General features: G+C 39.8%; 1 protein-coding gene across 1 annotated transcript; it reads left to right on the forward strand.

Annotated features, from left to right (window-relative positions):
• Window positions 1-13,892: 13,892 nt before the first annotated feature.
• Window positions 13,893-59,597, forward strand: LOC103905550 (vitellogenin-1). Its single transcript, XM_009287241.1, has 36 exons — window positions 13,893-13,932; window positions 14,175-14,195; window positions 14,420-14,571; window positions 17,013-17,264; window positions 19,428-19,589; window positions 21,470-21,621; window positions 24,653-24,803; window positions 24,903-25,060; window positions 25,174-25,339; window positions 26,413-26,535; window positions 28,088-28,306; window positions 30,376-30,593; window positions 30,679-30,776; window positions 35,046-35,170; window positions 35,257-35,358; window positions 35,445-35,564; window positions 35,823-36,012; window positions 36,102-36,195; window positions 36,308-36,493; window positions 41,622-41,766; window positions 43,352-43,571; window positions 44,456-44,625; window positions 45,265-45,658; window positions 45,773-46,098; window positions 46,182-46,238; window positions 47,103-47,333; window positions 48,404-48,610; window positions 49,665-49,807; window positions 50,330-50,468; window positions 52,303-52,438; window positions 53,184-53,370; window positions 53,793-53,890; window positions 54,494-54,588; window positions 54,694-54,853; window positions 56,040-56,201; window positions 59,279-59,597. Exons 1-36 carry the CDS (start codon window positions 13,893-13,895, stop codon window positions 59,395-59,397), a joined length of 5,718 nt encoding a protein of 1,905 aa, XP_009285516.1. The 3' UTR covers window positions 59,398-59,597.
• The last annotated feature ends 12,048 nt before the right edge of the window (window positions 59,598-71,645 follow it).

The raw sequence follows: 71,645 nt of genomic DNA on the forward strand, positions 1-71,645 counted from the left end.
AAGCATCAAACACAGGAACAAGGAGAAGAGGATTCAGAGCAAGGGTTAGTTTTTGCACTGAGTGCTGGCTAGAAAAAAAAAAAGTTAGAGCTCTCATCCTTGCTGTTTCTTATTCTTTGTACCCTCTTTCTGAACTGTGGCTACTTGACGAGCAAGGGTGTTTTTGCACTGAGTGCTGGCTAGAAAAAAAAAAAGTTAGAGCTCTCATCCTTGCTGTTTCTTATTCTTTGTACCCTCTTTCTGAACTGTGGATACTTGACTATATAATCAGGTTTTTTTCCCCTTAATCATTACCCCTGTATTTTGTTTATTTTTGAGGTGAAAGCAGCATTTTCTAATTCCCTGAGAACTTTCTATTCTAGTTAGTGCCGGACTACAAAGTGGAAATCGCTTGGAATAAGCACTGATCCTTACTGTTTCTTATTCTTTGTACCCTCTTTCTGAACTGTGGATACTTGACTATATAATCAGGTTTTTTTCCCCTTAATCATTACCCCTGTATTTTGTTTATTTTTGAGGTGAAAGCAGCATTTTCTAATTCCCTGAGAACTTTCTATTCTAGTTAGTGCCGGACTACAAAGTGGAAATCGCTTGGAATAAGCACTGATCCTTACTGATACTAGGCAAAAAAAACCCTCAAAAGCCCTTGGTCCTGGCTTATAAACATCTGGTCAAGGAAATGCCTTTCATACAGCACGTGTGATTCACATGAGCCTTTGCCTCTATTTTGCCAGCACCCCATCTTCTGTGTCAATAGCATTAGTGCAGCCATCACTCCCTGGTCTTAACAGTGGTCTTCAGGAGCAACTGCTCTTCACCATCTGCCCACCAGAATATCTTCACCAGCTCATTTTCTTCCAGCAGTTCCTCCTTCTTTCTGTTTTCCCTCGCCTCTCTGGTTCATTTTCTTCTTTGCCAGCCTTCCTGATCTTCATCGAGCAAGAGCTGTCTGCCCCCAGCATCACAACAAAGCTAAGTGCGGAAGAAAATCTGTGTACCCAGCCTCGCATCTGAGATAAGCTCCAGCAATCAGGGGAGGCTGGAAAGAGACAGCAATATTTGTTTTTGTTATTGATCAGTATTTCTAATATAGGGATACCTCAGCCTCTCAGTCAAGATAGATATTTCTTTGAGGTAGATGCCGAGTCTTCACCTACTGAGAGATTTTCCCTGCCTTAAAACTTTTATAGTCCAATAGGCATGACATACTATCCACATTTTGTATTAAGAGTGATTTGCTCCAAGAGCAACATGGAACCATAAATTGAAACCAGTTCTTCTCAGGCTGTATCCACTGCCTCAACCACAAAACCAAGTTTTCTGACTCCTGCAGGCTATTTAGCAATTTGAACTCAGAAATATTTCACAGTCTCTTTTTCTTAGTACCTGTAAATTGGGTCTTACTGAAGCCAAAAGGGTTGTTTCATCCTCGTGATGTTTGTAACTTTGCTGTGTTTTGTCATGTTTGAATTCAAGCTTATATACCACTACAGCTTTTCTGTGCTAGATAAGAATGCCCTTTTTCCTCAGTACTAAACTATTAAAAATGCTTAATAAATCAGGTCCAGAAGTAAGTGCACCCCTCCTTAAACTGTACTGCACCAAATAACTCCAACATACTTTGCTCACCTCCTTTTCATACCTACATCAGAGAAGTTAGTGCATCATACGTTATGATTGCTGACAGGTATTTTCAAGCATGTCACTGTTTTGTATGAAGCTTTGCACTAGGCCTTCTTGGTAATCAGGAAAGGTGCTACTTGGACTTTCAGATACCTGTCATATGCATATCTAAGTGATCCAAATTGTATCTCTGTATATTACAATTATGCTTAATGTCACCGTTCTACCCCACATATTTCATTCTGGCCACTTACCAAGTGAACGAGCAGCACTTTTTCCCCAGCCAAGCATTCATACAGCTGTGCTGTAAATTTCAACTCGTACCCATGTCATTTTCTCCTACACCTCGCCCGAGTTTTGTTCAAGTTATCCGTAGATCGTTCTATTCTTCCCAGATCAAGGGCATATATTATATTTGCAGTTGCCATTTGATTGGCAGCAAGGATACTATTAGGTGCTAAACAATCTGAAAAAGTAGGTCACATAAATTTGCAGAGTGTAGTTTGCTGAATACCTGTGGAGATTTACATATAGCGCATTGTATGGATTTCTTCTGAGCATCCTTTGCCCACATTGTGCTTTAGAATGATGTGGTGGATGGGAACATTCTTCTAGTAAAACACCCTTCATATTTTCTACAGGACTACCCTGATGCTGGAGCTAGTGCTCCTTGAAATTTGAGCATGAGCTGGGAAGTGAGTACAAATGGAAGAAAGTAACTTGAGGGCCAAGAATATAATAAAGATCATGGAAACAGATACCAAAAAAGTACAGAAAACGAAGTGATTTCAGACTTAATTTATGCAACTTTTTGTCAGATATAGTTAAACGGAAACCAGGATTAACTCTCTCATCTTGTCCTCTAAATACTTCCATAGTCCTCACAGCGCATCAACGTGAACAATATAGAGGGCCAAACTAAGCCCCAGCCTAACACCACCGATGTAACTCCAAATTATCAGGTTAGATAGAGGCAACACTGTGCAAAAATCTATACCCTGTGTTACTGAGGCCCCTAGTTTAGGTACCATAACAGTTCCTTTTGGCCTGTGAACCTTTGAAATGATCATTCTACTTTTTAAAGAAAACTCCTAAGCATCTTGAGGTCACTGTATTGGGTTACAATGGCAGCTATAAAATGACCGGTTACAAACCAAACACATTTCTTTTCTCTTTTCTGAAGCATGCTTCTTATGTTGCAGACACTGCTTGTCTCACTCATTATAGTGAGATCCCTTATTGCCCAGTATTGTACAAACTCTGTCTGGTCTATTGTATTGTGATAACACTCCTTTGCCCATTGTATTAGGTTAGCACCTCCTTGGCTATAATAAGTATGAAAAAAAATTCAAGGTTTAACTTGTCAAATGGAACTTTTCAGTGACTTATTAAAAGAACCCCTGGGGTATTACAAAATGCAGTTTTTCTGTCATCTAACTAAAAGATCCCTTTAGAAACCTTCATTTTTTATGTGTGTAAAGACAATTTCTTCTAGTGAAACTCTTTGATTCTTCCCTGAATGAAATCAAGTGTTTTAAAACTTTTTGAGGTGCCCCAAAGGCTCACTTCTATACTATGGAACGTGAAAGACTATGAACCTCTCACATAATCGTCACATAGACGCTTTGCAGTGTGCTCCTGGCAGCAATCGTTCATTACATACTGCAGGCTTTCATTAAAAAAAAAAAAAAAAAAAATAAAATCGGGGAAAAGAAAACTAAGAAGAACTGTGTCTGTCTTGATCATGAGAATTTGGGGGAAGCAAAGCTGGAGAGAAAGCAGTTGTCAGAGATTGTTAATGAGGTTAAGACAAATTGTTGCTGGAGAGTTCTTACCTAATGAATTAGAGTAAGAAACAGAAATGTGGAGAGAGATGGCATCCCTATTAACCTCCTTCAAGCAGATATACCTTAACTGTTGTTACCTCTTGTACTTCACAAGCAAGCAGTAACATTTATTTGTACGAGTGGAGCTCGTAAGTCAGCATTCTTTTCTCTCCCACCACATCCCTGCTTGGAGTGCCTTCCTCCCACCGCAGCACATGAGTTACTGCCAGCAAAAAGTGAGTTGCTGCAAGTGAATCAGGTCGTTGGACTGCTTTCTACATATTTGCTCTTTCTCCCTTTCTCTTTATCCCTTGTGCTGTAATGCTGAGGCAAAGCTGGGCTTTTTCCCTTTTAGAGTCCCTATGGCAGCCATTAACATACATGGTAATCAGCATAGCATATACACAAGGAAGACAGAGAACATTTTATACAAATAACTCTTTGGCCTTTTGGGGTTGTTTGGTTGGGGGTTTTGTGGAGCTTTTTTTTGCTTATTTGTTCATTAGCAATGTCTATGGTAAACACAAGACCAGTTTCGTGAGCAGTTTGGGAAGACAGTGCCTCCCACATCTTTGTGTGAGTGCATAAAGGAGGGAAGGGAAGGGGCAAGGTCAATGTCAAACTTTCTGTCACAGTGGCGTAGCCAGGGCACCATGCGAGGAGGCAGCAGCACCTAAAGGATGGTTTAAATGGAGCTCCCTTTCTGTTCTCCAGACAGCTAAGAAGAGTACTCATCTCTCTCCAGTTTTATTGAGTCTTCTTCATAGTTAGTACAGTTTAAGTCCCTGTGAAGCAATGTGAATTAGTGAGAGGTTTAGAGAACTGCAGCATGAGCTGTTTAAGAGATCAAGGAACCATCTGAGGGGTATTGTTGCACTGTGCTTCTCATTCAGCTTTGAGTTTGGGACAGAGTCCCTGTGTCTGTAGTGCCACAAAGCAAGAGACAGGCTGAAAATGGTGAGAGATGTTAGAATGACTTTGCTAGATAAGAAAGGAAAGCCAACTGGGAAAAACAGAATATATGAAATTCAGGGGTCTTCCAGAAGTGCAAGACTAAGAAAAAGAAAATACCTGAAGCTCTCTTATATTGTTCTGAAGGATCCGGGGAGGGATCAAAGAGGAAAAAAAGTTTATTTTTTGTTCCTTTTTTTTCTGCATTGTACACTTGCTCCTGGCTTCAGATAAGAGAGTGAAGTAGGCCCCTTTTTCCAGCCTTCTCATATGAACAATTTTAAATGGGCTTCAAAATGGAAAAGTAGAATTTTCTATATATATATCTATCTTTTTTATTGTGTAGCTTCAAATTATTCTCATTTGTTTCCAGAGTAGTTTTTGGTGTGTATTTATTTAAATCTATTTAAACCTCTCTATCTTCTTTTGTTTACAAGGGCAAATCCAAATAATTTTTCCCCAAGACAGAGAGCCAAAAATAAACTACTTAATGCTGAGGTAATAAAATGTGTGTTTCAGTTTAAATCCCTTTTTCCCTCATGTTATTTCAATCTGCCTATTGAGGATACCTAAGAGTCTCTCTGTAAAAACAATAGGTTTCCAATTAAGTATCATTAGCAGGACAAAAACACCTGTTTTGGGTCGAAGATCTTATAAAGCTCCAGAGCAAAATGAGTGACAGTGAGGGCAAAGTGCTATGTCGAGAAATCAAATGGCTTCTTGTGTGCCTTGTGCTTCCCTTATCTCTCAGGGTCAGGGAGTACCCTCGTGAAAAACCTGGCTATTTCCCTGAACCTGCCCTTTCATACAGTTCCCGAAAGTCTTCTCTTCACCCCTTGTACCACCTTTCATTGCAGGCAGCTCAAGGCAACTTCAGCAACTATTCTTCCCACTGTTTCTGAAGAAGCACACTGCCTCAGTTTGCCTTTGGCGGCAGTCCTTGGCACCTTATTTCTCACAACTGGAGGTCCATGGGCTCAGTCCAGGTCCATTTTTAAGATTTGTCCACCGGTCTCACTGTTTCTGAGAGGAAGAGGCAATTTACATCTTAAATGGCAACAAAATCCCTTTTGCTGTAACTTCAGGATGAAAAGGCAGACTGTTTCAAGCCCATCGCTAAACTGCTCCTTGGAGTCAGAGAAACGTCTCTAGAAATACCTTTAATGATCTTCATTTCAATATACTTTGAACCTGCTGCTTCAGTAATTATCTTCTTCAGTGCTAAGGTTGGCTCACGTACCTGTGGTTCCACGTGTAGTGTAGACAGTTCTATAATTTTAGAGCCTATTAACCACTAAGTTACAAGTCTGTGGTAGTTTTATTTCGTGAATGCTTTGTGAGGTTTGAGCTCATAGCCTATTTGCTTGTTTTTCCTTTTTTCTTGTTTCCCAGGTGGCTGGCCTGGCTTTTCAAACTTACTGTGAGATCGGTTTCTTTTCCATGCTTCATTAAGACAGAGCATTTGTTACCCTCTCTTCAGACATTGCCTAAGTCTTGGTACATGCACTGCTGTCACTCCCTTTTATCTTTTTCTATACCTTTCCCAACATGTTGGGTGAGTGGAAATTTACAGATGGAGCTGCTGATGTGCTTTCATGTAGAGCATATTTTCTTTTACAGCTGTATGTCTCGTATTTTAATTTCCCTTTGTCGTTACCAGCAGTTACTTTTATGCCTGGAAGACGAGCTGTTCCCACACTCCTCCATAGCTTCGCCTAGCAACATTTCTTTGTAGATTGGTTGGTGAGGAGAACTGAAAGGTTATAGGGCTGCTACCTTCCAGAAAGACCTTGAATTATTTAGTATCAACACTTCTACCTAAAATGATGGCATCTTTTGACTGCAAGTTCAACAATGGCACTGCCATCATCTATTAGAACAACGGCTCAAGCACACTGCTGCTACAGAAAGCCCAGGAGCTGTCTGGAGATCCTACACATGGACAGATTTCAAAAAATCCTTAATGCTTATGAGTAATAGTTACACTGAGAAAGAGATCTGAGCTTTATAAACTGAAAAAAATCCTGTGTTAAGAGTCTTGGCTGTGTTAAGATTCAGTTCAGCTGAAACTATGTGTGAGATGGCAGCCACAGGCACCTGCGCTGAAGAGTAGTTGCCAGTGGTGGCTAGACCAAGAACACAAGTGGTATAGGATGTTTGTATAACTAGTTAGGAGTTAAAATAAATATATGTGTTTAAATGCATACATTTATTATACCTTATAGGGTTATATGCTGCATGTATTTGTAAGTGCACAAGTACAGAACGGAATGGTAAAGTTGGCGTTCACTTCAGAAAACTCACAGGTGTGTGAATCCAAATAGTCTTACTGGCTGGATGAAATGTCTTAAATTAATCTTTAAATGAAGAGGATGACAAATTTCCATTTACTTTTACTTCTTCCAATTTTCATTTTAAGTGTCACAGTGTCCAGAAATTCTGGGAAAATTAATAGGAATGTTTAAAGTATGTACTAGATAATACTTAGGTTTCTTTGTGTTTTGCAGCATAAGCACTCAGTTATGGGGTTCAGGCACTAATAATCAGTTCAAAGGAATTTAGTTGTTAGAAAGCCTCTAGAAAAATAAGAAGGTAGCATCAACCAACATCTTCCTATGTCAAAAATTTTAAAATACTGGGTTGGGTTAGAGTACGCAGCTGGGGTAAACTGACCCAATCAGTTTATCCCAGAAGAAACTCAGCCTGTGAATGAATCACAACTAAATTGTCAGAGGAGAAAGGAAAGCCAACGAGACAAAACTGTAGAAAATGTCCATGGAATCTGGCTTCATTCCATTGCCTTCCCTGAAGAATTAAAAAAAAAATGGATAATTAATGTCTAATTTCAGTTTTGAGACCAACATTGTTTGTTAATCAGTGCAGGAATTCCTTGAAAATTACATTCAGAAGTTGCTTTCCCAGTCATTTGCCTTTGAACACCAAGAAAATAACAATCTTCCTAGAGTTTTCTCTAGAGATGAGCAAAAGGAAATGAATTTAGATATTACTGTAAAAAAAAAAAAAAAAGAACAGTTAAGAAACTGAAGGATTTCTGAAATAAAGTCTTAAAGAACTTTTTTAAATGTTCTGGGAGGTATCCATGATAGAGCAGATTTTCAAGCCCTATTCATATTGAGAACTATTTTATTCCTTGAGTGTTTGCACTGAAGTTACTGTGATTACTCAAAGAGCAAATTAGTGTCAGTATATACTAGATATAGCTCCACTTAAACTCTGTGAACAGATACCATGAACTTCAGTGCAGGGTTGAGAGTGTAGTGAGCCAGAGTCTGCCTTTAACTTTTGCCTATATTCATACTAAAAAGCCTTGAAAATAGAATTTGAGCAGTTAAACATTAAGGCTGCACACACCATGCTGGAGAACAGCATTTGTAGTGTTCTGGCCAAGTTAAATGCTTCCTGCAGCAAAAGACAGTCTTTATCACAAGAAGTTAGAACTGTTCCCGGTCAAATGGGTGAGAAATTTTCTGCAAGATGGGAGAAAATGCAGTTGTGTAAGAGTGTAAGACACCAGTCAGCTGAAAATTGTAGGCCTGGATCTGCATCCAGATCCCACATCTCCTGGATATAGGAATTTGTTCAGCCTTCATTCTTTATATTAGGGGGAAGAAATTAATTCTTCATAGGCTTAGCCAAAGGTGTGTTCAGGAGTTAGTTTGTCCTCTGATGTTTATGGGCAATGTGGAAACATAGCACTGTAGTGAGTCTACATTCCTTGATAAGCAGATATGAACATCAGTGCTCCATTTAATATTTTAAACTGCAATTGTCTTATACAGAAAACGGGATTATGATTAATACATGTTGTAGTGGGAATAATCATGTAGCAACTCTCTTTCAAAGTAATGAAACATATGGTGCTCAATTTATTACTGAACTAACTTTCACAGTAACTTAAAAACAAAATTGTGTTCTTATTTTTATATGATTAGAACTTTTAATCTTTGCAAGTCAAAGTCATTGATTAAATACTGGTAGGTGATTTTACTTTTTTTTTCCCCCGAGGGTAAAGTTAATGCCTGTTGTTTGAACTGGCAGAGTATTATCTGCTCCTTCCTTGGGAATAATACACTGCTTATCTTATCTGACCCATGACCTAATGTCACAGTGACCCAGTGCTGTGAAACTAAGGTATCACACACCTCATATATTCTGTACTGAGAGCAAGTTCATATTGAGCTTCCTCCTGATACCATAAACTTACCTGATACTCTGACACTAGAAAGTGATGATCCAGATCCATCATGTTCTTGCAGTGGTTCTGTGGTATAAGGGAATAAGTCACTAAGGTGAAGGTCTATAAAACAGAAAAATAATCATCATTATACCTGAGAATATTGGCTTCTGGGGAAAAAAGTCAATGCTTTCCCCTTCATTCATAAAGAATCTTGCACATTTTGGGTGGAACCACAAAATAAGTAGCAATTTTGAGAATTCATTACATATTTGTAGAAATCCACACTTTAAAAAAAAAGCCAAATTCATTTCTTAGGAGAGTTTGAAGTTTTGCAGCCCTAACATATTTGGCCCAAAGTAAAGAAAAGAAAGAATTGAGAATTTTCTTCTTTCTAAGATTCTCCCACCAGTGACTCAGGCCTTGTTCCTCCGAGAAAAGTATCCTCACACAGGATTACAGAGGACAGTGGGCCTTTTTCTGAAGTGGCAACTTGTTTATGTGCTCACAGCACCTCCTGCAAAAGGGTTGTTGATGCCGAGTCTGCTAAAACAGGTAAGCTCCCTCTTCCTGCCGTCCATCCTAAGGCATATGGGATGGCCGGGGATCTCCTCACCTCCCTGCAGCAGTGCCCACATTTTATACAGTCAGAGTTCATTGGAATAAACATTACACAAGTATTTTTCCCTCTGGATAAGTTACTAGTCATGATAGCTCTAACCAAGCATGCAATTACAAGCAGTACCTCAGCCTATAGTCGAACAATGTTTAATGCAGTGCACAGAGCTCCCCGGTGTCCTATATGTGCAGTCACCATTTCATCGCCAAAGTGACTGAGGTGGAGACATGACAAGGCTAAGTTTCAGGGCTACCTGATTTCCCGTCAGTACCAATGCCACAGCAGCTAATCATGCTGTGACCATGAAGTCTAAGTTAGGGTTAAGATAAACTTGGAGAAGTTATCTTCTAGTGCAATAGAACTACATAACAAACACCAGTCCTCAAATATGACGTGACTCAAATCTCAGATGGCAAGCTGTCTAACATTTAACCCTACTGAATGACTTGGGAAATAGTATATACTGAAAGGGGGGAACATCCTGAAGCCACTTAATCAGTATGTTGGCTGATGAGCCAATGATGATAGCGACGACAGTGGACTGTTAGGTTTCAGAATGTGTTTTCCATATTTGAATGAAAATAAAACCCTTTGAACATCTTAGTAAAGCTAAGTTGTATCAAAACGATGTTTTCAGATTGAGAATGTCAGAGCTGGATTCCACACTCTTCCTCTCTTTTTCTTAATTTCATTCTTTTCTCTGGAAATTACAGGCAAATCCATGCTAGGCGTCAGGAACAGTCCCACTGACTACTTCACTTGAAATGCACAAAGATGTGGCTTTGGCTTAACAGCATACATTAACAAAAAACAAATTTATCAAAACAACACTCTACAGCTATTCTATAAATCTAGACCGACAGCATCTTTCAAACCATGCATACTCCAAAAGCTAGACAAAATATAAATAGCATTTCTGCCTCTTTCATTTTGCAAACCTTGTATCCAATTCCCACAGTTATCACTTCATTGGTGGTGTGCCAGCGTCAAACTGGCATAACAGCAGGGAATTGGGCCTGTTGGTTTCTTTCTAGTAAAAGGAATGGAAGTCAAAAAAACAAAAAGCACCTTTTAAAGCAAGCTAATGTAACAAAATCCCTTTGTGAATGTACTAGAATCAGCATATGGCAATTTAGCCCAACCCAGAACACATTCTTATTCATTAGACAATGTCCAGAGTCTCTGGAGAGAATATCAAACATTATCTTGGAGGCTATGCTACAACAGCAAATGCTGAATATTTTGGAAAAAAAAATTCAAGGAGTGAATGTTAAATATGAAATAGGTGTGAATATTTTTTTTAATTTTTTAAGTAAGGTTTCTTCATCTTTAGAAATGAGGAAAACTGAAGGCTAAAAATCACTTAGCTTAGCCAACTGATTATATCTATTTTAACCTGCTGTGGTTGCTTGGGAGCTGTTTTGCTAATCCCTGCTTTGTCGTTAGGCTATATATTAGCAGGATGGAAATGGCATCACTGCACCATAATTCAGCAGTATGAATACAGAACAAGGAGAGCGCAGAGCTATCGGCGGCAGTACAACAGCAGATAATAAGACTCTGTTACTCAAGCAGAATGTGTTATGTAAAGACAATTGCAGTGTAGAAGCAATAGCTCTAATCAGGTTAATTAGGCTGTATTCATGTTTCATTTATGGTGCAAGCGCCCTGTAAATTCAAAGCAGTCTACCTCATCTTATTGCACCTCTTATACAGCCGTCATGCTTTCCGTAACACTCGACACCATAAATTTTCTTCCTTAAGAAAAAAAAATCTCAAGATATTTCCCATTGCTTTTTAAGAATTCCTTTTCTTCATTGTTTATGGCTAAAAAAAGGGAAAAAAGAAAAAGATACTGCTTGTGTATAAAGCCCATGCCCACATTAAAGTTCCTTCCTCTGCAACCAAATTAGGCACTTGGAAGTTGTTTGTGGAGGGCCTGTTTAATTGCATTTTATTTATTTTTCATGTATTTTCTTGCTCACTAACATGACATGTCGAATGTTTAAGAAAAATCGTATCGGCTTTAAAAAGCGTGGCTCTCACCTTTCCTCCTTTTATCCGTTTCCTTAAAGTGCTAGATTGCCTGTTTATTCCCTCAGAGCTAGCTGAAAGGAGAAGGGATTAGAGCCCAGTGCTGTGACCCTCAAAGTCTAGCTGTGTCTCCTCTCCACTTAGTGAATTTATTAGTTTGTCCCTTTAAAGTAATAATGGGTACAACAATTCTGAGATCACTTTCTCCTCACCCCAAGACAACAAGCCTGGGTAGAGAGGAGCTATTGAAAAGAGAGAGGACATGCCGCAGATGAAGAGAACACAGCAGCCTGCACACTCTTAATTATTTTAGCTAACTGTTTAGCAATCAGCTGTCTACATTCTTATTGCAAGCTTAGACTCGGTGTTCCCCATTAAAAAAAGAAATGCAGTATTTTCACTACCCAGTTAGCACAAATCTATTCATGTTACACCTTAATTATAAAGCCTTTTATTAAGCTTGAAAAATGTTATAGCTCCATTTTAATATGTATGTGTCCCTTAGAGATTATTTCAATATGCTGTTAATAACAATGTTTAAATCAATAGTCTCGCTTATATAGTTCTGTATACGAGATATATATATTCTTATATATTCTGTCCTGTGGCTAGTTGAGCACGACAGCCCATATTACTGCAGAGATCAAGCTGTGGCACTGATGAGCAGTGCCATAAAAGCAGGGTGACCGAAGCAGGAGAGTTTCGCATGTTACCGCTTACAGTATTACACTGCTGCTGTGCGTTTGCTTCCATTCTGGCTGCAGAAAATGTGACTGTAAGGCATTTCTAACTACATTTGACAGTGCATATGTGCCAGCCAAGGTATGCTGCTGGATTTCACAGGGCCCGCAAACGTGGTGCATCTTGTCATATCTCACACATTAGTTAGCACCCTAGAAGAAAACATCAGGGAAAATCCATGTGCACTTAATTTTTCGCCATCTGAATCCACAGTGAACTAACACCCAATTATTAATCTCTTGTAACGGTTCATATCTCTAACATATATTTGTAAATATTTTACTAGACACACATTTCATTTGAAGGAAGATCTGACTACTCATCCAGTTGCGTATCTTTCCCTTCATGAAAGCAAGCTGCGATGTTAAAATTCTCGAGATTTCTGGAGGTACCGGTAGCGAAGGTGCCCGAACGAGACAGCCCTCGTTTGACTTCTGGCTTTCCCCTGTTCGTCCAGCCAGCGCGGCTGCAGGGAGCAGTGGCAGAGCGGAGGGGCCGAGCCGCCGCCGAGCGCGCCCCAGGCGGCTGCATCCCTGACTCCAGCTCAGGTTGCCGCCGAGCGCGCCCCGGGCGGCTGCATCCCTGACTCCAGCTCAGGTGCACTGGCACCGCGATAATAAACTTCATTATACCTCAGTCAGGTGGCATTGCTCCAAGTAAATGAAGTAATCGTGTAAAGGGACTGTTTGGTGGGGCCTGCAGTAAACATATTCTCAGGCCCGATGGTGGAGGCCTCAGGACCCGTGCTCAGGTTTCGCCCTTCTCTTCCCTGATGAATAGCAACAGCCAAGAAAACCTTGTTCTCCTCCTGGAGTGTAGAGTCTAGCTGCCTGACTATGTGCATTACTTGCAAGTATGTCGTACCTTTCACAGCCTCAAGGAAACACCAGATATACATTCCTGAGCTCTCCTTCCTGCCCCCTCAGTAACCCTTGTACCCAGGTGGGTTTTTTACGGGATATTTAATTTACCATTTGACCAAAAGACAAGCTTAAATTCAAAGTAAATGTTAAACACTTGCAAAACATATGTATAACTGAGGTTAGGGAACAAACTCCCTCCTGACTTAGTTTTGCTAAGGATTGGTCTAAATGTTTTTACTACAAGTGGGAAATTCTGGATATATTTTCCCCAAAGTGGCAACAGCCGGAGCCCCATGAGAACCCACTGAGAAGGACCCAACGCTCCCAGCTCACTGAGGTCCTTCTGGAAATGTAACTCATTTTTTCTTAGGTTCTTCTCGTAAACAAAGACGTTCATTTCCCTCCTGTTTTCATCGTATAAACTTTGACCACTAGCCAGAAGCTAATATGAACGTCATACTGACAAGATTTGTCTTCCCAGGTGTCGGTAACAAGATATGCTTGGAAAGACAGCCATGGTAGATACCATGGAAAGACAGTTTCTCATTGCACGTCTATGAGCTCTAAGGTATCTCAATTCTAATCTATGAAATCAATCATAAACTCTCCTCTAAAAGTAGAGTTTCAATGTGACAGAGCAAGGTGTGTCTCCAAAGCTGTGACCCTTAGCAAGAGCAAATTATCAGGAGATTGAAGACATGATTGGAGAAAAGCTAAATTATTTCAGTTATGATTGAGGAACTATTTTTATTTAATTTTAAATTTTAATTATTGTTTTACTATATAGCTACAATGTGGAGAAATTGGGGGAAAAAATAGCAAATGAAATCTCTATTGCACATAGAAAGTAAGTTAGTTGAAATCATGAGGTGATTTGAAGTTGTCAGCATTCATGACCTCAGAAATGTTTATTTTTTGATTGATCAATACACATTCTAAAATACGCTTATTTGTCAAACCAACATGCCAAAAGAAACATGTGATAGCACATACCTTTATAAAAGAGAACCCAGCATGTTCACCTTTACTTTATCCCCATCATGAGGGGCTTGATATTAGCCCTGGTTTTAACCCTGGTGGGTAAGTAACTTATCTGCTTTGACGAATTTAAAATAATAGATTCAGGAAAAGGTTTCCGAATCTAAGTATAGTTCACTTACAAACATGAACTGTAACATTTTATAGAAAAAAATATTTTATGACAATTTTTTTGTTGTTTAGGGAAAAAAGGCTTTTGGCTATGTGCTGAACTAGAAGTAAAGTTAATAAGAAAGAGTTATGCCTTGTCATTTCATTTCTCTTTTTTTTTCCTTCTCTTTCAGGGAGCCAGCATCTTAATTATCGTAAGTAATTTTCCTATCAGCTAACATAATTATAATGAGTGAAATTCAAAATAGAATCTGAAAAGTGTATCAATGTTTAATATAATTTTACAACAGCTAATTTTGTTCAGGTGCAATGCAAAAATGAACAAATTCATCTTTTTTGTTCCATACATTCTAATAAAGGTACTTTAATATGTTCTGTACAGTCTCTATAATGTTTTATGGGAACTATTTCTTTGCAGAACCCGATTTCAGTGAAAACAAGGTTTATACGTTTAATTATGAAAGCATGCTTCTCAGTGGACTTCCAGAGAAAGGACTTGCAAGAGCTGGAATAAGAATAAAAAGTAAAGTGGAAATTAGTGGTATTGGGCCAAAACTTTGTCTTATTAGGGTAAGAAAATGTATTCAATTTAAAAGGTAAAATTCTTTTTTAAGCTTTTGGGAAGTAATTACGTGTCATCATGTGTTGTGCTTACTCAGGGAGAATATGACTAACACTATTATTTTTTTATGCAGTGCCCTAAATTCTATTTGCACTTTGCCAGGTAATTCTCAGCTCAAGCCAACCTTGGGCTTGAAGGATTTCTTCTGCTTTGTGGTCAGGGAGACAATGGAATGTAATTTGAAATGCACAATAATTTATTACTGGATCAATCCAATTGTTCCAAACTATACAACCTAGGATTATTTAATCAACTGATTTTGTAACCAGCAAACGAAAGTCAATAAAACATGTGACAGTAGCTGGATGTGATTCAATATTTAGCATAATTAATGTCATCTGGTGGCTTCTTTTTCTACAGGGTCCCAAATGACATTCTTTGTCATCCTCAGTTGTATATTTTTACTGCATGCTGAGTAATTACTAAGAGTTCTGATTATGTGAAAAACACTTTTGCCTTTAACAGAAGCCTATACGTGCTTCTAATGACTGTATTGAAACGCACTCCTCAATTGCTTTACACCAACTCCACTTAGTCTTGTGTATATGTGGAAGAAAAATGATCTTTTTAAAAGCTTTTATTTGGCAAATTGAAAACTGCAGATGAAAAAGACTGGTGACTGTCTGATAAATGCTTGTAAATGCTGTAGCCTTCCAGCCTGAGTTAGCCTTCTGTTACTAGGTATTTTTATAAGTTCAAATTATAATAGATCTAGACAGGAAACATTGCTTTTCCATGACCTCTGCAAATGGCTGGGGTTTTTTGCAAAAAAGCAAGGAGATAAGAGCCACACATCTGTACTGGTGAGTAGAAGGCTTCCCTGGCAGAGAGGAGGCGGAAGCAGTCTTGTCTTCGCCCCACATCCTCCCCCATTCCTGCCAAAACAGCTCTTGGTGTGTCAGGGTAAGTCTCCACCAAAAATTGACTCCTGTTCCCTAAAACCTTCCAACACCACTCCACCTGTCCTCATGCATTTGGAAAAAACTTTCTGTTTAAAAAATAAATACAGAAAGAATTTCAGGCAGGAAAAAGAAGAGAAAAGAAAAAAAAAATCACGAGATTTTGGGGCAAGTTCTAAATGAAAGGTAACGATACATTTATTCTATTCTGCTCTGGGAGAAGTTTATTTTGCTGCTGTTACATTTAAATTAGACAGTTCGGAGGGATGGTTCAGGGAATTAATTTTTCGTCTGTAGCCTACTAGTTTGCATTCAGCCCAAGCAAAAAGCTGTGTTCCCTGGGCGGTTTCCAGCTGACGATTTTTTCATCGCAAACCCACAAGTAAGAATTGCCAGCTGTGTTCAAAACCTAGCAGACAGCGTAAGTCCTGACTGGGCCCCAAGGGCTGGGGAAAACTACTTCGCCCTGACCCTGCAGAGCAGTCCCAAACCTGCCCGTATGCAATATGCCAGAAGCATGTCCAAGAGGCAGCATGAGGGATTTGCTCCGTAACAGCCTCCTCTGTAAGCTTCAGTTACTGGGGTTGGCAGTGATCTCCACCAACAATAACAAAAATAAATATGAAAGTGCAGTCTCCAGCGATTTGCTGTATGAGGATTTAGTTTGTGTGGCTTTTTGAGAAATTAATCTGTGTCTTGCATCACATCGCCAGCCTGAGGTGACAGAGAAAAATCTCTTTAAATTGTCAAAATATATAGAAGGGAAGGGTCCTCTGAAAAACTAAGCTAAACATGCCCCATTCCCATGGGGTAGAAATCATTCGAGTTATGCACAGGTTAGCACAACTTTCTACTTGCTTGGATGTGCCCCAGGTTGAGGCTGGAGTGGGAGGTGCAGAGCGGGGTTGGGGGCAGTGCCTGAGCCTTCGGCTCTGCAGCAAAACGTGTAGGGAAGGACAATTTTTGTAATCTGCTCTCCACTGCTCAAACTAATTACGACTATCTGGCTGGCCCAGCAGCCATGTTGTTATTAGTTTCTGACTGCTGTCTGTGCTCTGTGACCCCAGCGAGGGAGACGACAGAGTTCACAACAGGAGTTAATGATGCTTTATGCAACACTAACTTTCTCCTGCATTTTCCTGCAGATCTTCCATACTACTTTTGGGTAGCAACCTGCTTCATGCGGCTCTTCTCTGGCTCATTTCTTCATACAAGTCAACCTTTGACAATATGGATTATCTATGAAACAGAACAGAGTGCAGTGACTGTGGAAATATCACAGTCATTTGCATTACCCTTTCCTTTTATATATGGAAATATGTATATCGATACTAGCTATGTTAAATGACAACTTTTAAGTTTTCACTTTGCAGAGGCTTTGTGTTATTTAAAAGTGTATTTTTGACATGAGTAAAGCTCTAGATGCTTATGTGCATTGAAAAAGTTAACTGAAAAAATTAAAGAGGAATTATATTCCCCCTTTGTTCTAGATTCACTCAATCGAAGCAGCAGAGTACAATGGTGTCTGGCCTACAAGCTCATTCTCTCGATCACTCAAACTAACCCAGGTACTAACCGGGCAACTTAGTAATCCCATCAAGTTTGAGTATAGCAATGGCCATGTTGGAAACCTTATGGCTCCTGATTCTGTCTCGGATGATGGTCTGAACATCTACAGAGGGATTCTGAATGCGCTGGAGCTAAGTATAAAGAAGATGCAGCATTCATACAGCTTACAGGAGGTGAGCTTTTTGGGCATTGTGGTCACTTTGTAAGTAAATAAGCCTTCTCTTCAGGTTCTTCTGCTGCATTTTCTGAATTCATCCTTGGCATAGACTTCGCTAACAAGAAACACCTAAGCTTGGGAAATTATGATCAAGTTGTTCTTATGGGACAACATTTGATGGAGCAGTAGCTGAACAGGACAGCAGAATAGCAGATTTTTAATCTGGCTGATCAAAGTATTTCAGAAAATGCATTTGCAGTATTAGACCCTCAGAAAATCTGGCTTGTGATTCTAGAGAAAGTAAACTCCTGTGAAAGCTGAAGCCTACATAAAATTTGAATACTGTATAAAAACAAGCTTAAACATACAGCACAAGGTTAAAGCTAAAATAACAGTAATTTGACTTTTTTACCAATCATATATACTTTAATCTCTTCTATCTCCTCTTTTAGGAGGAAAACAGTATATATGCCATGACATTACTGTAATAGCTTTGACAGTTGCAGTTGATGCTCTATTGGAATTTCCACTGTTTTTCAGGTTTTAATATCTTAGTCAAGGTAAATCATCTGATATTACTATTCACCGCAGAAATTGCAATGTGTTTAGTTTTTGTGAAACCATATTTACATTGATTAGACTACATTCAATTCTAAGATCAGCAAAAACCTTGAAATTATTATACTTTCATGTTATTTTTATTGAAAATGCAGACCGGAGTAACTTTAATTTTTTAAAAATTTATTTTTATGTAAGTAGAGTTGTTTCTGGGGAAGGAACTACATGATTTAATATTTTCACACTGCTTGTTGCACATAAAAACCTGGGTGGTGTTTTCTCATATCTAGTTCTACATCTTCATTCTTTCTAATTCAGTTAGCAATATGTCCTACTGTCGCTGCTGAGCAGCATACGTGACTTCACCTCCTAGAACCGTTTCCAAGTTTTCTTTGCTTTTCTCAGACAGCACATGATTAATGAACATTGGCACCCTTGCTTGACAATCTCAAGTCAATCTGTAGAGGAAGATAAGTGTTATTAGTCCCAAAATCTGAGCTGCAGAGAGGTTTAAAGGACTCACCTGGGAAAGTCTACATCACATCCTGCAGTGTGTAGGGTAATGGTATCTGAGCTAGCCGTGAACTGCACACAGCTAGACTGTCCAGCTAGGCAGGAGGCTACTTCATCCCACTGAGCCCGGTGGGCTGGACATTCCCATTTAAAGTCTAGATGTCTCTACCACACCTTGCAGTCTGCAGAGGAGCCCCACACCTGTATTTGCAGAGTACAAGTCTTTCAGAAAGCTTAGGCAATTCTTATTTTTAGCCCTTTCTGAAGCCACGGTGTCTTCAGGAATATTGTTAAGCTAAAGATGAAGTGGGTATGTCTTGCCTCCCAACCACCACATGATCATTTTGCTGTTCTGACATAGCCCCGAGCTGCTCTCTGGAGTGGCTATGCTATCAATAACAATAAAAAAAATCATGAAAATAACACTTCTTCCTAAAATGCAATCAAATATTTTCCTCTCCAAAAATCTCCTCACTGACTGAAGAGATTTAAGAGATCTTATAAATATATATGCTTGAAATATTATTGAAGATATGAGCTAAAACTGCAAACTCAGGAAAACCCATAATCAAAACTCTGCTATCCTGAAATTCTTTTTAATTATTGCTGTTCGTATTGTGACAGATCATCTGAGATTGCAAGGCCTGTTCCATAGGCATTTGTAAGCTGTCTATAAAAGCAATTTTTAAGGGCAGAATGTCATCTGCAACCTTAAAATACTTTGCTGTTGAGATTTTATTCTGATTGATCAAATTATTTTGGCACTTTTTATTAATAGTCCTTAAATCGTATTTCATAATCAACAGCTCCAACTGGAAATTGTTACTCACCTTTTCTGAGGCTCCAAATCTTGTCTCAGTGAAACTTTTGAGAATTTTAGTTCTCTCAGTGAAACTCTGGTTTGGCTTACTGGAAACCTGTACATGTAAAAAAGAGATGAAAGTAACGATCATCCCGATTTTGCTTCTGGAGAGTACTATAAATAAAAAAGCATTCATTTCTATCAGGAATTTTGAAAATACAGAATTAAACAGCATAGCCCATGTGGGGAATTGACGAAGCTTTGCATAGGGGTGAACTTCTCTGATCACATTCTCATTTTTGCCAGGCTGGGATCGGAGGTATTTGCAACACAACATATGCAATCCAGGAAAACAAGAGAGCAAACTTAGTCTATGTGACCAAATCCAAGGACCTGAACAGTTGTGAAGAGAAAGTTCAAATGGTCACAGGTTCAGCATACACTCAGCCATGCCGGACCTGCCAGCAGGTAAATTAGAGTAGTATTATGTATATGCATTTTATATTCATATTCAGGGAGCCATTTGGCATCCACATTAGCTCTTGCTTTGTTACACTTAAAATGAGGGAAGAATCAGATCTTCTCTGTGTAATTACCAACATTTTCTTTCTGTATGAAAATCAGATCCACAGAGCAGCAGAGGTCTGTGCTGCAGACATACTTCAACTAGGTTAAACTAGCTGGCTTGAAAACCACCAATTATCAGCATGAGTTAATTCACCTACTCTGTTGAGTAAAAAAGATAGTCACAATGTCCAGTTTCTGCTATTCAAGACAGAATCATAGAATCATAGAATCATAGAATCATAGAATCATAGAATCATAGAATAGTTTGGGTTGGAAGGGACCTCTCAAGGTCATCTAGTCCAACCCCCCTGCCGTGGGCAGGGACATCTTCAACTAGATCAGGTTGCTGAGAGCCCCGTCCAACCGGACCTGGAATGTTTCCAGGGATGGGGCATCCACCACCTCTCTGGGCAACCTGTGCCAGTGTTTCACCACCCTCAGCGTAAAAAATTTCTTCCTTATACCTCGTCTAAATCTACACCCCTTTAGTTTAAAGCCATTCCCCCTTGTCCTGTTGCAACAGGCCCTGCTAAAAAGTTTGCCACCATCTTTTTTATAAGCCCCCTTTAAGTACTGATAGGCTGCAATGAGGTCTCCCCAAAGCCTTCTCTTCTCCAGGCTGAACAACCCCAACTCTCTCAGCCTTTCTTCATAGGAGAGGTGGTCCATCCCCCTGATCATTTTCGTGGCCCTCCTCTGGACCCGCTACAACAGGTCCGTGTCTTTCTTATGCTGAGGGCTCCAGAGCTGGATGCAGTACTCCAGGTGGGGTCTCACCAGAGCAGAGCAGAGTAGAGGGGCAGAATCCCCTCCCTCGACCTGCTGGCCACGCTTCTTTGGATGCAGCCCAGGATTCGATTGGCCTTCTGGGCTGCGAGCGCACATTGCTGGCTCATGTCCAGCTTTTCATCCACCAGTACCCCCAAGTCCTTCTCGGCAGGGCTGCTCTCAATCCCTTCATCACCCAGCCTGTACTGATACTGGGGGTTGCCCCGACCCAGGTGCAGGACCTTGCACTTGGCCTTGTTAAACCTCATGAGGTTCACACAGGCCCACTTCTCGGGCTTGTCCAGGTCCCTCTGGATGGCATCCCGTCCCTCTGGCGTGTCGACCGCACCACTCAGCTTGGTGTCACCTGCAAACTTGCTGAGGGTGCCCTCGATCCCACTGTCTGGGTCATTGATGAAGATATTAAACAGTACCCGTCCCAATACAGACCCCTGCGGGACGCCACTCTTCACCAATCTCCATCTGGACATTGAGCCGTTGACCACTACCCTCTGGATGCGAGCATCTAACCAATTCCTCACCCACCAGACAGTCCACCCATCAAATCCATACCTCTCCAGCTTAGAGAGAAGGATGTTGTGCGGGACCGTGTCAAAGGCCTTACAGAGGTCCAAATAGGACTTGCTAATAGGTACTGCTGCATCTTACTATAATCCTGTCTTTGATATAAGAAATCATGTGGCTTACACTGCTGCTGTCCTCAGAAACTCTGTCTCCTTCTCGAGGGAATAACCAATTACTTATATTTGGGAAAGGGAAAAACCAGCTAACACTTCTTAGCAGTAAAAGTAATGGAGCCAGGCAGCGTGCCTGATCTCTCCCGTGGAAGTGTGCATGCAGAATTCACCTAAAGCACTCATATGGACAATGAACAAAACAGCCCTGGAAAATAAGTGGGTTGAAGTGGGTGAGGTAATAGCTTCTAGTCACAGAATTTAGAAGTTCAATGACTTTCTATTTTCTTTGTTTCTTTGCTTTTTTATATTATAAAGAGAAACAAGAATTCCCAGGCAACTGCTACTTACAATTACAAAATTAAATATACACGTAATGAAGCTGTAATTACACAAGCTGATGTTGAGGAAATCCACCAGTTTGCACCCTTCAATGAGATAACAGGAGGAAATGCTATAGTAGAAGCAAGGTACTGTATGTATGCCTTTAATTCAGCAACTAACTCAGCATCTCAGTAATCTGGTCAAACTCCATAACTGAAATAAATCCTTTCCTTCCACAGCCTATTGTTTGCCAGTATTTAATTACATAAAATCCCACACAGTTCATAAAAACAACCTTCACTGTTAGTTGTAAATCTGAAACATGCACATCACTATCCAAATTTTGTTAGCTAAACTTGGCAGGATTTGACTATATTATTTCTCAGGGATATTTGATTTATGTCATAAAAGCCAAAACAAATGTAATTCCATCTGAAAAATTGTGAACTAATATATTTGCAGTAAAATACTTTGAAAGACAGTTACTCACTGAAAGAGAGTTCCCTGGAAAATAATAATGCAGTAAGAGACCCTGGAGACTAGTTCACAAGAAACCTAGATAGGACTTTGGATTCCGATATACTTCCTAAGTACAGTGGGCTGCTTGCAAATCTCCCATCAAAACAGTTTCTTGCTAGGAAATTGGGTTTTATTGCAAAAAGATTGGGCACAAAGCATATAAAATCTATTTGCTTTTCCACAGCAAATTTTGCATATTTCTTAAACAAATTTGGGGCAAACTGAGAATATGGTTGTCTAAGAAATTGAACCCCTGCTCATTTTTAGCTCAAGCCTCCAAACTTTCAGTGTTTGAAAATTTTTTCATCTGCTTCAAAATCATCTATTGAAAAAATTTTTACTTACCTGCTTTAGCGATGGACTCTGTAGACAGAGGTGCCCTACTGAAGAGGGAGGCTTTTTGCATAAAGGTCACTGTACAGAAGATATACCTCAATCCCACTCCAGCTGCTGTAATCTTGCATTGCTCCATTAGCTTCTGCAAGAATCTATTGGTATAATATACAGTTTTTGAAACTGCAACATCAGAAAGTTCATGTCAGTAAATCACTGATTAACTTCATTAATATGATGAACATGTTAAGTTTGGCTAACCAAAAAAAAAGAACAGTAAAGGTGAAAGTGGCTTTACTATCTCATGCAATCAAGGTGAAGATAGTCACAACTGTAGTGCTTTTATCAAATTATAGGTTGTTGTGAGTGAGCATTAGTCTGGAGCCAATGAACTTTTGCTGATTTAAACTCTCCTTCTGGAAGCTTGCATAGACTGTCTTCCTTACTGTTCTCCCTCAGGTATTGAGCCCCCAGAGAGGGGGGCTTTTCCCCATTTTCTCTAGATCTTTGGCATAGGTATTGAGCCCCCAGAGAGGGTAGTGCCTTTACTTTTCCCCATTTTCTCTAGATCTTTGGCATTGCCCAGCAGATGGGGCCAAATATAAGATAGCTGGGAAGATGTGGATATGTCATCCAAGTCTTCAGAAGTTATTTCTACTATGCAATTTCTGTGTAAAAAAAACAAAGAAAAGAAAGAAAAATCTAACATCAAAGACTTAAAACATTTGGAGCTGAGTTTTCAGACCTGTTCAGCATAAGCCTCTTGCAGCACCCTTCAAGGCCAAGAGAGGTTTTACTACTGTTTCACCATTTTAATCCTATCTTTAGTATTCATTTGCTCTTCTCTTCGGAGTATAACATTTTCCCATCTATTCTAGGCAGATATATGTCTTCCCAAAAAGATGAAGATGAGACATAATAGATTCATCATGTTCAGGAAGGGGGAGTTAAATCTGTCCAAGTGTACCTGACGTTATACTTTCTGACCCAAATGCCCTTTCAATAATATTGTATAAAATTTCAAGAGAGAAAAAATCTCTGCTGATTCTGTAGCGATTTCTATTCAAATTCCAGTGGCCTGTCTGCAAAGCAGTTATATGCTATTTTCTGCAGCAGTTCTCTGCAATCCATATGGAAAGAGTGGATAGAAATGATACAGAAAATCATCGTAGAGATTCCAAAATAAACACGCCAATTTTCTACAGAGATTTTGAGATACTGTGTAGTACAACAATATTGCTTTTGGAATGTTTTCAGTTGTTCAATACAAATGCCTAACTTTATTATAGTGTCCTAAATGACCTATTTTAAACATAATTGGTGGGATAGGATGCATCCCTTTAGCTGAAAATGTAGCAAAGATAGAAAATGTTTACAAAGACATTTTCTCATTGGAAAAAAATACAATTTCTCATTGGAATTATTCTTAATAACAAAGGATGAAGGTTTGGTGCTCCTTGAAAAGTTTCCAAAAACTTGAGTACTTTTCCGAAGACTAATCCTGAATTTATCTGGCCCTTTTTGTTTGGGAAATCCAATTTGAAACTTCATGAGAATCTTTTATCTTCTGCAGTCCCCAGGACATTCAGCTTGCCAGGAAAATGGGGAGGGAATTGTAATAGTGCAAGTAAAAAGACTGTAGCATTTCTTATTGTATCTAACAATTTTCAATTCCTTTGGAAGCTTCCAGGAGGCACAGACACGTAGGAGCTTTTATGAACTTCTTTAAAGGTTTAAATTAAGTGATGATTTCCAAGAAAGTTTCCCATCAGTTACAGGACATTCAGCTTGCCAGGAAAATGGGGAGGGAATTGTAATAGTGCAAGTAAAAAGACTGTAGCATTTCTTATTGTATCTAACAATTTTCAATTCCTTTGGAAGCTTCCAGGAGGCACAGACACGTAGGAGCTTTTATGAACTTCTTTAAAGGTTTAAATTAAGTGATGATATCGAAGAAAGTTTCCCATCAGTTATTTTTCTCTAATCCTTAATTTACTCCTTAAAACACAACACACAGTTACTGTGATCTTTGTCAGGCCACAGCCTCCCACTTCTTCCTTAAATTCTCAAGCCATGTTATTCCCAAAGGAAGGCAAAGGATGGCTCTGATCTGAGCCCCGCTGTGTAAGTGCACACCTTCTCAGAGTACGGTTCTGAGTATCATGTCCAAATGTATCTATTTGTAAATACCTTTGCCCCTCAGTAACAAAGCCCTTTTGAAACAATTGTAGTCGCATTGCAATGCAGGGAGGCAGAAACACTGTTCTCTTTTTAGTTTGTACCCTGCATCTTGTGATGTTATGTCCCTGGGTTCCTCCATTCCAGGCAGAAACTTTCTTTGACTGACGTGCAAAAGCACATGGCAGAGGTCCCACCAAAAGAATTCCAGAATCGTGGGTCACTTCAGTACCAGTTTGGCAGTGAATTGCTTCAGCTTCCTGTCCACTTATTCAGAATAAAAAATGTGGAAAGCCAGGTAAAGTTCAGCCACTGGTCAGACTTTTTGTTGGAGATTGGAATCCGTCCATGTGGAAAACAATGCGTGTGAGCTTCGTGCATTTTAATCTTCCTGTAGATAGAGGAAAGCCTGCAAGACCTAGTAGAGACCACCTCTGAACAGCTTCCCAGCGATGCACCAGCAAAAGCCCTCAAGCTTATGCACCTCTTCCGTGCAGCAAATGAGGAGAATTACGAGTCAGTGTGGAAGCAGTTCTCCAGTCGGCCAGCGTACAGGTACAAGCAATACAAGTGGTGATTCTTCTGCTGATAAACTCCGTTGGAGACCATCTGGAATGACTATGTTCAAATGCAGATCTGGAAAATGGTCTGTGCTTTTCCCGTTACAGGCGCTACATTTTAGATATAATTCCTGCAGTTGCCAGCCACCGTGCGCTCAGGTTCTTGAGGCATAAAATGGAAAGACAAGAACTCACCAACTGGGAAGCGGCTCAGATGGTGCTTGTGGCTCTGCACTCAAGCACACCAACACGGGACGTGATGGAGGAAGCAACAGTAGGATTCTCTAAACACTCTCGAATCGCTCTTTACTGATTTTAGCATCTGTCATATTTATTCCTTTGACACGATTGCAAAGGCTTTGAAAATATAAAGGTTTTATATCCTCTAGTGAGGTTGAAAGGAGTTTCCTGACTGTCTTAAGGGGAGGAGAATGCAAATCAAAAGGGCAAAAATGAATCCAGAATGAAACAGGAAAGAAAGAGTAAAATACCCCTCAGTGGCAGAGGTTATTGCTGCAAACAGTGGTTTCTAGTCTCCCTTTGTCCAAATGTACTTTATAGTTACATCAGATTAGATCTCTAACTGAGTGTCTACAAAGACTAGGGAGTAAGAAATACGTATTTGTTATATCCTGTATTTGTCCTGATTGACCTAGCAGGATGGGTATAAATCAGAGCAGATCTATCAAAATCAAGGAAATTATGCCAATGTGGAGCCCGTGTAGGAGAAAGTCTAATGATTTTTACAATTTTTTCCTCTTCCGCAGGGTCTAATTCTAGTGTCAGATGGAGGAACTTATCTCTGCCTACTTTAGGTAGAGACCACGTATCTCAGACTAGAGTTTTGCCCTCTGTAAAAGCCATGACAGCCTGGCTGTTACCGTGTGGTAATGCTCTGCTTCCCACTTGACGAAGCAGTGGGCTGGTGCCTCCTCTCAGTTCCTACATTTATACGAAATATTCCTGTCTGCCCAAAGTACTGAGGTCCATTCACAGTGTATCTCAAGTTTTTTGTACCTATAGCTGAGGCAATAAAACAATGAGGAATGTTTCTTGAAGAAAGTGTATTTTTCTATTCCGTAACTGGGCGATTTCCTCCCTTTGGATTACAGCCTATGCCAAATTTAAATCTGAAACACTATAAAAGCAACAGACCTGCCTTCCAGATGTTACTTGGAATTACTTTACAATTGCATTTTCAAATACAGTAATATCCACTGATTAACTATAAATCCATCAATACAAAAATATCAAAAGCCTGGTTTTGCCTTGCATTTGGCAAAAACATATTTTTCAATATTGTTGCTCGTCATTAATGGTGGTAACGAACAACTGCTTTCTCCCCAGCTCATTGTGAAAAAACATTGCCCACGCTCAAGTACTGTACTTGGAAAGGTTTGCCATCTCAGCTACGCGTCACTGTGCCACAAACAGTGCTCTTCATCAGACTCCTGCTCTGAATGTCTCCAGGTAACCACATTGTTATTTATTGTTTCAAAGAAAAATTAAGCCTTGAGTTCTTTCTTCATTATTCAGAAACCTGTATTTCACTTCACTACAGTGTTTCCTTTGGGGAAAGGAACCCCAGTTGGTTAAATACAGCATTTTTATCTTTAGATTAACACACGAAAGAGAGTGAGAGGAAGAAGCATATAATTCATAGCACTTTCTGTCTGAGTATCTCTGAGTGCTTTATTGCCAATTATTAATGAAGTCCCATGGCACTGCTCTGAAACACTTTAAATATAGGTACTTATATATACTTATAAATACACTAAGTGACACAAAAGCCCAGGGTTTTGCCAAAAGTCATGTAGCCCAGCCGTTTCTCAGCCAGAAGCAGAGCCCAGTTCATCCACATAGACTATAAGCTTTTAATAATACCCTCCCTGTTCTGCACTGCTTTTAATCAGTGGGTCTCAAAACAATTTAAACAGGCAGTAAATAGCATTTCCCCGTTCTAGAGATGCATGTCAACAGAAGTTGGCCACCCAGCCAGTGATAGAGAGGGAAAGAGAAATAGGCGTTTTCAGTCTTCAGCACTGGTCAGTCCACCATCCCCAGTAAGAGCAAGGTGTTCCCAATACATTGTGTGCCTGCCATGATTTTTTTCCTGTAGTACACAGGCATGGCCGACATTCGTACATGTATCTCCTGTGTTACAACTGCCACCAATGCTCTTGAGCTAAGTAAATCTAAGCCCAGTGCCAGGGAATGGAAATTCTTCCCCAAAGCAAATGATTGTATAGGCTTATTCAATGCATTTTAAATGTCCATTCATTCAGTTAGTAATACCAATTGGACTGTCTCTGCACCATCGATGGATCTCAAATGTGATATTTTAAAGCATGGGAACTGTATTGAAATTATTCTATAACATCTCAGGCTTTATTTTTAGAGCCATTTTTTAGCATTGAAAACAGTTTTCTATTAGGATTTAGTTCTTTTCTCATATTCAGCCTTCAGACAACTCTTTCTAATCCTGCCACATAAATGTGTGATCCGGTTGCTTACGACGAAGCTGTAAAATGACCTGATGATCGCATTGCCAGCTATTAATCAACAATAAAAAGTGGCTGTCAGCTGAAGGTGCTAGTGGGCACCACCACTAGACATATCTTCAGGAATCTTATTTAAGGGTCTGAAGAATTTAACTGTATCTGCATTTTTGCACCTGTCTTCAACCATTAGACAGAGATATTCAAACAGCATTATTGCAGGGTTCCCAACTCACCCTGAAAGGCAGTGGGAACTAGCTCCTAGCCATTACTTTTTCCTTTAAAAATCTTACTTGATAACTTTAAGGCATAGTGATGAAGAAGCTGTTCGTTGCAGCTTTCTTGGCTATGCTTGTTCTATGAATAAAATGTCCTATTCATGAGGACAAAAAGAATTTGAAAATATTTCAAATCAGTGAATTGAACAAACTGAAATTATCAAAGTCAAATGTCAGAATAGGCTGGGGGATGGGATATAGATAAGAGCTGGAATTGAACTCAACCGATTTGTTTTCTTTTTTCAGCTACTTCACGGCTTTGCAGGAGAGGCATTGAGCAAGTCTGACACAGAAGAAATTTCCTTAGCTTTGAAAGCCCTTGGGAATGTAGGACATCCAGCCAGCATCAAGCACATCAAGAAATTTTTGCCAGGGTATACATCCAGTGCCTCAGATCTGCCACGCAAGGTCCATGCAACTGCTGTGATGGCCCTGAAAAACATAGGCATGAAAGACCCCAAAATGGTAAGGAAACAAAGCTGCCTCCTTTGCACGTATGATAACCCAACACAAGGCTGCTAATCGATGATGGGTGATGAGGGGAAAGCACATCTTTTTTTCAAATATACTTGTAATATGTTTTTTTTCAAATACTTAACCCTTCCTTAGTTGGCATGTCTTATTCCTTTTGACATTAACCTCTAGTATTTCAGACTGCAACAAAAGTCCCATTAAAAAGATACATTCATTACCCTGTTGTTGAAGACAAATCAGTATTTCCATTGCAAACATTTATTTTCCAAGGACGTTAGAAAGAAAGCTAAGTTATTGACCAAAATGTGTTTAGTGCTACTTCAACTTCGGTATGCGAGAAAACCACAAAGCAAGATTTTCAGAGAATTGACATTTAATACGGAGTGTCACATCTAATCGTGATTCAAGACCAGATCTTATTGTAAATAGATACTAGAGTTTTGCATCCTAATTACAAATTTACAGACATTGTGTGGGTTTAAGTCATAAACAGAACGTCTAATAAATGTGACTTTTGTCCTTGAACAAGATAATGATTAGATATTACATACAATGGTTGCACAGGCATACTCTCCTTCACCACAGACATCACTTTACAATCATTTTCACCTTAAAGCAACCTGTTTCTAAAAGGATACCTTGCATTTTCAAGATTTTTTTTCCCTAATATTGAAATTTTTTGTTTTATATAAGACTATTCTTAATATAAAAAGTAAAATAAAAGCTTTCATTAACTATTCTCTTACTAATCTCTATCAGTTTTTCTATTGCACTCATTTTTTGCATACGACTCCCAGTTTGAGTGCACATATTGATCCACAAACAATAGTGTGCCAGGGTGTGCTTTTAAGCAAAAGAATAAACAATCAATTTACTAGAGTGCAGGAGCTAGATGGGGAAAAGCAGAGGGGGAGGAGAAAATAGCAAGGGTAGGAGTTAGGGTATTTGCTGAGGAAGAAAAAAGCCAGTTTGGTGTTTGACAGCAATGCTGCGTCTCTGATTGCCCTTTGGCCCGGCTTTCCACATGTGACCCAGACTACCCATTTTCTATGCATTTTCTTTGGAGAAAATTGATCTGGAGCAAGTTAATGACTGTGGCCGGATTTTTCATTGTTCAAAAACCAGTTTAATGCCTGGTTTGCAGCTAGCTACACACCCATATTTGCATTAAACAGACTTAATACATGGTCTGTCTTTTTTATTGTTTAATTTGAAAAGGTAGTTACATTTAGAAAGAGGCTACTGCATCCTTGTCACCACTTTTACCTCGGTATTTGATAATCAACATACGCAAATTAATAAAACCAATCAGGGTATTTCCAAAGTTTGTTGAACTTTTCTGGATCAGACTTTTCTTTAGAGACCACAGACACACGCTGTCCCAGCCAGGACAGGACTGCACAGAGGGGCTGCCAGAACGGTGTTACAACATCCACATCCATTTTGAAGTTGGGGTCAAAGGCCTCAGTGCAGCTCATGGAAACTGGAAAGGTTCCAGTACAAAATTAGTCTTGATACTGAATATTGCCAGGGTGAAACACGTTGGTCACAAGCAGTGCTGTGGAAATTACATTTGTCGCATAAACTTCCAGTTTTAAACTGCCTACATGACACAGAGATTTCTGGTAGTAAACTGGTTTTTATTCTAGCAGAAAGGGCTCCAGGAGATCAAATTATTAGAAATAAGGCATATTTTTATGGGTACGGATAAGTGATCACTGAAACCACTTCTCAGGTATGTGATGCATCCATGAAATCTCTTTTACCCAGAGTTGTTATGCTACAGATATATTTTGCTATAGCTCAAAAAGGGACAATATAGCTGATATAGGAGTTATCCAGCAAAGTTCCTTGGCTTTGATTGTGTAGGAAGTCAGACGACATTACCATAATGCCCCTTCCAGCCCTCAGACTATGAAACCAGGAGCACTGTTTCCATAATAATTAAATAATACAAATTTTTACTGCACTAGTGATGAAGAGATCATTCACCAGTGATGAATGGTTATTAGCAAAATGATCAAACATACTGTAAATTTGAATGTGTCTATTATTTTCAGGTCCAGGCTATTACCCTTGAGATTTTCCTGAATCACAAAATTGATCCTCGGGTCCGAATGTTAGCTGCAGTGGTTTTGCTTGAAACCAAGCCAGGTCTTCCAATACTGATGACGTTAACTGATGCTGTGCTGAAGGAACATAGCATGCAAGTGGCAAGTTTCATCTACTCTCACCTGAGGGCCCTGGGTAGAAGCACAGCTCCAGATCTTCAAGTGATGTAAGGAAAATCTGGATCCCTTCCATAGATGAAAAATTTGTTGCAAACTAATTGAGGTGTTAATGTGCTCACTGATTTTTTTCAGGGCTTCTGCCTGCAGAATGGCTGTCAGAGTATTAAGTCCCAAATTTGACAGATCTGGATATCAGTTCAGCAAGGTTTTCCGCTTCAGTATGTTTAAAGGTAAGATTCAGAAGATTTTGTAGAGAAATATATACAGGTCAATGTGTGAAAAAAATTGTACAGTATGAGAACCCAATTCTCCTAGCCAACTGGTTAGCTGCATGTTGTTCCTCCATATTCTCCTATGTTCAGTGAAAGAAAAAAAAAAAATCTCAGGCTCTCCATTTGGAGAGTGTTTAGGTCCCTGTGTGTTTTGCATTACACACTGCCAGCATGAAATTACCAGAGGGCTTGTGGGGCTCTAACCCTCCATTTTCATTAGCCGGTGAAGCACATGCTCCTGTATCAAATGCCGCAGTCTCAGTGGTGCTTGACAATTTCATACCATTGTTCAGCACCAAACAAACAGAAGGGACTTAAATTGCTGCTGAAGTGGATTAATTTCTGCTGGTGCTGAACACCTACAACTCTTGCTGAATTCAGATGTGATGCTAAATACTCTTCACCCCAACAGTAGCGCCCAATGAAACAGCAAACTCTGAAAACGTTCAGATGTGACAATTCATTGCACCCATGAGCAGCTAACTCAGGCTTATTGTCTAAAGATTTTTCTTGCACCTTCCTACTAGGATTCTTTACCAGAATGAGCAGATCCACGCATGGGATCTGGCAGCTGACCAGTTACATCAATGGGAGTTGCACATAAAAATGTAGTCAGAGACAGGAGGACCAGATTAGAAGACAGCTCTTGCTGGGCCAAATTGTAGCTATTTCTATTTTCCATGTACGTTATTTTTCTCAGTAGAGATTTTTTAAGCAACTCCTCTGTGTAAATGACCATGACAGCCTCAGTGATTTGGCATATGTAGCTGGCAGACTAGGGAGATTATATCTACAAACACAGTCTCCTTATACATGCTGTTTATCTAGGAGGACTTGGATGTTTTTAGCACTTTTTTTATTCACTGGTACATGTAAAGATTCTTTTCAAAGTAATCAATAGAAAAAGAGACTCTGTAACACCTGAAGTCCACAGTGCTAAGTGTACAAGTACTTTTGCCTTCTTTTTGGTGGGGGGGAGCGGTTTGAAAGACCTTTGTAGATCTTATTGTTGCCCTGCCCCTGTTTCATGGTTTTTAACATGACCGTTTAATCTGCTCTATAATAAAAATAAATACAATACATACCACAACAGCCACAGTAATATATGATACACATGCTTGCTGCCTCAGAGGCAGAGACAGAGAGTGCTCAAAGAAATACAGTCACTACCAGCCACAGATATATGATACACATGCTTGCTGCCTCAGAGGCAGAGACAGAGAGTGCTCAAAGAAATACAGTCACTAATACGCACTGTGTGAACTTTTGTACCATTTAAAATGCATTCAGGGAGAGATAAAATGTTGAGTAATACGCAGATATGTGCTTCTAGTTTTAAGTACTCATTTTCTCCTCTTATTTTTGCTTTTAAAGTGAAGCTATCTGAATTTTTGCCCAGTGAGAAAGAAGGATGCAGTACGCATGAGGGTAGCTGGCAGAGGGCTATGTGAAACGGATTACTTTGTTCTGGCTATAGCCTGGAAATGCAGCATATCAGTGAACTGCTGTTTCTTCTTGGTGAAGACCAGTGTCAGAAATTTGGTTACCATGCATATGTAATATTTAAACCTCTCATCCTGAAGAATAAGGAACAAGATCTTTTTCTCACACATGCTAATCTTAGACTTGGATAACTCAGTTACCTCAATGAAGTCAATCCTCTATTACACTGGTGTGGGAGGAGGATCCAACCTCCAGCTTTCTGATTTGATTTGTCACCACTAGCCACAGGTGAAATGTGTTTCAGTGAGTCCATTCTGGAGGAGTTACCATAGTGACGGCTGTAATGCAGTACCTATTTCCTTGCTAAAAACAAAAATGTGCCCTCAGCATCACAGATCTTTGCGGTGCTAGATGCTGAATTTTTAATGACAGGCAATAATGTCAGCTGAATCTATCTCTAATCTGGAATCTGTCACACATGGCCACCACAAATAGTGCTTCATGCTCTACACACTGCTATTGAAATCAGAGGAATGACCCGGGTTCTGCTCAATGTGAGGACTGACAGAATCTGATTCTCAATATGCACAGATTCATATAATTAAATGTGTGTACTAATGTTCAGAGGTACCAAAGATGCTTTCTTTGATCACCAATTTTTCTTTCCCTTTTCCTTGGGGCAAGACATTTAGTCAGATATATGCAGGTGCCATCACACTCTCAGTGAGGTGGCTACAGTGCATCATCTGACTGTGTCAGTAGGATTTTTCACTGGTAAATATTTTCTTAGAGCATTAGCGCTATGTAATGCCTGAAGTATGGAAAATATCCCTGCTCTTTTCAAGTCAATGAATTCTGTATAATCATTTAATCAGTTATGAGCAACACTTCTTATTAAGTATCAGTAAGTACCATGGGGTTTTTTAACTAACAGTTTTCGTGGGTTGGAACACAAAAAAAGAGCCTTAAATTCACCAAAAGTACCATGCCTCATTCTAGTGTCCAGTCCACATAACACCTAGGACTGTTTTGGCTAAGCTCATTCAGAGAAAAACTAGTCTTCACATTTCCAAGTCTCAAGTCAGCTTATTAATAATGTCCCAGCGTGGCATCGCTTTGCTTTTTATTTTCTGTAGGATCGGCATTAAAATGTGAGCTTTTGTCATCTCTCCTTGCTGTCTGCTGAAGGTTCTCCACTGATTCCTCTGCCATCAATGGGGTGGCTTACATACCTGTATTTTGATTATAGGAGCTGTTCCTGGACCACGTATGTTGTAGGTAGATAGTGCCTCGCACTTTGGGTAGCACAGGAGCTTTATACAGCAAAACAGTGAAAGTGACGTAGTGACATGCCAGTTCATACAGATTTAGTAGATTAAGTGGATTGTTTTTCCGACAGACGGTTTCTCAAATACATGAAAAGTTGGAATCTGTCCTGAGAAATTAGAAATCAAAATCAGTCCCAGCAAGCTGATACAAAACAACTTAGTGTGAGGAGTAAACAAGGGTAAAGGACCATCCAGACCCCTGTCTGCATGCACGGTTTCAGAAGAGAATGGGAAAGTGTTGACTCACAAGTGAGATGTTATCCAAAACACAAAGAGTGGCACTAGAGAAGTAATATGGGCATGAGTATTCATAATGCCCCACATTTGTGAACCAAGCAATAATCTTTTCTTTAACTTTTGGCTAAGTGATTTATGAGAATTTAGGCACTCCTTTTCTGGAAAGAGGTCAAAGACTCACTCCGTCTCATAATGTTTGAAAATATATTTCCTACAATTCATCAATAATGTCTGTACAGGTACTGAATTTATTGGTCTGGATCTTCCAGGGCTCTGCATTATCCTGTCTGTACCGGATTTCCAAAGCTGATTTCTGATGGTGCTGGGATTTAATCAGTATATGGTGCCTATGTGTAACATGAGGGTAGCAGAAATTTAACATAGGGACTCCTAAAATACTTCCCCATCCTCCAACTAGTGTAGGAAGAGAAGGGAGAGGAGGGCTGGAAGAAAGGAAGCACGACAGGGATGCCTACATATCATGTCAGCCTTGTTCCTCTTGAAACCTAAGGAAACTTAGAAGCCTTGGGATTACTTTAACTCAGAAAACAGGACTGTATAGACCTGTGCCAAGATCGGGAAGAATACGTGACTGTGCTCTGCACTGATTATCTGTATCATCTGTAGATGATAAATCTAAAGTAGAGAAATAAATAGACATAAATTATGTTTTCTCAAAGTTCACTCAATAGTTAACAATTACTTAACAATTAGTGCATTTCATGTAAGGAGTTACAGCATTTGGAACTAGATGTATTAAATTGCCTCTTAGTCATTTGAGAGACAAATCTACACCTCACCATCTGTCCTTATAGGACATCTATATCACTTTCCCTAAACTATTAGCAAAGGATGGCAAATCTGTTTTCATTTCTGATCCCCTTTGTCAAGTTGCCCTAAATGACGTCTCGTAAAAGCATTTCATAAGCTGACATTACAGAATCTGACCGGATGTAAATGATATAGCAGAAGCAATTGGAAAAATAGCATAACCACCATGCAATGAGCAGGGGGCTTGTAATTTTGCCCATTAATAGTCCAAAAATGCAGAATATTCTGTTTATGACTGTTTTATAACATCAGTTTTACAGCTGGGTTTTCTGGCCTTTCTCATATCATGCTGTATCAGTTGAATTATGCAATTAGTAAATTGATACAATCTGCGCACTGTGGCTTTAAAAACTAACTGTGCTGTGGTTTACTGCCTATTTCTCTTCAGAGCTCCTTATGAGTGGACTGGCAGCTAAATATTTGGTTTTGAATAATGCAGGCAGCTTAATTCCAAAGATGGCAATGTCCCAGCTGCGGACACATTTCCTTGGAAGAGTGGCTGATCCCTTGGAGGTAATTGGATCTACCCGCAGTTTGCCCTCTCATCCCTTCCTACGACCATCATCCAACTGGCATTTACACTTTACTTCTTCCCACAGGTGGGAATAACGGTTGAAGGACTGCAGGAGATGTTTGCTAAAGGTTACTCTCCTGACAGGAACTGGGAGACTGACTATGACTTCAAGGAAATCCTGAAAACAGTAAATTCTCAGGGAAAAGAAAATCTCTAAGGTATTGCTTCCCCAAATGTTATGAAGAATCAGACTTTCTTCCTCTTCTCATGCAGCTCTCTGACTGGAAGGCATTCTCCAGTGACAAACCTTTTGCATCGGGCTACTTGAAGATGTTTGGCCAAGAGTTGTTCTTTGGTGGACTTGATAAAAACGCCATCCAAAATGCATTGCAGGTATCATTTTGAAAACACCACCATCCAAGCATCAAAAGCTTTAAAATACTGTTTCTTTCACACGTTCCCTCCCTTTTCTTAACTTTTTAATTCAAGAGGGTTTTTGTCTTTAGTATTAATCAAGGCAAATAAGGTCAAGCTTTGATCAGGATTAGCTATAATCATTGCTGGCAGACTTTCCCCTGAGGCACGGTTAATGACACGGATCATGATATTCAAGTTCTGCTTATTTAGACAAGTTGAACTCTCTAATTGCAGGCATGGTACGGACCCGACGAAAAAAACCCTTCAATAAGGAGAATAATCAGTAGCCTTCAAAGTGGTGTAGGGAGGCAGTGGACCAAGGCTTTACTGTCCTCTGAGATCCGTCGTATCGTGCCCACCTGCACTGGGTTCCCGACAGAGACCAGCTTCTATTACTCTTCTGTCACAAAAGTGGCAGGAAATGGTAATATATTTCAAGACTTGAGCAATACAAACATGCTTGTCAGGATTGGGGGGGCATTTTTAACATTTTTTTTGCTTTCTTTGTAATAGTTCAAGCACAGATTACACCTTCTCCAAAGTCTGATTTCAGATTGACTGAGTTACTAAATGCCAACATTAGGCTGCGATCCAAAATGAGTCTAAGGTAAATATTTAGTATAAAGTAAAAGAATTATATTCCCAAGTAACAAAGGCCATAAAAAGTCAACAGCAGTTTACTGTCTGAACATAATTTTACCCTCATTCTACCTTTTCAGCATGGCTAAGGAGATGACCTTTGTAATGGGGATCAACACACACATGGTCCAGGCAGGGCTGGAAGCACACACCAAAATGAATGCTCATGTACCTGTGAATGTTATTGCCACTGTCCATATGAAGGAAAAAAATATCAAAATTGAAATTCCACCATGTAAAGATGAGACTAACATAATTACTGTAAGGTAAGACATAACACTTATTATCTTTCTATGTCGCAATGCAGAGTCTTTCCAAATAAAACAGAACACTTGCTTAGGGATCTTGTCTTTGACTGACAGCTTGAGTAACTGGCAATGATTGGTGTAGTTTATTTATTTTAAATGAAGTGACGTGTACCAAAGCTTTGCTTGAAAATATGTGTTACTTCCTGTGGTCTTCACCTGAAAATCCTCTTTAGGACCATTTCTCAGTTGTTGAGACCCATAAGCTGTTTGAAACACGAATGGCATAAAATTTCTATCCCAATACATATATTTGGACTGGAGACACTAGGTAAGATATAAGCCAACTGAATCCTATCAGTTATAACAGATAACCCGTATATATTTGCATGCGATGCCTTGAAGCGTAGAGGATTCGGTGTTTCTTGTGTTTTTACCTTGTTTCCCTGTGGCTGCCATTTGGTTTTCTTGTCTGTTAGGTCTACTTGATTTATTATCAGTGCATGCAATTACAATACACTCTGGAAAACTGTTGTAGCCAGATGCCAAACAAATGAAAACAGATGGAAATACAAGCACAAAGAGAGGGAGGAAACAGAAAGATTATGTCCAAGGAATCAAAGCAGTAGACCAAAGCTTAGAAAACCTTCATACACACACATTAAAAAATACTGAGAAAGACAAGCCAAAAATTCATCACAAAGGAAAAAGCATCACCGATAACAGAAATCAGCTAGTATACAATCTGCAGAAATGTTAACAAGTTTCTGCTCTAGGAATACAGCCGTAACAAAAGAGCTCAGCTGCTTGATCCAGCTGCAATTAGCATTCATGGCTTCTGGCCCAGAGAAGCTCTGCAGGTCTCCTCAGTTTAGCCACCAGTTACGCTAATCATTATTCTCCCTTGCCCTTCAATGGTCACAGACCATCCTAGTAGGCATTTGACATCACATCCTCCTCCCTAAGATGATTCCTCCACTCCTTCAAATGTGATTGTAATCAGGTTCTCCGTGCAGAGGAGGGAGGGTTTCGGCAGTTCACAGAGCATCACTTAGCTGCGTGTAAGCTGCTGGGGCACCACAGCCCAAAAGTTTTGTCAGTTCCTTGTGAAGACCAGGACAGTGCTCCCAAGGTCATCAGGGACAGCAGGCACCTGCTCTCACTAGCTCTCACAGTTGGAGAGGGTGAGGCAGATATTAATGAACTCAGTAAGGATTCTGAACTGAAATGAGAGTATTGGACACTGATACGAAGTTTAGAGCCTCAAGCAGAGCTACAAATGTTAGCAGAAGGATCCTTCCCGCAAAGCAAAATAAAAAATATTTTCCTCCTTTGACTTAAGGGGAAATCAAATCAGACACAAAAAGGGTTAAATGCATTGCCAGAAAGCAGAAAGCAAGTCAGTATGAGAGGCAGGGGATTACAGCGGAGGAGTCCATGAGTTCCAGCCCAAGCCCTGCTCTAGACCCTGCAGCATTATCATTTATAAAGTGAAGTAGACAGTCGGAAATAGCTCTGTAATGCCAAGTATATGAGAAAGCTAATACTCACTAGCTAACTTTTAGCACCATCATTTTTTCTCCAAAAAGCATTCCCGTTCACTGTTACAAAACAAATGGTCAGTGGAAACCACACAGAGCAATGAAACAGCAATGAGTACAAGTGAAGGCAAAGCAATAACTAGAGAATGTAACATTGAACCACATCGCTGAGGAGGTCAAAGACCAAGCAAAGTAAAATCTTAAAGGTATGAAGAGAAGCAAGTAGGCATGATAGAGAGAGAAAGGATACATATATATTCCATATAGAATGAGTCAAAAATTTTACCTTGACATAGACTTTCTCTTCCTTTTGCATAGATCCACCAAAGAATAAAGAACCTATTGAATTCAATATTTTAGAGATATTCTGACACCTTCCCTTGTTAGCTTTAAATTCCCCATTTAAAGAAATGGTTCTAGAAAGCTATTGAGCTTTCATTTGTTTGTGAGCTCTGCTCAAAATATTTTAGTATTGGGCACTTTGTCTTGATGGTCCGTGGGTTATTTTCTATAGTACTATATCATTAAAGCTAGTCAGGATGTGATATCATTTTCCCCTTCACCTCTCACACCCAGACGCAGGAAGCAAACAGTCTTCAATAACATTAAGTTCAGTTATATCCTACACACCATACAGGTTATAACCTGTCACAGCTGTGGGATTTATATAAATTTTCAGGAGCCAAAGAGAAACTCAGCTGAGCTATCGCAGACTCTGAGGAAAAAAAAAAAGAAAACTTTGGTGATAGAGACATTGCATTCCCAAGACAAATCAGCACATTACAGACTCGACTTTCTTTATAGCAAAAATCAGAGCAAAATAATTTTCTTTATAGAAAATCAGAGCAAAATAATTAATTATGCTGTGGAGAGAATATATAGCATGTGTTTCAATTCAATCCTATCAAAGTTAAATTTAATTAAAAATAATAGTTATTTTTAAGGCTCTTTCAACATAATTATTTGGTATACTACAGATGGCTACTTAAACATACTTTTAAACAAAATTTACAGGAAGAAGTAAAAATCAAATCAATTTCAGGGAAAAATTAAGAGCACTGTGATTAAAGTGTAAATATGGAGAGCTGCCAGAGAATGCACTTTGCAAATATATCACATATTCATAATGACAGGCTACTGAAGTATATACATAAACTTGAATACAGCTTCTATCATAGGGCTTTTTTGCTTGTTTTAACTGTAGGATAAGCAGAAATTGCTTCACATGGGCATCTTATTTATAAGATGAATTACGAAATTACAACGCTGTATACAACATGTATACAGCACGTGTAATGGAAAATGCAGAAGAGCCAGCATACGCTGTGAGCTCGCTAGGCAGCGTGGTGTGTTTGGGGACAGTGAAGGGAAATGACTGGCACCCCAAGTCTATGTTTTTATAACACCTTTGCACCAAGGTCAGAAGGATGATGCATAGGAAAGGCAGAAATTTTCGTTTCACCACAGCGGAAAAAGAGCTAAAGGTCTGGTTGGAGGACTGTCTCTTGCTTCTCATTTATTTAGATACGATGTCATGCTGTGCTTTAAAACCTGGGAATATAGTTTTTCGTTGATTTTCTTTGTTTTAAACAAGCATCAAGCTCTTCTGTCCCCATGTTAGGGACATATGTAAGGCCACACTCACTGAAACGTCAGTGGGCCCAACACAGCTGAATTGCGTGTCCCTTACCCCTGCAGTAAATTTGGTTTATACTATAGCACAGCTTCTTCTCTCATCCAAAAAACACACTAATACGTATTGGAAAATCTCCCTTTTATTTTTTCTCCCTTGTGTGGGATCAGAGAGAACAGATTCTTTCATACCATCGCTTTAGGCCTTCTTTGTGACTGTTTTTCTTGTTAAAGCACCAGAACTGGCTCTTGTAGCCTATTTTTACTGTGCCGTATGATTCTGCAGACATTGACATGTGTCACCTGTGATGCAGCTACATTTGTCGGCTTTCTGTGCTCAACAGGGAGGAATCGATCCTCCACTTTCATTAGGTGGCAGGAGTAGACTATTGGCATAAAAAATACTAAAAAAAATTGGAAAAGAAACCCCAGGACTTTCTGCTTGGAGACCCAGCCTGCAGTTCAGTGGTCATTTGAATCACTGAATGGGATTAAAATAAAAGCCATTTCCCTTTTTGTCCCTTTACCCAGATGAACTATCTGAAATGCAAGCTGATTTGTATTTTCTTTTATCCCCTCAGCTTGTAAGGGAGAATATTTTATTTCAGATTCCATTCTTCAAGGTTCTCCTATCACCCAGCATGGAGCGTTGCTGTCATGTCCTTATCTAAAAAAAGAGAGAGATGGAAAAGAAAACAAAGCCCACAGGTGACACACGTTTTATTGAGGTGTTCCACGTGAAGTGCAATTGTGTGCTTTACAGTGCACACAGCACAGTAGGAGCCTTCAAGAGGCAGAGAGGGCTATCAAATGAATACAAATTCATCTTTCAAATAGGTTAGATTGGAATTGCTCAGGCTAGTACAGTGTGGACCATATTAAAACAGAGACCATTTGGCAGACCATCTTTCCATTCACTGTCACAAAGGCCACCTCCATTGGCAGACCACAAAAACCCCAGGGCAAGCAGATCAGCTTCATACTTGAGAAACAGCACGTGGGGAATTTTGAGCTGGATGTTAGTGCTGAGAAATGGCTGATAAGGTAGAGTTAGCACAATGTTAATAGCTGAGGGAAATAGGTTTTCATCTCTCAAAAGTGTTCAGTATTCAAGATGTTTCTCTGACCCAAAACAAAACTCATAGTCATCACAGCACTGTAACAACTTCCATGAAGAACGTGGGGTATGGAGCCAGGGGGTCAGGATATTTAGCCACGAGAGTCTCAGTCTCATGCTGCACCTTATATCACTCATCCTGGATCCTGACTAATACGCTTAGAGTCCACAACACTGGAAACAATGTACTGAACACTTTTACGTAAATAAGCTCTTAACCTTCCTACACATCTCTCTGTGATGTCTTGCCAAGGCATGGCCAAGCCACAAGTACCAGTGAATTTAAATCAAGCTGGAGACACTTACTTTGATGATTTCAGGCTCCTTTCTTTAATTCTGCTTTAACAAAAGTTGGACAGGAAACAGCATCCAGTAGCCACCAGTCCCCAGATTGTTTTTTGAAGTTATGGCAGTATTTTCCCAAATATAATGTCAAAGGAAATCAGAACTAAGTTTAGCAGTGAACACACAGAAGATGAGTTTAAAAATTTAAAAGTCCAGAAGATCAAAATAGGAGACTCAAAAATTTAATAATGTATTCCACAGCCAGGCTTCTAAGTAAGCGGGCTGTTCTTCAAGGTGTTAGGCATACGGAGATCCCATCAACTGCAATGCTTTTAACCTGTACACGTGATTCTAAAAGCCTAACTGAGCTATCTGCCCCTGAGATTGGTCCATGTCTTTATTCACTCTTAGCAGTCCTTGAAAATACAACTAACAGGAAAGATGCTGTAAATATCCATAAAGCAATTTGCAAGGTATGACACTTGTTGCTGAGTACATGCTACAAGGCATTATTCAGGTCTTTTCCTCAGCAGTGCTTTATTGATACAGGTTTCCTCTAATGTTTATTCTGCAGGTCTAAGACGTTTGCCATTACACGAAATATTGGGGATTTGGCTGCTAGTAAGATGACTCCAGTTCTTCTACCTGAAGCAGTGCCTGACATAATGAAGATGTCCTTCGATTCAGATTCTGCATCAGGCGAGACTGATAACATCAGGGTAAATGATGTAGTGTCTGACTATTCTTTTCTGGGCTTTTAATCAGTGGGAGACCATTTCTTTTCTCCATAGGAAAATGTACAATTCATCTCTGACTGATGCTGCTTCACTCAAAATAAGTCAGGTTCAATCTAATAACACAAATAACCCTACAGTAACATTATTTTAAAATCTGGAGTGTAATGCATCAGACTTGCAACACCTTTTCAAAAGCAAAAGCATTTTCTTTGGTAATTAATTTTACACTGCCATCTACAGGATAGGCCCACAATCTTTAAAATACTTTTGCAACCATTATGCAAGCATCACATTCCTGGGGCAGCTACAAATGTTCCACGAGACGCTCCATTGCTCAACTTGCCGAGCCAGATTTAATGCATATAAGCATCTGATTCAAGGATGGATGGCAGTTTGTGTGTCAAGTGAAATGACTTCCTGAGCTACAGTTTTCCGCAAAAGCCAGTACAGGCTTTCTATGATGGGCAGCATTGTGAAGGCATCACCATGACAGTTCATTCACTGAAAGACTGACAGAGGTGAGGAATACACTGTCCTGTTCTGGTTTCATTGTTTTCCTGCAACTCTGAAGGGTTTTCAGATAAAATAAGAGACGAACAGAGGATGAGTACAGCATTTTCCTATGGAGAAGTCAATAGGCAAACGTACTGTCAGCAAGAGGAGTTTCCAATATCCTGGAACAAGCAAAGTTCTTCTGCTTTGTGCCTCTGTGCTGCCCTTCCTGAAAACTCAGCACTCCGCAGTTATTCTTAAATGAACAACTGAAAAATGGCACTAACTGGAGCATTTCCCAGTATCATTAGAATTTCCCGTGGAAAGAAAATACTAGCATTAAAATTCCAGTTTTTCTGTGGGATTCATACAAGTTTGGAATCTTGTGAGACATGATAAACTGAGTAAAAAATTAATTGCAAACTTGTATTACATGTGAAATGAAAGCTCATGATTATGTGTCTTTAGCTATTTGCTTCATTGCTCCAGGAAATCATAGTTTTCATTTCATGGATTTGATTCTAGTTTTAATTACTTTAATTTCTTCTTCTGCAAGCATTGCTTAGCACATGTAAATTACATAGTTTTGAGTGGAAATTTCTAACATCTGATATGCTTTGACCATCTAGTTGATATAGTCTCACATTCATGTCAGACCTCAATTGAGACAGAATTTTCATGGACATAGATGAAGGTTCTGTTGTTTGACCCAATCATAAATCAAAGGAAAGAACTCCAGTCAGTCTAGAGCACACTCAGATTTATCAAGAACCTGTTAACACTGTCTAATAGTCCAGGAAAACAAAATTAAATATTTAGAATAAATTTGTGATACAAATTTCTATTCTTATAGCCTGAATGTCTTTTTACACTAGATAGTCTAATCAAGCCATTCAGTTGATAGTTTTGTCCAATTGAAAACCAAGTTGTCCTATGTCACGGCCTTGCTATCTCAAACAAACCAGTTAATTCCTCCTGCAGAATATGTGTAACTGTTTCCAAAACAGGATTCATAACATCCAAATATTCCTCTTACTGTTGTCCAGTTTAACTTGACATGTGTATTATCTAATAGGACAGAGAGTCTGCAGAAGATGTCTCATCAAGAAATTCCTTTGCCTTTGGACAGTCTTCATCCCGAAAAGAGCCATTTGTTCAGTCCATGTGCTCCAATGCAAGTACATTTGGGTTTCAAGTGTGCATTGAGAGGAAAAGCATACATGCAGCATTTATCAAAAATGTGCCTCTTTATTACTTAGTTGGAGAGCACACCCTTAGAATGAGCTTCAAGCCAGGTAAATACAACTGTGCACAAAAAAGAAAGTAATGGGTGAGTGGGTAAGGGCGTGTGTATATACACATAGATATTTGTATATGTAGATATATATCTTTGCTACCTTAAGTACCACTAACACTACCATTAGACCTACCAGCCCTGCCAGTATTGGCAACAGACTACGCTTGTAGCAGGAATCCATTTCTCTCCCACTCGTCTGAGCAGCTATTTCCCAGCTCTCCCAGCAATGCCACTCAGCATGGCCAGCATCAAGCAGAGCTGATCTGTGCCTGCAGAGCGTGTCTGATGCATCCTGAATCATTGGATTTGGAATGCAAGCACAGAGCAATTGGACATGGGCCATAGATCTGATGCAGTGCCCTGTAGCTACACTCTAAAAACCCAGGCTCTTAAAGGGAATTATGGATTAACCCTGCCAGGATCTAGTCCTTAATGTCTTAATCCATGATCATAAGAAGTAAAAACACAGCAGGCCACTGAATCTAGGTCTCCTAATGTATCAGACTAATGGCCTAACCATTGGGTCATTCTTTACAATTCAGGCGTTGAGCCTCAATTCCTCTCTGATGCCTAACTTGCTATTCCCATAGTGTTAGCTAGTTAGGCAATCCAATTCTCTTGACTTAAATCTGCTGATCGTTCTGTTTATTGACTTGAAAAGAATCTAGTATCATGTTAATATTTTAAAATTTGGTTATTGCCAGTATTTGCTTTAGCTATTACAGAAATTTTTTAACAAAGTTGCTCAATACCAAAAATAATAAATGAACATTTATATTTTCATTTAGGGAAGAATGGCTAAATAAATTATAGCAAAAATTGGCTTATTCTATTATTTGGTTGCTAATACTAACAGTAATACTAATTGTCATGCAATTTCAGTTTACACAGAGGCACCTATTGAAAAAATACAAGTCACAATTCAAGCAGGAGACCAAGCTCCTACAAAAATGGTACGTTTAGTAACATTTGAAGATCCAGAGACACAAGTATCTTCCACCAAAGAAGCAATTAAAAGAGTGAAGAAAATCCTTGATGATACTGATGACCAGGTACTGCTGTAAAAATCCACTTCTAGATTTGTGGGATACAACATACAAAACTTAGTTATTTATAGTTCTTTTACTAAGTAGCCTCCTTTGTTTAGATAGTATACAAAAATTGGAAAATAAAGACAGGCTTTTGGGTACAGAACTCTTTCTGCAGGTCTTTGGTTTGCATTCATCTCTTCTGCAGGTGAAGGACATTAGAAAGAGCAGGTTGGGTTTGTAGGTTTTTCTGAAAATCTCTTGTAAGACACAAAATAGCTGTTGTGTGCCCAAAAGGTAGTCTGTTCTTTCCAGCTACTGCAACTGTAGCAAAAAGGTATGACGCCTACCTACACAATTTGCCCTGAGATAGTCACAGCTACAGCACTGTCATTACCAACATTAGTTACGTGTAATTGTATGATCAACAATTTCGACACATGTTCATTATCACAAAAGGGTTTGGGGTATTGTTCTGCTTATGTGTGGTTTTAACACATAATTATGAATTTGCCTTATTGTGATGTATTGCAAGAATGCTATCAGGCGTACATCTTCTCAGGCAGCAGAGAGATTCATAGCTCTCTGTATCTGATTTTACTTACAGCCTTCTGCAGGAACACAGAAAAATAATTTTGTTTTTCCAATGGTACCATTGACTAGGGGACAAGAAAATCCAGAGGCTCTTCATCCAGTGCCAGCAGCACCAGTGGAAGTGCCGAGAGTGCAATGAGCAGCCCCTCCAGCAGCGACTCTGACAACAGAGCATCACAGGGAGGCACCCAGATAAATCTGAAAACAAGACGGTCCAAAGCCAAAGGAAAGAAATTCTACCCCTTTGGGGACTGCAGCGGTGGCAGCAGCAGCAGCAGTAGTGGTAGCAGCAGCAGTAGCAGCAGCAGTAGCAGCAGCAAAAGCAGTAGTAGTAGCAGCAGTAGCAGTAGTAGTGGTAGTAGTAGCAGCAAAAGCAGCAGTAGTAGCAGCAAAAGCAGTAGTAGTAGTAGTAGCAAAAGCAGTAGTAGTAACAGCAGCAGTAGCAGCAAAAGTGGTAGAAGCAGTAGGAAAAGCAGTAGCAGTAGTAGCAGCAGCAAGGGCAGCAGTAGTAGTAGCAGCAAAAGCAGGAGTAGCAGCAGCAAGGACAGCAGCAGAAGCAGTAGTAGCAGCAGCAAAGGCAGCAGCAGTAGCAGCACAGGTAGCAGCAACAGCAGCAGCAGCAGTAGCAAAGCATCTGGTATAAAGCATAAGGCTAAGAAGCAGTCCAAGACCACATCATTTCCACATGCCGGCGCTGCTGAAGGAGAGAGAAGTGTCCGTGAGCAGAAGCGTAAAACACAGAGTAGCAGCAGTAGCAGCAGAAGCACCAGCAGTGGCACCAGCAGCAGCAGTGAAAGCGTTGATGTTGCCCGTCGCCACAGCAAATATGACAGACAAGCTGAGCCAAAACATGTCAAGTCCCAATTTAACAGTCACAGTAGTTACGACATTTCTACAGAATGGGTAAAATTTTCTAATGCTTTGACTTCTGCTAGGAGGTGAACCTTACTGAGCTGTAGGTAATACCTTCTTTTGGAATTTTGCAGGAATATCACCTTCCAAAAGTATACCGGCTCCGTTTCAGGTCTGCTCACGTCCACTGGGTAGGTCCCTAATTCAAGTGCACATTCCCATGGTGGCTACAGTTGATATGATCCAGCGTATTACTGGAGGGCTTTGTTTGGTTCATTTCACTTGAGCATTCCATACTGTCCAATATCAACATTGACGATGGCCAAAATAAGCATATTTATTACTAAAATACCGACTATTACACTACATCCTTCTGTTGTTGCAGCATTTGCAATCCTCAAATTTTGCTCAGGACACCTTTGGGCTAGATGCTGTACAATGCAGCCAAAGCTAAGTTAACAAAGACCATGGGGGAATTATAAAAGAGCAGGATCTTCCAACAGAAACAGCTGTGTCCACAGTTTGTAGGCAATCACGGTAAGATCATCACGTATGTGGATTGTATCAGAAACCAGGTTCAGCATGCATTATGGCAGAGAGGTATTTTAAGTATTTAAGAAGGATGATAATGTAGTGGCTTTTGTAGGTGTTACCTGTAAAGTTATTATATATCCTGCTTATGAAAGAGTAAGATGATTTACAGTGTTTTTAATTAAATTGTAATCTCTTTTCTATTTCTAAAAAATATGGGTATGTTTGACCACTTACTAAGTGTCAGGTTTTATTGTCCCTAACATTAGACCTGGACAATGTGATGTTGCCGTTTGCAATCACTGTCTACGCGGCCTTCCTATCAGCAGAGAGGTCCAGGTGGATCCAAGGCACATTACTATCCAACATATTTCATGTCTGCATTATGATAATAAAAGTAACACTCTAGATATGTCTAAGTCTGTCTGTTACCTCTAGAGGGAGGCTGATAGCTCTGATTTTGATGTCTACACTGTAAAACTAGAGGCCACGCCATAGCTTTTTAACCTATTTTTGTTTCATAGCATCCAGATCAGAAGATATCAAGCAGCTCATTGTCATCTTCCTCTGAGTCGGGAAGCAGCCACAGCAACAGCAGCAGCAGTGGCAGCAGCAGCAGGAGCAGTCGCCCGAGCAGCACCAGCAGCAGCAGCAGCCACCGCCACAGAGAAAACGCTGGCCGCAGCTCAAGGAGGAGCCACGTGAGCAGAGGAGTCAGCATTCACCACAGCCGTGGTTCCAGCCTGACGTGTGAGGTACTACTATCTGAGTGGTACAAACGAGCAGCCAGGCTTTGCTGGCTGCTGAGCAGGAACTGTAGATGTGGTGGCATTCTAACCAGCTGAGGGGGTTAGGCTCAGGAAGTACGTTGCAAGTCAAGTTTGTAAATGGAAAGTCAAAGTCCATTGAGATATTTTCCCCCCATGAAAATGTTTTTTCCAAATTCCCTTGGCTTTAGGGTTTTGCTTGCTGGTTTCTTGGGTATACCTTCCTTCATTTCTAAAGGTGTTTGCAGTATGTGAAAGCCTGGACTGGGAAATTATAGAAATTGAAGGGAATGGGGTTGTAAGTTAAAGGGGAAAGAATGTTCTTTTTCCTATGAAAGCCCAAAATGCAAAATAGATTGCATTAAGGTAAAAATGGGGTGGAAATAAACAGGTTTTCCTTTAAAGATTTTTTTAGGTCCGCCTAATTGTTTTTAGACATAGACCTTAGGTCATGAGTGCATGCAGAGTATAACTAAAATCAGACTCTCCATGGTCATTACTGATTGGTAAATGTAAAGTCCTATTAAGCACAGATCATCTTTATCTTTATTACACACTTAGTATTCTATAATTGTACTAAGTAAAGGTATCTACATAATAATAGAACAAATAGCTCTGCAAATGCAGGCAATGTCTATGGGAACTCTGCTACTAAGAAGGATTTCAAAATAATTAATTGGCTTGAAGAAGCCGTAGTATAGTAAAATATGTTGTGAATGCGTATACTGCTATGAAGATATCTAGTATGTATTGTAGGCAGCTATTTGAAATATTAAAATAATGCACAAAATCTTACTAAGTGCATAAAGATAGTTTGGAAGAGTCTTGGATCAACATCAAAACAATCACGTCTTTGAAAATTCCTGGTGGTAATGAAATAATCAAGATTCCAACCAAATTTATTCTTAAGTATTGAGGGCGTAGAAATACATTCCACAAACTAAACTGACGAAGGACGAGGGCTGCTTCCTGCTATCAGCGCACATAAACTGGACTGTAGGCTCTCCAGTGAATACACAGAAATACTTAAGCACAGATGGCTGGGGGTTGTTTTTCAGCGCAACTTCCTGGGAGACGTAATTCCACCTGGCATTACGATTGTGGCACAGGCAGTAAGGAGTGACAACAGAAATCAAGGTTATCAAGCTACAACATATGTTCGTTCTGATGCTGCCAAAGTTGATGTGCAACTAGTTGTGGTTCAGCTGGCTGAAACCAATTGGAAAGCATGTGCTGATGCTGTAATACTGCCTCTGAAAGCACAGGTAAGTACACAGGCAGCTTCGCCCAGAGAGACATCTGAAAAGCCCATAGTTTTGTAAATAAGCACAGAGCACCTGCTGATTGGGAGAACCAAACTGGAAAAACATACATATTTTGAAAAGTTTCACAAAGTTTGTGAAATTTCAGAAAATGTTCCTATCTGCCACCATTCTTTTGAATTAAAAATAAAAAATAAAAAAAAATAATCAGCCACTTCAAAATCTGGCAAAAAAAGATATTGACTTTCAAGATACATCAAAAAATGACCAGTAGAAGTATAAAAAATGTTTGAAAAATTGACTGCTTCATTACTACCTATTTATTATTTGCTCTACTCTGAGTTTGCTTGTCTGGGAATCTGGCTGGTTTTCTCTATACAATTCATTTCAGAAGACTCATAACTCAAATGCATTTGAAATATTGTATTTCTTAGGATTTATATGAAAAGATGGAAAAAGTAAAGTTGGGTAATGGGTTGATGCCTGAGAGAGCATTATAAATGAAGGAACAGGTCTTTCCTTTTTTTTTTTTTCGCGTCTCCCTGTGCTGCTCTTCCCATGTGCCTTTTAATGCAAGAGGTCTTTGCATAACAATTTACAAACCTCTGCTTTTCACAGCTGCAATTAGCAAATTCAGCATGATATTTCAGTATTGAAAAAAGTGGGGTGCGGTTCAAATCGAGGTATTGGGGAAGGCTAATAGAAATTATAGTGCAGTCATCTTCTAGAAAAAAATACATATTGATTATGAAGTTACCGAGTCTAAGAAAATCTCAGGAAATTATGACAAACCTGATGTTTCAGGGCTGCTTTGAGACAGGAACATGTACATGTAGTTCTGCACAGCCTAGCAAACTTTTTTTCTACTATGCTTTAGATTTTTCCGGATGGAGTCAAAATTTCTCTGTGAGCCTATTTAGAGCAAAAGAAAGACTTGGAAATATTAAGGATAAATGTGAAGTTTCAGGAAAGAAGAAAAACTTGCATTTTGAAATGTTCAAAGGTAGTTCTGTGATTCTTTTCTGAAATATGGTTGACTCTTTCCCTGTTTGTAAAGGCCAGACTGAGATGGGGCAAGGAGTGCCGGGACTACAGGATAGCAGCCATGGCTACCACAGGCCAACTGGCGAGGAAGCCGGCCGTGCAGCTGAAGGTGCAATGGGGAAACCTTCCATCCTGGATAAAAAAGACAAGCATGGCGTATGTAATTCGCTCTTTCCTAAGTTGTTATTTTGCCTTTCTTATGCTAGTTGGCTTTATAAAAACACTGAAAGAATTGGATGAAATTTTTCAACCCAAACATGTTTGGGGTTTTTTTTTTGATGGAAAACACAAGTTCAATGGCACAAAAGTATTTTGTGAATGTGTTCTACGTTCTCCACATGTTTCATATTAAAAGATATGCCCCAAATATTTAAAAACTCAACATGCTTAATTTCATTTTCCATATTAAATGATTTGATATTTCAGTTCAAAATGCCTTTTTGTTTTGAAATGTTCTTCTATTCAGTCTCAAAAAATACCCAGTTAAAATGAGCAAAATAAAACCAATGTGCTTCCTCTGGATAAAATCAACCATTTAATTTGACCCAAAGTATTATTTCTTTGACTTTTCAGTTCTTTCATTGTTTCCCTGATTTTTCAGAACTGCCAGTAGTCCTCATCCTCCCATGTCTGCTTTTGCTCATCTGCCTGAGTTTGTCACATCTCGTTTATCTCTAGATTCATGCAATACGTTCCTGGTACAGCACTCATGTTGGGCTTCTCAGAAGCACATCAGAGAAATCCATCTCATGAATTTATAGTAAGGGCAGCTGCAACATCTCCACGAACAATTGATACAGTAATTAAAGCTCCTGGGGTACGTGTCAATTTTTATTTTCCTTTTCCTTACCTTGAATGGATTTTCAACTAATAACATTTTGATACTTAATGTAAAGAAAAAAAAGAAAAACATTCCCTTTTCGAGAAGCTGCTATATACCTGATTACATTACATGGGTCTTGAAATACATACAAGAGTACTCTTGATTTTGCGCTGCTTTGGTGCAACGTAGCAATAGGTTGAAAATCAGACTCTGTAGCCAAATACCTTATTTCCATGCTGAGAACAGCAGTTAGGCCCAAATTGTCTCAAGTATGACTGCTCTGCCCTCACACCTTTATTCATTTTACCCCATGTCACTAGTTCTGTGGGATGTATAGCGGTCTCAGAGCAGATAATGGAGGCCTTGAGAACACCTTGTACTCTGCTGCAACCATGTACGGCATCTATCTGTGTTGGCACTCAAGTCCCACATCTGCAGTAACCATGCTTGATGAGACAGGTCCGAGCAAGTTATGACAGTCACAAATACAACTCTGCCTTAACCAAACTGGAGCAGTCAGTTACACTCTCAGAGCAGCTTGCACAGGCTGGATCTGCAGAGTCCCACTGATTAATTGGTCCTTGTCCACCAAATCCCTATGCACCGCTTTGAAAAATTTCCCCTATGCATCTCTGGCAAATTAATAACAGCTAGCTATTCATACACAGAGAAATTAGTGTGTCTTTAACCTTCCATGGTGCTTCAGTATTGCAGGATCTTTAATATATAGTAATGAAGAAGTAGACACACTAGGCATTAATTGGATTCTCTTGGTAAATGTAATTTGTAGCTACAGCGAGGGATCTTACCCCAATGCTCATCATGCCAGTTTTCAGCTTGTAATGGATGCTGTTCACTTTTCCAGACACATCCATTGACTTACTCAGTTACTTAACTTGTTACCTAATTTTTTAAGTCACTTAATTATCACTTAAACTTAATCTATGTCGGTTACTTTCCAATGTCCTTAACAATTTCTCAAAAAGTTAAGTGTGACTAGAAGAGAAGACAATGATTCCTCACAAAAGCTTAAGTTTGGGTGCATGCTGGAGAGACTAACACAACTGCAACTGTATAAATGCATCTTCAAGATTTTTTTTTCAAGATAAGAGGGTTTTTTTGTTTGCAGTCATATCTTGAGCAATATGGTTCAATTTATCTCAATGTATTTTCATTTCTGCTTTTTCAGGTAACACTTTACTGTCAGGCACTCCGAATGCCATTCACTCTGCCCTTAGGCCCATCTCCAACTTACGAGACTCGAGATATCACTGCCTGGAATTTACTTCCTGAAATAGCTTCGCAAATAACACAAGAAGATCAATGTAAATATTACTTATATGCTTGTCTCATGAATAAGCAATGTTTGTAGATCTGTCCTCTGCCATGACTGGGCCTTGCCTTTCTTTGTAATGGTCTTATAGGGAAGCATAGCATCTCTAACCCTGCTTTCTCAACAGCTCATTCCTTCACTTAGAAGCATGTTTGTTGGCAGGTGAATGAAGAGACTTCATTCTGATGAATATATATAATACATATATTCTGATGAATATATGTAATATGATATATTACATCAAACTGATGTAAATATTCAGAGCTCAGGAATCACTGTCTGCAAGTCCTAGAGTTTGTCTTTTGCCCCTTCTAAGAAGGTGCCATCTCTGCATTGAGAGACATCAGATGATGGGTACAAGGCAGATCATGTGTTTTCTGCCCTGTTTATTTTCTTCAAAAAGGAGTCGTGAGTCTTAGCTGGTTGGTGCCTAGCACTTCTGTGGGAAATGTGGGTTCATTTTATCTCAATGTATTTTCATTTCTGCTTTTTCAGGTAACACTTTACTATCAGGCACTCCGAATGCCATTCACTCTGCCCTTAGGCCCATCTCCAACTTACGAGACTCGAGATATCACTGCCTGGAATTTACTTCCTGAAATAGCTTCGCAAATAACACAAGAAGATCAATGTAAATATTACTTATATGCTTGTCTCATGAATAAGCAATGTTTGTAGATCTGTCCTCTGCCATGACTGGGCCTTGCCTTTCTTTGTAATGGTCTTATAGGGAAGCATAGCATCTCTAACCCTGCTTTCTCAACAGCTCATTCCTTCACTTAGAAGCATGTTTGTTGGCAGGTGAATGAAGAGACTTCATTCTGATGAATATATATAATACATATATTCTGATGAATATATGTAATATGATATATTACATCAAACTGATGTAAATATTCAGAGCTCAGGAATCACTGTCTGCAAGTCCTAGAGTTTGTCTTTTGCCCCTTCTAAGAAGGTGCCATCTCTGCATTGAGAGACATCAGATGATGGGTACAAGGCAGATCATGTGTTTTCTGCCCTGTTTATTTTCTTCAAAAAGGAGTCGTGAGTCTTAGCTGGTTGGTGCCTAGCACTTCTGTGGGAAATGTGAACTACTTTTTGGCATGGTTACTATTTTTAGTTTCTCAAGAATTTGGTACATTTTAGTCCCTGTTAGCTTGAGGTTTGTGTTTAGCATGTAATCAAAATCAACACTAGTATAATCTATATCTGGTAGTTATTCTGTAGTACTATGCTGTCCTTACAGATTCTGGCAGCATTGAAAGCTTCTGCCAAGGAGATGTTGAAGTTTCTTTCCTCTTTGCCTTCAATACTTTGCAGCAGCACGCATGCCATTGTACATCTGACATTTCTTTTCTGGTCTTGTTTTGCAGCCACATGTGAAGTCAGTGAGGGAGATTTCAAAACATTCGATCACGTGAGCCGTACATATTCTTTCAATAAAAGCTGCAACCTGATAGTAGCCCAAGACTGTACTGAACACCCAAAATTCATCATTACTACAAGAAAGGCTGATCCTCAGCCTTTCTCAAGAGAGGTTCACATAAATACAACCTCAGCGTAAGTATGGTTTATCCTGAGGGCTCAGGAATCAGGTATAAAGTTTCAGGGAGTTAGTCTGGGGATGGGAGATGTCTAGCTCCTAGGTGAAACTGGTTTGCAATCAGATATTTGGGGAAAGACAGGATTTCAAGAAGGAATCCTCATCTGAGACTCTTTGGTTTAGTTGCTCTTGTCTTCAATTTCACAGCCACCATTATCCGATAACCTGCTCATTAAGTCCCCACACTGTATTTTCTTTAAAGGTTGAATCTCAAAACCCAACGTCCCATTGAATTTTGCACTTTGGAAAGAAAACAGCTCATTCATTCTTTCAAAATTCAGATAGTCAAATTGGTTCTCTGATAGCTTTGGTCACAAATATCTCTACTTTTCACATTTTAAATTAACCACTAGTTTCTTTTTTTTTTCTTTTTCTGAAGGAACATCACAATCTGTCCTGCTGCAAATTCATCTCTCCTCGTGGCATGCAATGAAGAACCAGTTCTATCATACAGTGGAGTTTCTGAGTATGAAAAAGGTAAGCTGTGATACCCACTTTTCCAAGACTGACCTGGAAACTATCTTCAAGATGTTTTTATAAATTCCACAGGAAAGTCTCAATGTAAAGAAAACACAAGTAGGATTAATTCAAAGAAAAACTAGAGACTTTACTTTCTTAAGATTTGTATTGACTTACATTCCTGTTTCCTAAAGCATATACACTCTTACTTTCCCCCAGCATAACTGACAGGTAAATAAAGCCCTTTCTTATATATATGGTATGTCCAGGTTGGTGATTGTTTAGAAAAAAAGTGCTTGTTATAGTCACAGTTAGATGCTTGGGTTCAGATATTTAGCTGGAGCACCACCAATGTCATTATCATTTTGAGACTTCACAGACTGGATACAAAAGTCAGTTCCAACTACAGGGAACAGCAGTAGAATATTTTTAGAGATAAAGAGATAATTTATTCTATTTTTGCTTTCTCTCTCCACAACAACAACAAAAAAGAAATATCCAACTCTGGCAGGAAAATGATCATCGTGAAGGAAAACGCATTAAGGTGTATTTTGTGCTACTCAGTTTCTCCATTGATTTGAAATTAAGCAGATCACCTTATGTTTCACTATCGTTTTACAGACGATGTTAAAATTTATAAAAATGGAACAACAGTTATCGTGGAAGCTCCAACACACGGACTGAAGAATGTGACTTTTGATGGTGTGATCCTTAAGGTATTGGGCTTACTTTCAAGGTTACTACTTTCTTTCTGTTTAGTACCTTGGCAACGTAACAGACCAACGCTTCAGTACTCACTACAAAGATGTGCCATTTTGTAGGTTACCGTTGCTTCATGGATGAGAGGAAAGACCTGTGGAGTCTGTGGAAATAATGACAGAGAAAAGCACAATGAGCTCCTAATGCCAAACCATAAGCTGGCACACAGCTGTTCTGCTTTTGTTCATTCATGGGTATTGCTAGAAGAAACCTGCTCTGGTGGTGAGTAGATCTGAAAACAATTTATGCTTGGGGAGAATACGATTTCACTTTTCCTCTGCCAATAGCTAGAAAATATTTTTTTTAAAAGCAGCAGATATCTTTTACTTAGAAAGGACAATAGCAATATATATCCATTTTAACTTCATTAACCACTGACTGTTTAAAACACTGCCTGTGAATATATACTACAGCAAAAGTCTTTGTCTCATGCGCAGTTCAATGTTAAATAATTGATTCTACTATAATTTCTTACACTGAGTAGCTTTTTTCTTGGAGAGGTAAAATCAGGCCTAATCTTGCTCCCACTGAAGTAAGTGTGATTTTTACCACTGAATCAAAGCAGTTTCAGTTGTTGTCTGCAGACTTAATTTAATTAAACAAGTTGCAGGCTATGAATGCAGTGTCAGATCTTAAGTTTATGTAAAGTTTCAGAGCGCACAAAATTTCATTTTTGTTCTGCACCATCTGAGGATGCAATCTCAGAGAAATATTTAGAAATACTCCTAAAGTAAAAGAGCTTCCTCTCACATGTAGCTGGAAAAATAATGACGGTCTCCCATAACATCAATACAGTTTTGTTCTGTAGGTCTCCATTTACCTTGGACCTGAGATAACTTTATTGAAGCTAATGGTTGTTTTCTCCTTGACTTCAGTGGCAGCAGAATTGTACTTATCTGTGTGTCAGGAAACGGAGTCATAGCTGGGATCCTGTTAAGTTACATTATACCTTCCTAGTGAGATAATTGCAGCATTATAAAAATCATCCAATAGAAAAATTATCCTTGATGTTATTATATAAATGCTGCCTTTTTTTAATCCATTCACTACAGTTGACATTTTTCCTAATGCAATGAAGTAGCCATTGTGCTTGCAGTATCTATTCTTAATAGCTTTCAGACATGAGAGGTTATTTTCTGTGTATTATGTAGTTCTAAAAAACTGGGTATACATGATTCCATTTGGGTTATATTGTGCAATTAGAATTTTAAAATAGCTCCCTTTTCAGACTCTTTCCTCTATCCCCCAACTTATTATCATCCTATCTCGATAACCCTGCTACTGTGAAAATGGTTTGTCAGGCACCTGTGTTTTAATAAAAGCTGAAGAGAAAATACGGACCTTTATTATTGCAAGGATCGATTGGGATTTATTTCTACAATTTTAACTACCTTTCCTTTCCTCTTAGGGTGCAAGCTGCAGCGCAGTTATGTGAAGCTGAATCGAAATCCTACTATTGATGGAGAGGAATCTACGTGCTACTCTGTTGACCCAGTACTGAAATGTATGAAAGACTGTACTCCAATCGAAAAAACTTCAGTTAAGGTTGGCTTCCACTGTTTCCCAAAAGGTACAATATTTTTTTCTCTCTGTGTCACGTACTGTAGGAGCTCTCTCAGAGCACTCGAAAGAACAAAACACACCACAGCCGCGCACAGACCTGTATTGCTCCGGCTCCTCTCTGAGCTGCTGGTTTTAATCCCATTAGTATTTGATATAACCACTGACAGTACTGGCCCTCTAAAAGCTAGTTTAGATGATGGCAGGTAGCATCATCTGAGAAAAACATTTGAGGTGGTAAAAGGGGCAGCAGTGATCGATAAAATTTTTTTCACGTTTTCAGGATCTCCATAAAGTTGAGATAAGCAACACTGAGTCCTTTTATGCACATTACAGCCTGCAATTTTGTGTAGACCAGGGCAAGCAAGGCAATTGAAAGTCAGTCAAGTAGTGTGACATGACTGCTGTGATTAGGCTTGCCACGCTATGCCACTGTGCAATACATCAGCAAAAAACACATTGCTGAAATGTTCTCTGGATTGTTCCAAAAAATGGTTTGTTTTTGAAGGTATTTTATACGCACACACTCGTGCCCCAGATTTTTAAAAATACTGGGCCTTTTTCTCCTTTCACTTACACCAATTTGTCATGGACGCGATGCATTGTCTAACAGAGATTCACAGGAAAGTTATGTTAAGTATGAGAGAGGAATCCAGCCTGGAACCTACAGATATTTCTGGTGCATTCCTTCCTAAATCTTTTAATGAATCACACAGTACATATATAACTTAGAGGGAAAACTACCATTAGGGAGTATCTACTGAAGTGGTCTGTTCTCTGTGTTAACCATTGTTGGCCAAATCCATTGTTAGCTGGGATAATCCAGTGTAGTTTCACTGAGGCCAATGGTCCCTGTGTTGAGTAATACTGGAGAGGAACAGAGTATTTAATGTCTGATTTTAAACAACATCTGTGTAGAACTTTGCACTTTGCTCGTGTTATTAATGTGCTGAATCAGCCCATAAAAGCAGTGAGTATCTTTTTATAATAGTCAACCGTCTACAACAACCTATTCAACAAGTAACTCAGAGAAAGTGCTAATAGTTTTCTGACAGCTCCCTGACATGTGAATAGATGCATCCTTTTATGAAAAGAAAAACCCACCCTCAACAAAAAAACCTTCCAAAATCCTGTCATATCCATGTTTCACAGATTTCTTTTGTGTGTCCAAGTCTGTATCTCTGAAATGTCATCACCCCAGGCCACTCACTGCCTCAGAATATTAGGCTATAATAAAGCTGTCTCATTCTCTCACAAAAATGTGTGAGAAAAGAGGAAAATCAGAAAAAAGATATGTTACTTGTCTCAGCCAGTGCTGCTTTTACAGCAACTGCAGGCTTCTCTGGTTCATTTACTGAACCAGAGACTGGGAAGTCTGCTAGCAGCACTCCTAATCAAGGGCTTTTTTTATTTATTTGTCCTGAGAAGAAGGAGGAGGAGGAGGAGGGGGAAGAGGGAGAGAAGGAGGAGGAGGAGGAAGGGAAAAGATGCCATTTGTGGTTTTTTAGAAAGCTGATTGTTTTTCCTCAGGCTAAGGATCAATAGGAATACAAGGCCAGTCCTTAAAAACTGTTTTTTCGTTCTTTGTTCGATGACAGCAGAAACAAAATCCCTGTCTTTCTCAAGCTGAGAACATTTATTTGCATAGAGTAGACAAAGACCTTTTCTCAGCTTCTTATATGAGAACTCAGATCTGATAGTCTGCTGTTTTAAAAGAGAGGGACCCCATCACTGTCACCGGTGGAGCAAGGATAAAATGAAGTACAAGGATGCAGAATTTCCCCTGTTGTCCTCAAATCAGTGAGACTGTAGCCAGGATCTTGACTGAGGCAGACATCACTCCAGGTTTAAGTCCACATATTGGTTTACATTTCAAACATGCCACAAGCCCTACCCATAGGGATCGTAGTTACTCAGCCATGATCCAGTTTGCTAAGGGAACTATTTCCTACATGGGTAGGAATGTGATCAGACCCACAGTGTGGGTCTAAGTGTGCCCAAGAATAAGAGGCATAACAAGAATTAATGTATATAAAAAAACCAGAACCCAGACATTTTATAGCATTTCTCATTTCACAGCTTGAAAATATATATTTTTAAAAAGCATCTCCAGGACCTTTATGGGAAATATTTACTATCCAGTTTATCGTGCTGTGCTTCAGGTTGAAGGATAAGCCCTTTGGAAAATTTTCATCAATTGTGATTTTCACAATTTGTGAATTTTCATCAACTGTGCTATCAACCTGTGCTTCAGGTTGGACAGTAATTTAGCCAAGGAGAGTGTTAGCATTTCAGGAGATAAGTGAGTGATACAACCTGAACCCATACAGCGGTCTCCAGATTCCCTGTGATGAGAGATGGCATGTTATAAATGTATTGTCCAACTAAGGGATAAAACAAATGGAGGTAAAATTATGAAAGCTTTACCCATTCTCATTATACAAACTTAATCTAAATGGGTGTCCTAATATTCTTCCAGATGCAATGATGAACCTCCAACTAGCTAAGAATATTTCTTGGGATGATGAATATCATTATTCCATTTAGATTATTTCAGCATTAAGGGATATGGCTTATTCAAGCTGCTGTTGATAAAGCAGTGTGGTAAGGTTAATACTGCAACTGACAATGCTCTGCCAGATTTCACAATATATGGGAAACTTTAATTAGAAGTTTGTGAACCTCTGAAATTTCTCCAAAGGGCTTATCCTTCAGAACGAACTTCAACAAATAGTCAGCTGAAATACACAGTGATATGCAGCACTAACATAAAAAGAGATTGCTGATGTGTGTTGGTACGTGGTGGTCTTACTTTGAAGGTGGCTACCTCCAGCACTTTTACAGGCTCCTGCCTGTTGTCTTTGTGCTTCATAAAATGTTATTCATTTTGTTTTTAAGGAAGCATTATAGTAATTATATCATGGATGAAAATCCTGCTCCAAGTCAATGAGTCAGTTAGATGTCAGTTGTGGGGGCAGGATTTCATTCTTTACTTGATGAGAGAGCTGGCAGCCATCAAAACAGTATTTCCTTGAAATGTGTTAATTTGCTTGATGTTAGTTAACAATGGCTTTGCTTTTCTGACAGATACTGCTGTAAGGCTGCTGGAATGGCAGAGAAGCAGCGATAAGAAATCTGCATCTGAGGATGTTGTGGAGTCTGTGGATGCTGACATTGATTGTACCTGCACTGGCGACTGTAGTTAAGCTAAATGCTTTAGTGTTGTGCTATAGACATACTACACAAATAATTGAATAGCTGGACAGATAAGAAGGGAACATAATAGCTATAGTAAAATATTAAGAAATGTGCTTGAAGAAAATAAGCCTACTGCATTGCATCCAAAGTCAAATGCATTATGTACAGTCTGCACTGCTTAATAAATATGTTGTTCATTAAATAAGTATTCATGTGGTCTCTCTCCTTATTTTTCCCTATCAACAAAACAATCAGACCAACTATAATATTATCCAGAAATTCTGCTTCCTTTTATCTGAAATATAATTACAGCAGTCCTCTCTTAAAATTATGTTCACTAGGTGATGAAAGGAAAACATGATTACGGCTACTGCTAACATTCCATTGTGCAAAGAATTTCGTATTTAGCATACTAAAGACACAGTAAGCATTTGTTTTCTTTTATATTTTCTGGTAAAGAGCAAAGTCTGTTCTTGGAACCATTCTGTAAAAAAATACATTTTACTCCCAGCAAGACCATTAGCCTTAGTACATTCTACAAAGGAATGAATTGGACTGCTAGACTCCCACTGTAGCTTTCCAGAGAGCTATAGTGTGTGACACAGTCCCCATTTTCATTTACATTTCAATGGATGTGCTGTTGCTTCATGAGCTAAAAGTATGAATAGGAACTTTTTTTTTTGGTTTACCATCTCCTATTGTATATCTATGAAAATGATGCCTTCAAAAACTTCAGGGAACAATAATACATCAGGTAGCATTCCAAATACTCCAAAAAAGTAATATATAGAGAAATATGTAAGATCAATAGCATCATAAAGCTAAAATAAAGTACAAGCAGGACAGTTAGACTGTGTTTAACCAGTGAAGTGTCAATCTGCTAGCTTTCACTAGGCCTATGCAGAAAGGCAATTCCCTCCCACCCCAGGGGACCAGGAATAGGTGACACCTTCAAACTCCAAGCAACGGCACAATATCGCTTCACCTTGTACACGGATCAGCCATGCAGTGAGCCGTGATACGTTTTCCATAACAGGCAATAGCACCCAGCATGCTCTTCCAAGAGAAGCCTTAGCATGGGCAAGGTACTGCTGAACCCAATGCTGTCAGGAAACTGTCATTAAAGAAAACGCTTTTCTTTCTAACTAAAAACTGAGCTATCAGAAAGACGGTTGAAGACTAAATAGCTGAACAATTACAGAATAACATTTCTCAGTGCTTTCCTTTCAAGAGCAGAAACATGAGTAATGTATAGTACTCCTCTCACTCTCAAGTTGCAGCTTGCAACGAACTTGAAATTAGAAAAGACCCAGTTTTTCTCAGTGTACTGCACTTACTGCATTACTTCTAGAAGAAAGTAAGCCATTATGAGTTTGTTCAAACCAGGGCTCAGCGGGCTGAGCCCTGCCGCCTGGTGCGTACCCTGTGGCAAGCATGTTTGCCTCTGCCCCTAAGCTTCTCTCCTGAGGATAACCTGCAGAGGGCAAAAGGGGGCTACCTCCCTCTTTCCCTTCCCCCAGCCTTAATTTAGTCTATATGTTGTATTTGAGGACCTTCATGTGTACTGAGTCTATATGCACATAGCCAGTACTCTATTCAACAGCTTTTTTTCATGCAAGTATGTTCAAACTAAGACCAGTAACATGAGTTCTTGCACTGTGTTTTTATTTGTAATAAAGCATTCACAAATCCCCTGTACAAAAGCTGTGTTTTGCCAACTCATCAGAAGTGCTACTTGGGAAAAAGGGTAGCCCCAAACAAGAGGGGAGATGAAGAATATTGCATTCCGCTTTCCTTTAAAATCACACTAATATTACATGTGGAGAGCCCTTTTCTTCCAGGTACTGTTTTCACTGTGGCTTGTGGGTTATTTGCCATTGACTTTCATGGGATCAGACTGTCATCTTTAATCCAACACCTTTCTCTTTAATCCGCTTGTTTACAAAAGAGAAACTTTTGCCAGTCAACCACTTCAGATAAGACAAAGGTAGTGAAGAGATGTAGTGGGAGAAGAAAAATTAACTTTCATGCTCAACTACAAGAACAGAAATTTAGTAACAGCAAAGAGCTGTTAGTAAGAGAAGTAATTCTGCTCGCAGTAAAACACAGTCATCTACACAGAAGCATGACACTAATTAACAATGATCAAGCTGGGATGTACAGTACAAAAAATACAAGCAGCTCATAAAGGCAAATGTCTTCTCCCAGAAACAATTTACAGACTGTTCAAGTCATCAGAAAAAACTTGAAGGCAGAGACTGATCAGCAGTCCTAAATTAGTTTATTCTACAATGATGCTATATAATAATAATACATACTGTAGCATTAAAAAACAATAAGCGTGCCAGGTCAGGCCTGCCCCTGCTGAAGCCCCGCTTTGGATCCTGCACCAACAAAAAGGCACCTCCGGTGCCCCAGTGAAAGGGAGCCACCAGGACAGCTACATGTCTCTTTCTGCTAAATTGTCATGCCTGGAAAAATGTATCCTGCCCGTGCTAAAACCAGACACGTATGCCTTTTCCCCAGCAGAAGCTACCTTGTTAGTACTTTCCACTGGCTGTGGTGTTCATGGGCAGTAAAGCTCCCAACGGCATGATGCTGCATGCGACAGCTTGAGCCCAAAAGTCGTAAAGAAACTCCTAGCTCACGGATTGTCCCAGACACAAGGAAAGAAATGTGAAAATGCCCCACAATGTCAGAGCACGGCCAGGGAATTCACTCACCATCACCCTACCAGCAGCACAGCCCGGGCTGGGGTGCAGGCTCAGCCAGAGGGGAAATCAGTCGCTAGCAAAACCCAGGCACACTCCTTTCACTGGTCTGTGCAGGGCATGGGTGAGACACAGCTCTTATCATTTCCATTGCAAAGGGGCAGCTTTCATTTCTGTCCAGTTCCTGACCGTTAGTGCCCTCTTGCTGAGACAGCTGAATGCCTTTGACTGACTGAGAGACTCCACTGATGTTGCAGCTGTAAAATCCAAATACAATGAAAGTAGTAAAGCCTGAGGTTGGCAGTGGGCACGGCAAAGCAAAACACTTAGAACCAGCTCATTTTGCCAAAGGAATTAAGAGCATTAGCAGTACAAGTGTGAAAAAGCCCTTCTGGAGTTTCTAATGCACCACGTAGACATTTCCAACCCATCTGGGAGGATATCTGCAGTCCAGATTTAAACCTCATTTGGAAATCATGCCTGTCCTATCTTATAAAGCAAACCAAAGTTATATAGCCTACCGAGTATTAAAATGTGTAGTTCACAGTCTGAGCTTTTATGCACTCAACTTTTCATTCCTAGCGCTTCTCAATGATATGACTTAATGAACTCTGGACTTTACTGTAGTAAGCCCTTCTGGAGTTTCTAATGCACCACGTAGACATTTCCAACCCATCTGGGAGGATATCTGCAGTCCAGATTTAAACCTCATTTGGAAATCATGCCTGTCCTATCTTATAAAGCAAACCAAAGTTATATAGCCTACCGAGTATTAAAATGTGTAGTTCACAGTCTGAGCTTTTATGCACTCAACTTTTCATTCCTAGCGCTTCTCAATGATATATGACTTAGAACTCTGGACTTTACTGTAGTAATCAAGGAATATGACCTTGCAATTATAGTACTCCGGTATTGTTTAAAAAAATGAGTGTCAGAAAAAAGATACAAGCATAAGCCAGGCTTGAGCCCTAATCCTGCCTTTGCAGCTCTGTAATGCGGTTTTGCATGAGGCTGGGGATTTCTGTGCCTCATTTTCTGCATCAGAAGGATATGACTACTTACCTACTTGATGGAGTCAGAAATGCTTATGAATTTATAGTCCCGTATGTCTTTTGCAAGTTCTTCAGTGATTCTAGAGATGAAAAGTAAATTTTTCCACTAGATCTCCTAACCACATGAGAATATTTTATTGCTAAATTGAAGGTTTTCATTTTCAGATTCATCCAAATGTAAAATAACTATACATTTAGAAAAAAATCAAAACAATGTACTTAATTTGTTCACGGTCAGCTTTGGTTAAACCTTAGTGGATTATTCATAAAAGCCTAGAACTGGATCCTGCTATTACAGTGGGATAGGCAAAAGGCTTTTGGAGACACAGTCTTTTGTATCCTAGACAAAGACAACAAACATTTTGTCCATCAGACCTGGCTCTTTTGATTCACTAATTTTGAATGACACAGTGACTCTCAGGAAAGCATGGTCATTCTGCTCCAGAGAAAGGAGCTGCAGCATGATAGGAAAGGACAAAACCGTTAATATCAGACCCCTCCTGGAAATGAAATGCCTGCTCCACAGCATGAGCATTAAAAAAAAATAACGTGTACAATTCTAAACACACTGAAGTCAATAGTTAAACTCAACAGAGCTAGGCTTTTACTCAGCATGTTTGAATGAGTTATTAAACGAACTTTAGTTGTCCCTAAAAATAAATGTACTGTGTGGATCTAAGTGCAGCTGATGAATAAGAAACCTCGGGAATCTAGCAAATACAGTAGTTAGGGCTAAAACCAGAGACAGCACAGAAGGTTGCAGAAGAGAGCAGCTATTAGTGACCATCTGAGCTTTATGTTGAATCTCAAGGTCTCTCATGCCATCTACTGGCTTTTTGGTTTGCTAACAATGGTTTAAATCATTTTCCTGCACATTTATTTATAGGTCTGATACATTCCAGGCAGTTTTTTATAAATTCTAATCAAGGTTTGGGGTGGTTTTTTTCCCTCTAACCTCCACACTTGATTACTATGTGTTTTTTTCCTGTAAGTACATTACAATTCTGTACCTTTCTGAACACCATTTCACATTGTCGTTCCAGGCATTTTATATAAATTCTAATCAAGGTTTGGGGTGGTTTTTTTCCCTCTAACCTCCACACTTGATTACTATGTGTTTTTTTCCTGTAAGTACATTACAATTCTGTACCTTTCTGAACACCATTTCACATTGTCTCTGAAGGAAAAAGACATTGCCTAAGACATTCTCATTTCTGTTATTGCTGGATAGGCAGTAATTACATTGCAAGCAGGGCTGGGAGAACAGTTTACTAAGAAAATCCAAAGCTGTTGGAAAATAACACTTACAGTTCTTCCTCAATCAGTGTGAGAAGGTTGTTATTTTGGTACCTGAAAATGCTTTAATGTACCAAAAAATGTCTGGTTTTCCCTCTCTTTTCCCTTGCAGTTCACTTAGCTGTAATTCACAGTGAACACTTACATGTCCTAACATTATTAAGTTTACTTTCAGATGGGTTTTGGGAAGCAGGAATTATATATAGATAGATCTGATCACAGCACATCCCTTCATTGTCTGCAGCCTGTTTCTTCCTGACGTCCCAGTTTCCCTTCTCTATTTATCTGTGTCCACTGACCTGTTCAGCTTCTCTCAGCAGGACAAACATAGGCATCTCAGCACACCTTCACCCAGCTCCCAGGGGGAGCAGGCAGCCCTGCAGCTGTGCACCATGCCCCATCTAGAAGCTATTCAGGCAGCTTCAAATTTCACGTTGCACACCATGTTAAAACGTCAGCCTGCTGAAGCTTTTGGAGCTTTGCAAACTTGCTCTCTCTCTCTCTCTTCTCTGTGTGCTTTCCTTCTGCAGTATCTTTCACTCATCTATGATTACAAACAGGCTAAGGGCCAGGGACATGTGTGACACGGTAGTTGTTGTAAAGGCGGGTTGTTGATGTTAGGCAAGGTTGGAGTTCAGGGCCCAGAAGGAGTTTGAACATTCAATACCTCTATGGATTATCCTGGAGTACTCCAACTGCCATCTGCATAATAGAGGCAAAATTATATCAAAATCTTTACAGTAGCAGCTAACTGGGATTCATCAGGCTGTGCATACTCTTAGTCCAAGTAAACTTGGGTCCTGTTACTGCATAGCCACGTTCTCCATCATCTTTGATGCATTTTGCCTTTAGGTAAATTGTGAGTGCTTTGGAGAAAAATACTAATTGGAGACTTGCACATCAAACCCTGAGTCCTGCATGAACTCTGCAAGGGTCACTATAACAAATATAGTGCTAAACAAGGGTGCTGAAATAACAGTCCTCAGGCTTTTGCCACATCTTTGTTTCGTCTCACTAGGAGAATGGATCACAGTCTCTTTTCGTTCTGAAGCTTCAGGGCACTTTCACAATTCTTAAAATCTTCTTCTTGGTAATGAAATGAATTTCAAAATATAGTAAGTGGTGACAAACACATGGAATGTTGTGACTGGCTCTCCTCAAACCTGTCTCCATTTTTTTTTTACATTATTTCCTCCATGTATCGTCTTAACCTTCACAAGTAGAAGTAACTCAACATTCTTTATAGACATTATATGAAACAATATTTAAGTGCCTTGTTTAATAGTGGTCATATCTGTCTCTCACGTGGTTGAGAATTTACCCTAGCTAGAGCTGCTTTGATGCTTTGTTTTCTTGCCAGCTGATAAAAGGATAATTACAACAAAAGAAATAGAGGCAAGAATTTGGGCTGAATAAGCTAACACGCTAGAATTCTACTTAGATTCCTGCTTACGTGGTCAAAACAAAACTATTAATATTCAAGATCTGTTCATGACCATGAGACTTGGGGGATGATGTACAGATTAGATTCACTGTGGGCATAAGAGATTGACGCAGGCTCAGGCTGGGGCTAGAACTGGCAGTCAAATGTTTACCTCACCGTGACACTAACCTGTCTACCTCACTTCAGACTCAATGCAGATACATTGGTATCTCTGAATGGTGTTTCACCTTTGTGGAACCTGGCTATACCATTTCCATTTGATACTAACTTGGACATCTCTACACCATGAGTCATAGTGCCCACATTGTCTCTGATATTACAAGTCGCTGTATTACAAGACTTGACTTTCATGTGTCTGAAGCCAGAGTACAACCTTCTCCCCAGAGTGATGTACTAAATTCCATATATTAAGGAGTGCACTTTAGGCAGGATCTAAGGTATCTTCCCCCTCCGGCCTGATAGCTACCTAGACTATTCAATAGGAAATGCTGAAGAGGTCATCATACACATCCCATTTCCCAGGGCCCCAGGCTCCCTGGGAACAGGTTTCCATATCTGAAATCACCTTCTGGGTTCTGGCAGCTACACTGCCCCTTCTGAAATACAGCTGGGGGTGGTGGGAAGGGGGAAAAGTCTCACATCTCAGGTGACTGTTCAACCCATTAAATCATTGTATGAAAATAGGTGGGAACCACCATTGTATCATTGAATGAGCATAACCACAGATACTGTGGCTTTTGTGGGGTTCACTGACAGAGGTTAAGGGGTGTAGAGGGAAGAACATATTGTATGAGGCTTTTCATGTCTTACATGTGAGAAAGGGCTGAGCCCCGCAGCTTTTCCAGCACTTCTGAGCAGAGGCAAGTCTGTTCTTTAGGATGCTGGAGAGCTGCACAGATTGTTGAAAATTAGGCACCGATAGACTTTGCTATTTAAAGGTGTAGAAGGGAGTATTAAGGATTTCAGTCTTGATTATAAGGACCTACATTGTATCCAAGACTTTTACTTTCCTCTGTGAAGCTGAGCATCTGTCTCTACAACGCTACAGCTTCACATTGGAAAATCCTGATGCAACCAAACTGAAATGCTCCAGAGGAATTAATTGGTGACCTTGCCTGACAGACCAAAATAAATCTGGCAGGCCGGTTGCCCCCTTTGCCAAGTCCTCGGATCCCCAGCTGCAGCCGTACGGATTACACAGCTTCCTGGGCTGGGTAAGGTTGCCAGCTCTGAGTCCAGCAACCAGCCAGCCCCCCCGCGCTGCCTCCTGCCTTCAGCTTGGCTCCGCAGGCTCCTAAGCATGCCCAGGGCCAGCTGGTTAGCACCAGGCAGACAGGGAACCTGGCACTCCCCCCACCTTTTGGCCAGCTGGTGGATCAACAAAATGGATTGCTCCACTCATGAGAAATGCTGGGATGCCGACATCTCCCTCCTGCGCAGAGTGAGACGCAATGTGACAACCCGAAACTTCCCTGAGATGCAATTCCTTTTTGCGGCGCGTACGGGCTACTCTCTGCCTCACTTTCCTCACTCGTGCAGGGGACTAAGGAGCTTTTCAGGTGTGGTGTGAAGAGGTTATTTCATTTATATTTTTGAAAGGATCTGAAGCCCAAAGCACTAATTTTTTGTACATTGTTCGGCATCTCATTCCAGCTTTCTCTTGGTGGGTAGGCACAGACTAGCTGAATTAAAGGTCAAGGTTTAGGTTACCGGCACAGGCAAAGCTCTGTGCTTTGTGTGCTACTCAGTCCTACCAAACCCACAGCTTTACACGAACAAACACCCACAGAGAGAATCTTGGCCTGGCCAAGGCAGAGTCGTAACTCAGACTATAGTATTGATTTATATCATGTCAATATAAATATAAATATAATTAAGAAGGATTTCTCATTTCTTTCAAAGCTTCTACCACCAATTCTAAGGCTAAATCCTTTATGGTACAAACATTTTAATGTCACCTTCACTCACCTGCTGCACGTTTTCAGCATGGCACTGAAGAGTGGTTGAAATGTATAAGTTTTTGCTCCTCTTGAACTGTTGCTTTATCGTGAGCATCCTTTTGGACAACATTCCTTCCTTAAAAGTCTCGTTTTAAAGGGGTTTTTTCAATGATTTATATATGCAACTGATTTGTTTTGAGATTAGGTGATCAGGACTGTATGCCTGAACAGCCCCATATGTAATGGCAATATAAATATTTTCTATAATTGTGTCCACCCCTTCACCATTGTTCCAGTCATCAAGTCCCCTTTTAACTGCAGCTCCATATCGAGCACGAGACAAGCATTGCACTGCCACAACAGCTTACATTTGCATAACCTCCAATAACCTCTGTGCTGTAGACAATGTGAGATTTTTCACCACTGCTAGCTGCAAATGCATTTGTCTAGCGAAGCTGCCAAAACTCATATTTTAGCTCGGGAAGTCCTTCATCCAATAAGGCTCTCATTACACTTCCACCGTTCTACAAGCACTTCATGCTAAGGCGATCAAGATGGTAAAAAAATAGTACTTTTTTAAAACCAACAGCCTCGAGTCAGTGGGTCTTTGGAATACAGATGAAGTGGGATCACCCAGGGTTGGCCCCCTCAGGAAGATACCTGATAATTTCCACATTACCTCATCCTTGAATTTCAATCATTTTCTCAATAGTTGCACTAACAGCACTGAAATCATTGAACCTCACCATTTTACTCCACATCAACATGCACTCTAGAAAAAATAAAAAAAAACTTTCTTCTGCTGCAAAAATGTTGGTAGATCTTTTAAAACAGTATATGAGAAATAAAATACGTGGCATAGTCTGCCTTACTATTCCAATGACTCAAGTTTGAAAACGGCAATAATTTTTCTGAGTGACAGACTGAGAGGTTGCTTACTTGGTTATCACACAGCAATTTCACAGCTTCTGGGTTTCATTACCCCCTTCCCTCCCCAAAAGACTTCCTTCATATGAAAAGACCTTTCCTACTTTAAGCTCTTCTCTTTGCCTGAATTCTTCATTATGCCATTTGTAGGGCTTATTTTTCCCTTGTTAGGCAGAAAGCAGGGTCGTAATGAAAGCGCTACGTAATCACGTATGTCTCAACAAGCCGAACAGATTCCTACAGCAACCCCCCAGGAAACCTAACTGCATCCCCCTCCACTCCTACCAGCTGCTGCTGTGCTTATCTTCTAGATAAGGGACTTGGTGAGCTCCTCTACGGCCTTGCCTTTGAGGGAACGGAGCAGTGGGAAAGCAGGCTTACTTACTCTTCACCCTGACCTCTAGGTGAGAAGCAGCCTTCCCTGTACAGTTATATGCTCACAGTAGAGGCTGATAAATAGACCGAACCATAAATCGAACAACAGAGTTAAATAAAATCCATTAGCTATGTTCTCTGCAGAGGGCCCTTCTTGTCTGGCTCCTGGGGGTCCGCCGTTTGCAAACTTGCTGCCACTAGAGGGCAAACGTGACCAAGCCATTTAACCAAAGAAATATCTCTACATTAATATATAATCAATTTTAATTATGGCTTATTGTGTGAGAAGGAGCCTCTTTGTCTAACTGTACCTTCAGAAAAGATACGGTACTGGTATCTTTTACCAGACACACCAATATCAGACACACAAGAAGTATTCACAGTTGCAGCTGTGCCAAAACACGTTGCTGCTTCATTACATGTGGCCCTAAAAATTTTATAAATATGCAAGTCAAACACTATGCTCAAATATTCAAGCAAAAATCTGGTATATATCTTGATATGATTCAAACCAATACAAGCAAAAACAAACTAGGTACATTTCACCTTGTGGAAAAGTATTATTTTGAAAAATATATTCACAGTAACCAGTCGGAAGGTTTCCAGAAAACTGTTGAGATCCCACTCCGGGAATCTCCTGTTAAGGGAGGAGGTGACACAATGAAACATCTAGACTGACTCCCTCTACAAGGCACTTGCCTGGCTTTCATCTCATTCTGAATGAGCCCATTGGCAGTTCAAGTCTCGTTCAATAGCTCTTCATAATGGCTTCAGGGTCTGTTTCTGGAGTTAGTCATTATCACATAATATGGGCATTTAGCTATTCAACGTTAGGATACAGAAGGTAGTTTCTAGTGTAACGAAGTGAAAGGAAGAAAGTAAAGAACACACACAATGCGTAGGGAATAACTCAAGATGTAATTTAAACTAAGAGGAGGAAATAGTATTTTTTTTATAATTTCTTGAAAGGTTTGTGCAGGTGATTTTCCTAATAGAAAGAAATGATAGGTTTTGAAAGATCCTGCATTCGTACAAGCCTGCAGAATTGGTATCAAAGCTGAGAAGCAGGCGAGTCTGTTCTCCCCTTAATGTAAGCAGAGCAATATTTTTCTTCAAAGGGAGGTCCAGCTTCATAACTGCAATGAGATGCAATTCCACTGATGTCTCTGGAGTTGCATCTGCCTCTGGTAGCAGTAAGTGTGACCCCCCCAGCATCAGGATTTTATAAAGATTAGCCCAGCAAGCACATAAAATATCAAAAGCTACAGGAAATTTTCAGCATTTTCCTTCAGCTCCTCAGAAGGGAAGTTGTCAAAGTAGCTGTCTGCTAAACATATCATCTGCCTTACTATAGAAAGAAGGATGTCAACACTGCATGTCAAATCCAACCCTGAGATATATTTTTTAATGGGCAGGATATGACTTAGACAGATCCCAAATCTCTCTGCAATTACCTGCATCTGTAGGAAAGGCACAAAAGGATTTATCTTAAAGAGCTCTCAAACTATTCTCCAGTCTTGCTTTTTGTGACAGAAGCAAAGTAAAAATCTTAGGAAAATACTTTCAAAGGCATTGTTTGAGGAGATTGCAAGTTTTAGTTGGTCCCATGCCTTCACACCAGCAATAGTGCCACTCAGGTGCAGTTTGGCCAATGACAGTTTGCTCTCAGCCACCACCTCTCCTGGGGGTCTGGTGACCCTTCCCCCATGAGCTCCAGCCCTCTGTCAGCACCCAGACACCATCACACACGATGGCTTTCAGGAAAGAGACTACTCAGAAGTGGGCTAATGCCACCAGAACTATTCATCTACTACTACAGCCTATTACTTTCAGAAAAAGTGTTTGGGATGATGCAATGTGAATTGAAACGACGGTCTATCTCTACACCCTTCCTTAGCCAGGGACCCTTCAAACATAGGAAGGGAGGGCACAGAAATATAAGCACATTAAGAGAGAACTGGACACTTTCAAGATGTTTCGGCTTAACCAGTGTAATGTATCGAGTATGCCGGCGGTCCCCTGTGTCACGCCCCACCTGCGGGAAGGGGAGAGTGACTAAGATCCGCAAATCCCCTCGGTGTGGATTAAGGTGAAATAGCACTCAAGGTCCACGAAACAAACTCCAACTTTAATGGCACAAACACTTCTATAAGCATCAACCCTCTATGTCTTAATATATATCACAAGCTAAGCGGCTTTGTGGTGAGTTGAGGTAGGCCTTGTATTACTTAACAACATCAAAAACGGAGAGCAAGAAGGAGAAGGAAAAAGAGAGAGAGCTGAGCAGCAGGAAAGAAGTAGAGAGAGAGAGAGAGACAAAGAAATCACCAGTCCTGGATCCAGCGTCGGACCTGCCAACGGGGGGGGGTCAGTGCAGAGAAAGAGTGCCCCCGGGGGCTCAGGTCCACGAAAAACGCCAACTTTAATGGCACAAACACTTCTATAAGCATCAACCCTCTATATCTTAATATATAACACAAGCTAAGCGGCTTTGTGAGGAGTTGAGGTAGG

This window comes from Aptenodytes forsteri, unplaced genomic scaffold (genome assembly GCF_000699145.1).
Source record: "Aptenodytes forsteri isolate BGI_AS27 unplaced genomic scaffold, ASM69914v1 Scaffold119, whole genome shotgun sequence".
NCBI lineage: Eukaryota > Metazoa > Chordata > Aves > Sphenisciformes > Spheniscidae > Aptenodytes > Aptenodytes forsteri.

Excerpts from the sequence above, each read along its gene's own strand:
- LOC103905550 (XM_009287241.1), top strand. The coding sequence starts at position 13,893 with ATGAGGGGCTTGATATTAGCCCTGGTTTTAACCCTGGTGG. Across the intron at positions 24,804-24,902 it reads TAAAAAATGTGGAAAGCCAG|ATAGAGGAAAGCCTGCAAGA; the intron begins GTAAAGTTCAGC and ends ATCTTCCTGTAG. Across the intron at positions 54,854-56,039 it reads AGAAGAAACCTGCTCTGGTG|GGTGCAAGCTGCAGCGCAGT; the intron begins GTGAGTAGATCT and ends CTTTCCTCTTAG.